At 49.3% G+C, this 65,467-nt stretch overlaps 14 protein-coding genes across 14 annotated transcripts; all 14 read right to left on the minus strand.

The window, feature by feature from the left end:
* Positions 1-1,415: 1,415 nt before the first annotated feature.
* Positions 1,416-2,540, minus strand: LOC120436854 (mucin-2-like; the record flags this gene model as incomplete). The annotated part of the gene is made up of 2 exons (XM_039607701.1): positions 1,416-2,220; positions 2,413-2,540. Coding segments are annotated over 2 exons (933 nt in total), but the record flags the coding sequence as incomplete, so codon positions are not given.
* Positions 2,541-5,333: 2,793 nt separating this feature from the next.
* Positions 5,334-6,155, minus strand: LOC120436858 (integumentary mucin C.1-like; the record flags this gene model as incomplete). Its single annotated transcript, XM_039607705.1, has 2 exons — positions 5,334-5,756; positions 5,907-6,155. Coding segments are annotated over 2 exons (672 nt in total), but the record flags the coding sequence as incomplete, so codon positions are not given.
* Positions 6,156-6,753: 598 nt separating this feature from the next.
* On the minus strand, positions 6,754-9,183 carry LOC120436860 (mucin-5AC-like; the record flags this gene model as incomplete). The annotated part of the gene is made up of 3 exons (XM_039607707.1): positions 6,754-7,276; positions 7,385-7,772; positions 8,430-9,183. Coding segments are annotated over 3 exons (1,665 nt in total), but the record flags the coding sequence as incomplete, so codon positions are not given.
* A 2,791-nt stretch (positions 9,184-11,974) lies between these two features.
* On the minus strand, positions 11,975-13,434 carry LOC120436852 (mucin-5AC-like; the record flags this gene model as incomplete). The annotated part of the gene is made up of 2 exons (XM_039607698.1): positions 11,975-12,265; positions 12,310-13,434. Coding segments are annotated over 2 exons (1,416 nt in total), but the record flags the coding sequence as incomplete, so codon positions are not given.
* Positions 13,435-15,417: 1,983 nt separating this feature from the next.
* LOC120436853 (mucin-2-like) lies at positions 15,418-16,611 on the minus strand (the record flags this gene model as incomplete). The annotated part of the gene is made up of 2 exons (XM_039607700.1): positions 15,418-15,964; positions 16,211-16,611. Coding segments are annotated over 2 exons (948 nt in total), but the record flags the coding sequence as incomplete, so codon positions are not given.
* Positions 16,612-20,843: 4,232 nt separating this feature from the next.
* Positions 20,844-22,004, minus strand: LOC120436859 (integumentary mucin C.1-like; the record flags this gene model as incomplete). The annotated part of the gene is made up of 2 exons (XM_039607706.1): positions 20,844-20,909; positions 21,555-22,004. Coding segments are annotated over 2 exons (516 nt in total), but the record flags the coding sequence as incomplete, so codon positions are not given.
* Positions 22,005-23,487: 1,483 nt separating this feature from the next.
* On the minus strand, positions 23,488-24,489 carry LOC120436861 (mucin-2-like; the record flags this gene model as incomplete). Its single annotated transcript, XM_039607708.1, has 1 exon — positions 23,488-24,489. A coding segment is annotated over one exon (1,002 nt), but the record flags the coding sequence as incomplete, so codon positions are not given.
* Positions 24,490-24,946: 457 nt separating this feature from the next.
* Positions 24,947-25,783, minus strand: LOC120436857 (mucin-5AC-like; the record flags this gene model as incomplete). The annotated part of the gene is made up of 1 exon (XM_039607704.1): positions 24,947-25,783. A coding segment is annotated over one exon (837 nt), but the record flags the coding sequence as incomplete, so codon positions are not given.
* Positions 25,784-29,328: 3,545 nt separating this feature from the next.
* On the minus strand, positions 29,329-30,462 carry LOC120436862 (mucin-5AC-like; the record flags this gene model as incomplete). The annotated part of the gene is made up of 1 exon (XM_039607709.1): positions 29,329-30,462. A coding segment is annotated over one exon (1,134 nt), but the record flags the coding sequence as incomplete, so codon positions are not given.
* A 480-nt stretch (positions 30,463-30,942) lies between these two features.
* LOC120436850 (mucin-5AC-like) lies at positions 30,943-32,508 on the minus strand (the record flags this gene model as incomplete). The annotated part of the gene is made up of 1 exon (XM_039607696.1): positions 30,943-32,508. A coding segment is annotated over one exon (1,566 nt), but the record flags the coding sequence as incomplete, so codon positions are not given.
* Positions 32,509-40,160: 7,652 nt separating this feature from the next.
* Positions 40,161-41,006, minus strand: LOC120436856 (mucin-2-like; the record flags this gene model as incomplete). The annotated part of the gene is made up of 1 exon (XM_039607703.1): positions 40,161-41,006. A coding segment is annotated over one exon (846 nt), but the record flags the coding sequence as incomplete, so codon positions are not given.
* A 1,014-nt stretch (positions 41,007-42,020) lies between these two features.
* Positions 42,021-43,430, minus strand: LOC120436851 (mucin-5AC-like; the record flags this gene model as incomplete). Its single annotated transcript, XM_039607697.1, has 1 exon — positions 42,021-43,430. A coding segment is annotated over one exon (1,410 nt), but the record flags the coding sequence as incomplete, so codon positions are not given.
* A 189-nt stretch (positions 43,431-43,619) lies between these two features.
* On the minus strand, positions 43,620-44,594 carry LOC120436855 (mucin-2-like; the record flags this gene model as incomplete). The annotated part of the gene is made up of 2 exons (XM_039607702.1): positions 43,620-44,142; positions 44,215-44,594. Coding segments are annotated over 2 exons (903 nt in total), but the record flags the coding sequence as incomplete, so codon positions are not given.
* Positions 44,595-45,098: 504 nt separating this feature from the next.
* Positions 45,099-45,935, minus strand: LOC120436868 (mucin-2-like; the record flags this gene model as incomplete). The annotated part of the gene is made up of 1 exon (XM_039607715.1): positions 45,099-45,935. A coding segment is annotated over one exon (837 nt), but the record flags the coding sequence as incomplete, so codon positions are not given.
* Positions 45,936-65,467: the final 19,532 nt, after the last annotated feature.

Here is a 65,467-nt window from a genome sequence, read left to right on the forward strand (position 1 = left end):
GCTGCAGTCGTGGTTGTTGGTGCGGCCGTTGTCGTTGTTGATGTTGTGGTTGTTGGAGTCGGTGTTGTTGTTGTTGGAGCTGCAGTCGTGGTTGTTGCTTCGGCTGTTGTGGATGTTGGTGCGGCTGTTGTGGTTGTGGGAGATGCAGTCGTGGTTGTTGGTGCGGCTGTTGTGGTTGTTGCTGTTGTGGTTGTTGGAGTCGGTGTTGTTGTTGTTGGAGCTGCAGTCGTGGTTGTTGCTGTGGCTGTTGTGGTTGTTGGAACTGCAGTCGTGGTTGTTGTTGTTGCTGTTGTGGTTGTTGGAGTCGGTGTTGTTGTTGTTGGAGCTGCAGTTGTAGTTGTTGCTGTGGGTGTTGTGGTTGTTGGAGCTGCAGTCGTGGTTGTTGGTGCCGCTGTTGTGGTTGTTGCTGTTGTGGTTGTTGGAGTCGGTGTTGTGGTTGTTGAAGATGCAGTCGTGGTGGTTGCTGACGCTGTTGTGGTTGTTGGTGATGATGTTGTGGTTGTTTGTGCTGCTGTTGTGGTTGTTGGTGCCGCTGTTGTGGTTGTGGGAGATGCAGTAGTGGTTGTTGCCTCGGCTGTTGTGGTTGTTGGTGCTGCTGTTGTGGTGGTTGCTGACGCTGATGTGGTTGTTGGTGATGCTGTTGTGGTTGTTTGTGCTGCTGTTGTGGTTGTTGGTGCCGCTGTTGTGGTTGTGGGAGATGCAGTAGTGGGTGTGGGTGCGGCTGTTGTGGTTGTTGGAGCTGCAGTAGTGGTGGTTGCTGACGCTGTTGTGGTTGTTGGTGATGCTGTTGTGGTTGTTTGTGCTGCTGTTGTGGTTGTTGGTGCCGCTGTTGTGGTTGTGGGAGATGCAGTAGTGGTTGTTGCCTCGGCTGTTTTGGTTGTTGGTGCTGCCGTTGTGGTGGTTGCTGACGCTGATGTGGTTGTTGGTGATGCTGTTGTGGTTGTTGGTGATGCTGTTGTGGTTGTTTGTGCTGCTGTTGTGGTTGTAGGTGCCGCTGTTGTGGTTGTTGGAGATGCAGTAGTGGATGTTGGTGCGGCTGTTGTGGTTGTTGGAGCTGCAGTCGTGGTTGTTGGTGCGGCTGTTGTGGTTGTTGCTGTTGTGGTTGTTGGAGCTGCAGTCGTGGTTGTTGGTGCGGCTGTTGTGGTTGTTGATGTTGTGGTTGTTGGAGTCGGTGTTGTTGTTGTTGGAGCTGCAGTGGTGGTTGTTGCCTCGGCTGTTGTGGATGTTGGTGCGGCTGTTGTGGTTGTTGGAGATGCAGTCGTGGTTGTTGGTGCGGCTGTTGTGGTTGTTGGTGCTGCTGTTGTGGTGGTTGCAGACGCTGATGTGGTTGTTGGTGATGCTGTTGTGGTTGTTGGTGATGCTGTTGTGGTTGTTTGTGCTGCTGTTGTGGTTGTTGGTGCCGCTGTTGTGGTTGTTGGAACTGCAGTCGTGGTTGTTGCTGTTGCTGTTGTGGTTGTTGGAGTCGGTGTTGTGGTTGTTGGAGCTGCAGTTGTAGTTGTTGCTGTGGGTGTTGTGGTTGTTGGAGCTGCAGTCGTGGTTGTTGGTGCGGCTGTTGTGGTTGTTGCTGTTGTGGTTGTTGGAGTCGGTGTTGTGGTTGTTGGAGATGCAGTTGTGGTGGTAGCTGACGCTGTTGTGGTTGTTGGTGCTGCTGTTGTGGTGGTTGCTGACGCTGATGTGGTTGTTGGTGATGCTGTTGTGGTGGTTGCTGACGCTGATGTGGTTGTTGGTGATGCTGTTGTGGTTGTTTGTGCTGCTGTTGTGGTTGTTGGTGCGGCTGTTGTGGTTGTTGGAGATGCAGTCGTGGTTGTTGGTGCGGCTGTTGTGGTTGTTGCTGTTGTGGTTGTTGGAGTCGGTGTTGTGGTTGTTGGAGATGCAGTCGTGGTTGTTGCCTCGGCTGTTGTGGTTGTTGGTGAGGCTGTTGTGGTTGTTGGTGCCGCTGTTGTGGATGTTGGACCCGGTGTTGTGGTTGTTGGAGATGCAGTCGTGGTTATTGCCTCGGCTGTTGTGGTTGTTGGTGCGGCTGTTGTTGTTGTTGGAGCTGCAGTTGTGGTGGTTGCTGACGCTGATGTGGTTGTTGGTGATGCTGTTGTGGTTGTTTGTGCTGCTGTTGTGGTTGTTGGTGCCGCTGTTGTGGTTGTGGGAGATGCAGTAGTGGATGTTGTTGCGGCTGTTGTGGTTGTTGGAGCTGCAGTCGTGGTTGATGGTGCGGCTGTTGTGGTTGTTGGAGCTGCAGTCGTGGTTGATGGTGCGGCTGTTGTGGTTGTTGCTGTTGTGGTTGTTGGAGTCGGTGTTGTGGTTGTTGGAGATGCAGTCGTGGTTGTTGCCTCGGCTGTTGTGGTTGTTGGTGATGCTGTTGTGGTTGTTTGTGCTGCTGTTGTGGTTGTTGGTGCCGCTGTTGTGGTTGTGGGAGATGCAGTAGTGGATGTTGTTGCGGCTGTTGTGGTTGTCCGAGCTGCAGTCGTGGTTGTTGGTGCGGCTGTTGTGGTTGTTGCTGTTGTGGTTGTTGGAGTCGGTGTTGTGGTCGTTGGAGATGCAGTCGTGGTTGTTGCCTCGGCTGTTGTGGTTGTTGGTGATGCTGTTGTGGTTGTTTGTGCTGCTGTTGTGGTTGTTGGTGCCGCTGTTGTGGTTGTTGGAGCCGGTGTTGTGGTTGTTGGAGATGCAGTCGTGGTTGTTGTTGCGGCTGTTGTGGTTGTTTGAGATGCAGTCGTGGGTGTTGGTGCGGCTGTTGTTGTTGTTGTTGTTGTGGTTGTTGGAGTCGGTGTTGTGGTTGTTGGAGATGCAGTCGTGGCTGTTGCCTCGGCTGTTGTGGTTGTTGGTGATGCTGTTGTGGTTGTTTGTGCTGCTGTTGTGGTTGTTGGTGCCGCTTTTGTGGTTGTGGGAGATGCAGTTGTGGTTGTTGCCTCGGCTGTTGTGGTTGTTGGTACTGCTGTTGTGGTGGTTGCTGACGCTGATGTGGTTGTTGGTGATGCTGTTGTGGTTCTTTGTGCTGCTGTTGTGGTTGTTGGAGCTGCAGTCGTGGTTGTTGGTGTGGCTGTTGTGGTTGTTGCTGTTGTGGTTGTTGGAGATGCAGTCTTGGTTGTTGCCTCGGCTGTTGTGGTTGGTGGTGATGCTGTCGTGGTTGTTTGTGCTGCTGTTGTGGTTGTTGGTGCCGCTGTTGTGGTTGTGGGAGATGCAGTAGTGGATGTTGTTGCGGCTGTTGTGGTTGTTGGAGCAGCAGTCGTGGTTGTTGGTGCGGCTGTTGTGGTTGTTGATGTTGTGGTTGTTTGAGTCGGTGTTGTTGTTGTTGAAGCTGCAGTCGTGGTTGTTGCCTCGGCTGTTGTGGATGTTGGTGCGGTTGTTGTGGTTGTTGGAGATGCAGTCGCGGTTGTTGGTGCGGCTGTTGTGGTTGTTGCTGCTGTGGTTGTTGGAGTCGGTGTTGTTGTTGTTGGAGCTGCAGTCGTGGTTGTTTGTGCTGCTGTTGTGGTTGTTGGTGCCGCTGTTGTGGTTGTGGGAGATGCAGTAGTGGTTGTTGCCTCGGCTGTTGTGGTTGTTGGTGCTGCTGTTGTGGTGGCTGCTGACGCTGATGTGGTTGTTGGTGATGCTGTTGTGGTTGTTGGTGATGCTGTTGTGGTTGTTTGTGCTGCTGTTGTGGTTGTTGGTGCTGCTGTTGTGGTTGTGGGATATGGAGTAGTGGTTGTTGCCTCGGCTGTTGTGGATGTTGGTGCGGCTTTTGTGGTTGTTGGAGCTGCAGTCGTGGTTGTTGGTGGGGCTGTTGTGGTTGTTGGAGATGCAGTCGTGGTTGTTGCCTTGGCTGTTGTGGTTGTTGGTGATGCTGTTGTGGTTGTTTGTGCTGCTGTTGTGGTTGTTGGTGCCGCTGTTGTGGTTGTTGGAGATGCAGTCGTGGTTGTTGCCTCGGCTGTTGTGGTTGTTGGTGCTGCTGTTGTGGTGGCTGCTGACGCTGATGTGGTTGTTGGTGATGCTGTTGTGGTTGTTGGTGATGCTGTCGTGGTTGTTTGTGCTGCTGTTGTGGTTGTTGGTGCCGCTGTTGTGGTTGTGGGAGATGCAGTAGTGGATGTTGTTGCGGTTGTTGTGGTTGTTGGAGCTGCAGTCGTGGTTGTTGGTGCGGCTGTTGTGGTTGTTGATGTTGTGGTTGTTGGAGTCGGTGTTGTTGTTGTTGAAGCTGCAGTCGTGGTTGTTGCCTCGGCTGTTGTGGATGTTGGTGCGGCTGTTGTGGTTGTTGGTGCGGCTGTTGTGGTTGTTGGAGATGCAGTCGTGGTTGTTGGTGCGGCTGTTGTGGTTGTTGCTGCTGTCGTTGTTGGAGTCGGTGTTGTTGTTGTTGGAGCTGCAGTCGTGGTTGTTGGTGCGGCTGTTGTGGTTGTTTGAACTGCAGTCGTGGTTGTTGCTGTTGCTGTTGTGGTTGTTGGAGTCGGTGTTGTTGTTGTTGGAGCTGCAGTTGTAGTTGTTGCGGTGGGTGTCGTGGTTGTTGGAGCTGCAGTCGTGGTTGTTGGTGCGGCTGTTGTGGTTGTTGTTGTTGTGGTTGTTGGAGTCGGTGTTGTGGTTGTTGGAGATGCAGTCGTGGTGGTTGCTGACGCTGTTGTGGTTGTTTGTGCTGCTGTTGTGGTTGTTGGTGCCGCTGTTGTGGTTGTGGGAGATGCAGTAGTGGTTGTTGCCTCGGCTGTTGTGGTTGTTGGTGCTGCTGTTGTGGTGGTTGCTGACGCTGATGTGGTTGTTGGTGATGCTGTTGTGGTTGTTTGTGCTGCTGTTGTGGTTGTTGGTGCCACTGTTGTGGTTGTAGGAGATGCAGTAGTGGGTGTTGGTGCGGCTTTTGTGGTTGTTGGAGCTGCAGTCGTGGTGGTTGCTGACGCTGTTGTGGTTTTTGGTGATGCTGTTGTGGTTGTTGGTGCTGCTGTTGTGGTTGTTGGTGCCGCTGTTGTGGTTGTGGGAGATGCAGTCGTGGTTGTTGCCTCGGCTGTTGTGGTTGTTGGTGCTGCTGTTGTGGTGGCTGCTGACGCTGATGTGGTTGTTGGTGATGCTGTTGTGGTTGTTTGTGCTGCTGTTGTGGTTGTTGGTGTCGCTGTTGTGGTTGTGGGAGATGCAGTAGTGGGTGTTGGTGCGGCTGTTGTGGTTGTTGGAGCTGCAGTCGTGGTGGTTGCTGACGCTGTTGTGGTTGTTGGTGATGCTGTTGTGGTTGTTTGTGCTGCTTTTGTGGTTGTTGGTGCCGCTGTTGTGGTTGTGGGAGATGCAGTAGTGGTTGTTGCCTCGGCTGTGGTGGTTGTTGGTGCTGCTGTTGTGGTGGCTGCTGACGCTGATGTGGTTGTTGGTGATGCTGTTGTGGTTGTTGGTGATGCTGTTGTGGTTGTTTGTGCTGCTGTTGTGGTTGTTGGTGCCGCTGTTGTGGTTGTGGGATATGCAGTCGTGGTTATTGCCTCGGCTGTTGTGGTTGTTGGTGCGGCTGTTGTTGTTGTTGGAGCTGCAGTCGTGGTTGTTGCTGACGCTGATGTGGTTGTTGGTGATGCTGTTGTGGTTGTTTGTGCTGCTGTTGTGGTTGTTGCTGACGCTGATGTGGTTGTTGGTGATGCTGTTGTTGTTATTTGTGCTGCTGTTGTGGTTGTTGGTGCCGCTGTTGTGGTTGTGGGAGATGCAGTAGTGGATGTTGGTGCGGCTGTTGTGGTTGTTGGAGCTGCAGTCGTGGTTGTTGGTGCGGCTGTTGTGGTTGTTGCTGTTGTGGTTGTTGGAGTCGGTGTTGTGGTTGTTGGAGATGCAGTCGTGGTTGTTGCCTCGGCTGTTGTGGTTGTTGGTGATGCTGTTGTGGTTGTTTGTGCTGCTGTTTTGGTTGTTGGTGCCGCTGTTGTGGTTGTCGGAGATGCAGTAGTGGATGTTGTTGTGGCTGTTGTGGTTGTTGGAGCTGCAGTTGTGGTTGTTGGTGCGGCTGTTGTGGTTGTTGCTGTTGTGGTTGTTGGAGTCGGTGTTGTTGTTGTTGGAGCTGCAGTCGTGGTTGTTGCCTCGGCTGTTGTGGATGTTGGTGCGGCTGTTGTGGTTGTTCGAGATGCAGTCGTGGTTGTTGGTGCGGCTGTTGTGGTTGTTGCTGTTGTGGTTGTTGGAGTCGGTGTTGCGGTTGTTGGAGATGCAGTCGTGGTTGTTGCCTCGGCTGTTGTGGTTGTTGGTGATGCTGTTGTGGTTGTTGGTGCCGCTGTTGTGGATGTTGGACCCGGTGTTGTGGTTGTTGGAGATGCAGTCGTGGTTATTGCCTCGGCTGTTGTGGTTGTTGGTGCGGCTGTTGTTGTGGTTGGAGCTGCAGTCGTGGTTGTTGCTGACGCTGATGTGGTTGTTGGTGATGCTGTTGTGGTTGTTTGTGCTGCTGTTGTGGTTGTTGCTGACGCCTGATGTGGTTGTTGGTGATGCTGTTGTGGTTGTTTTGTGCTGCTGTTGTGGTTGTTGGTGCCGCTGTTGTGGTTGTGGGAGATGCAGTAGTGGATGTTGGTGCGGCTGTTGTGGTTGTTGGAGCCGCAGTCGTGGTTGTTGGTGCTTGACTGTGGTGGTTGCTGTTGTGGTTGTTGGAGTCGGTGTTGTGGTTGTTGGAGATGCAGTCGTGGTTGTTGCCTCGGCTGTTGTGGTTGTTGGTGATGCTGTTGTGGTTGTTTGTGCTGCTGTTGTGGTTGTTGGTGCCGCTGTTGTGGTTGTGGGAGATGCAGTAGTGGATGTTGTTGCGGCTGTTGTGGTTGTTGGAGATGCAGTCGTGGTTGTTGGTGCTGCTGTTGTGGTTGTTGCTGTTGTGGTTGTTGGAGTCGGTGTTGTTGTTGTTGGAGCTGCAGTCGTGGTTGTTGCCTCGGCTGTTGTGGATGTTGGTGCGGCTGTTGTGGTTGTTGGAGATGCAGTCGTGGTTGTTGGTGCGGCTGTTGTGGTTGTTGCTGTTGTGGTTGTTGGAGTCGGTGTTGTGGTTGTTGGAGATGCAGTCGTGGTTGTTGCCTCGGCTGTTGTGGTTGTTGGTGATGCTGTTGTGGTTGTTGGTGCCGCTGTTGTGGTTGTTGGTGCCGCTGTTGTGGTTGTTGGAGCCGGTGTTGTGGTTGTTGGAGATGCAGTCGTGGTTATTGCCTCGGCTGTTGTGGTTGTTGGTGCGGCTGTTGTTGTTGTTGGAGCTGCAGTCGTGGTTGTTGCTGACGCTGATGTGGTTGTTGGTGATGCTGTTGTGGTTGTTTGTGCTGCTGTTGTGGTTGTTTGTGCTGCTGTTGTGGTTGTGGGAGATGCAGTAGTGGATGTTGTTGCGGCTGTTGTGGTTGTTGGAGCTGCAGTCGTGGTTGTTGGTACGGCTGTTGTGGTTGTTGCTGTTGTGGTTGTTGGAGTCGGTGTTGTGGTTGTTGGAGATGTAGTCGTGGTTGTTGCCTCGGCTGTTGTGGTTGTTGGTGATGCTGTTGTGGTTGTTGGTGCTGCTGTTGTGGTTGTTGGTGCCGCTGTTGTGGTTGTGGGAGATGCAGTAGTGGATGTTGTTGCGGCTGTTGTGGTTGTTGGAGCTGCAGTCATGGTTGTTGGTGCGGCTGTTGTGGTTGTTGCTGTTGTGGTTGTTGGAGTCGGTGTTGTTGTTGTTGGAGCTGCAGTCGTGGTTGTTGCCTCGGCTGTTGTGGATGTTGGTGCGGCTGTTGTGGTTGTTGGAGATGCAGTCGTGGTTGTTGGTGCGGCTGTTGTGGTTGTTGCTGTTGTGGTTGTTGGAGTCGGTGTTGTGGTTGTTGGAGATGCAGTCGTGGTTGTTGCCTCGGCTGTTGTGGTTGTTGGTGATGCTGTTGTGGTTGTTGGTGCCGCTGTTGTGGATGTTGGACCCGGTGTTGTGGTTGTTGGAGATGCAGTCGTGGTTATTGCCTCGGCTGTTGTGGTTGTTGGTGCGGCTGTTGTTGTTGTTTGTGCTGCTGTTGTGGTTGTTGCTGACGCTGATGTGGTTGTTGGTGATGCTGTTGTGGTTATTTGTTCTGCTGTTGTGGTTGTTGGTGCCGCTGTTGTGGTTGTGGGAGATGCAGTAGTGGATGTTGGTGCGGCTGTTGTGGTTGTTGGAGCTGCAGTCGTGGTTGTAGGTGCGGCTGTTGTGGTTGTTGCTGTTGTGGTTGTTGGAGTCGGTGTTGTGGCTGTTGGAGATGCAGTCGTGGTTGTTGTCTCGACTGTTGTGGTTGTTGGTGCTGCTGTTGTGGTGGTTGCTGACGCTGATGTGGTTGTTGGTGATGCTGTTGTGGTTGTTTGTGCTGCTGTTGTGGTTGTTGGTGCCGCTGTTGTGGTTGTGGGAGATGCAGTAGTGGATGTTGGAGTCGGTGTTGTGGTTGTTGGAGATGCAGTCGTGGTTGTTGCCTCGGTTGTTGTGGTTGTTTGTGCTGCTGTTGTGGTTGTTTGTGCTGCTGTTGTGGTTGTTGGTGCCGCTGTTGTGGTTGTGGGAGATGCAGTAGTGGTTGTGGGAGATGCAGTAGTGGTTGTTGTTTCGGCTGTTGTGGTTGTTGGAGCTGCAGTCGTGGTTGTTGGTGCGGCTGTTGTGGTTGTTGGAGTCGGTGTTGTTGTTGTTGGAGCTGCAGTCGTGGTTGTTACCTCGGCTGTTGTGGATGTTGGTGCGGCTGTTGTGGTTGTTGGAGATGCAGTCGTGGTTGTTGCCTCGGCTGTTGTGGTTATTGGAGATGCAGTCGTGGTTGTTGGTGCGGCTGTTGTGGTTGTTGCTGTTGTGGTTGTTGGAGTCGGTGTTGTGGTTGTTGGAGATGCAGTCGTGGTTGTTGTCTCGGCTGTTGTGGTTGTTGGTGCTGCTGTTGTGGTGGTTGCTGACGCTGATGTGGTTGTTGGTGATGCTGTTGTGGTTGTTTGTGCTGCTGTTGTGGTTGTTGGTGCCGCTGTTGTGGTTGAGGGAGATGCAGTAGTGGATGTTGGTGCGGCTGTTGTGGTTGTTGGAGCTGCAGTCGTGGTTGTTGGTGCGGCTGTTGTGGTTGTTGGAGCTGCAGTCGTGGTTGTTGGTGCGGCTGTTGTGGTTGTTGCTGTTGTGGTTGTTGGAGTCAGTGTTGTGGTTGTTGGAGATGCAGTCGTGGTTGTTGCCTCGGTTGTTGTGGTTGTTTGTGCTGCTGTTGTGGTTGTTGGTGCCGCTGTTGTGGTTGTCGGAGCTGCAGTCGTGGTTGTTGGTGCGGCTGTTGTGGTTGTTGCTGTTGTGGTTGTTGGAGTCGGTGTTGTTGTTGTTGGAGCTGCAGTCGTGGTTGTTACCTCGGCTGTTGTGGATGTTGGTGCGGCTGTCGTGGTTGTTGGAGATGCAGTCGTGGTTGTTGCCTCGGTTGTTGTGGTTGTTTGTGCTGCTGTTGTGGTTGTTTGTGCTGCTGTTGTGGTTGTTGGTGCCGCTGTTGTGGTTGTGGGAGATGCAGTAGTGGTTGTTGTTTCGGCTGTTGTGGTTGTCGGAGCTGCAGTCGTGGTTGTTGGTGCGGCTGTTGTGGTTGTTTCTGTTGTGGTTGTTGGCGTCGGTGTTGTTGTTGTTGGAGCTGCAGTCGTGGTTGTTGCTGCGGCTGTTGTGGTTGTTGCTGTTGTGGTTGTTGGAGTCGGTGTTGTGGTTGTTGGAGATGCAGTCGTGGTTGTTGCCTCGGCTGTTGTGGTTGTTGGTGATGCTGTTGTGGTTGTTGGTGCTGCTGTTGTGGTTGTTGGTGCCGCTGTTGTGGTTGTGGGAGATGCAGTAGTGGATGTTGTTGCGGCTGTTGTGGTTGTTGGAGCTGCAGTCATGGTTGTTGGTGCGGCTGTTGTGGTTGTTGCTGTTGTGGTTGTTGGAGTCGGTGTTGTTGTTGTTGGAGCTGCAGTCGTGGTTGTTGCCTCGGGTGTTGTGGATGTTGGTGCGGCTGTTGTGGTTGTTGGAGATGCAGTCGTGGTTGTTGCCTCGGGTGTTGTGGTTGTTGGTGCCGGTGTTGTGGATGTTGGACCCGGTGTTGTGGTTGTTGGAGATGCAGTCGTGGTTATTGCCTCGGCTGTTGTGGTTGTTGGTGCGGCTGTTGTGGTTGTTTGTGCTGCTGTTGTGGTTGTTGCTGACGCTGATGTGGTTGTTGGTGATGCTGTTGTGGTTATTTGTGCTGCTGTTGTGGTTGTTGGTGCCGCTGTTGTGGTTGTGGGAGATGCAGTAGTGGATGTTGTTGCGGCTGTTGTGGTTGTTGGAGCTGCAGTCGTGGTTGTTGGTGCGGCTGTTGTGGTTGTTGCTGTTGTGGTTGTTGGAGTCGGTGTTGTTGTTGTTGGAGCTGCAGTCGTGGTTGTTGCCTCGGGTGTTGTGGATGTTGGTGCGGCTGTTGTGGTTGTTGGAGATGCAGTCGTGGTTGATGGTGCGGCTGTTTTGGTTGTTGCTGTTGTGGTTGTTGGAGTCGGTGTTGTGGTTGTTGGAGATGCAGTCGTGGTTGTTGCCTCGGCTGTTGTGGTTGTTGGTGATGCTGTTGTGGTTGTTGGTGCCGCTGTTGTGGATGTTGGACCCGGTGTTGTGGTTGTTGGAGATGCAGTCGTGGTTATTGCCTCGGCTGCTGTGGTTGTTGGTGCGGCTGTTGTTGTTGTTGGAGCTGCAGTCGTGGTTGTTGCTGACGCTGATGTGGTTGTTGGTGATGCTGTTGTGGTTATTCGTGCTGCTGTTGTGGTTGTTGGTGCCGCTGTTGTGGTTGTGGGAGATGCAGTAGTGGATGTTGGTGCGGCTGTTGTGGTTGTTGGAGCTGCAGTCGTGGTTGTTGGTGCGGCTGTTGTGGTTGTTGCTGTTGTGGTTGTTGGAGTCGGTGTTGTTGTTGTTGGAGCTGCAGTTGTAGTTGTTGCTGTGGGTGTTGTGGTTGTTGGAGCTGCAGTCGTGGTTGTTGGTGCGGCTGTTGTGGTTGTTTCTGTTGTGGTTGTTGGAGTCGGTGTTGTGGTTGTTGGAGATGCAGTCGTGGTGGTTGCTGACGCTGTTGTGGTTGTTGGTGATGCTGTTGTGGTTGTTTGTGCTGCTGTTGTGGTTGTTGGTGCCGCTGTTGTGGTTGTGGGAGATGCAGTAGTGGTTGTGTCCTCGGCTGTTGTGGTTGTTGGTGCTGCTGTTGTGGTGGTTGCTGACGCTGATGTGGTTGTTGGTGATGCTGTTGTGGTTGTTTGTGCTGCTGTTGTGGTTGTGGGAGATGCAGTAGTGGATGTTGGTGCGGCTTTTGTGGTTGTTGCTGTTGTGGTTGTTGGAGTCGGTGTTGTGGTTGTGGGAGATGCAGTAGTGGATGTTGTTGGCGGCTGTTGTGGTTGTTGGAGCTGCAGTCGTGGTTGTTGGTGTGGCTGTTGTGGTTGTTGGTGCGGCTGTTGTGGTTGTTGGTGCGGCTGTTGTGGTTGTTGCTGTTGTGGTTGTTGGAGTCGGTGTTGTGGTTGTTAGAGATGCAGTCGTGGTTGTTGCCTCGGCTGTTGTGGTTGTTGGTGATGCTGTTGTGGTTGTTTGTGCTGCTGTTGTGGTTGTTGGTGCCGCTGTTGTGGTTGTGGGAGATGCAGTAGTGGATGTTGGTGCGGCTGTTGTGGTTGTTGGAGATGCAGTCGTGGTTGTTGGTGCGGCTGTTGTGGCTGTTGCTGTTGTGGTTGTTGGAGTCGGTGTTGTTGTTGTTGGAGCTGCAGTCGTGGTTGTTGCCTCGGCTGTTGTGGTTGTTGGTGCTGCTTTTGTGGTTGTTGGTGCTGCTGTTGTGGTTGTTGGTGCCGCTGTTGTGGTTGTGGGAGATGCAGTAGTGGTTGTGTCCTCGGCTGTTGTGGTTGTTGGTGCTGCTGTTGTGGTGGTTGCTGACGCTGATGTGGTTGTTGGTGATGCTGTTGTGGTTGTTTGTGCTGCTGTTGTGGTTGTGGGAGATGCAGTAGTGGATGTTGGTGCGGCTTTTGTGGTTGTTGCTGTTGTGGTTGTTGGAGTCGGTGTTGTGGTTGTGGGAGATGCAGTAGTGGATGTTGTTGCGGCTGTTGTGGTTGTTGGAGCTGCAGTCGTGGTTGTTGGTGTGGCTGTTGTGGTTGTTGGTGCGGCTGTTGTGGTTGTTGGTGCGGCTGTTGTGGTTGTTGCTGTTGTGGTTGTTGGAGTCGGTGTTGTGGTTGTTAGAGATGCAGTCGTGGTTGTTGCCTCGGCTGTTGTGGTTGTTGGTGATGCTGTTGTGGTTGTTTGTGCTGCTGTTGTGGTTGTTGGTGCCGCTGTTGTGGTTGTGGGAGATGCAGTAGTGGATGTTGGTGCGGCTGTTGTGGTTGTTGGAGATGCAGTCGTGGTTGTTGGTGCGGCTGTTGTGGCTGTTGCTGTTGTGGTTGTTGGAGTCGGTGTTGTTGTTGTTGGAGCTGCAGTCGTGGTTGTTGCCTCGGCTGTTGTGGTTGTTGGTGCTGCTTTGTGGTTGTTGGTGCTGCTGTTGTGGTTGTTGGTGCCGCTGTTGTGGTTGTGGGAGATGCAGTAGTGGTTGTGTCCCCGGCTGTTGTGGTTGTTGGTGCTGCTGTTGTGGTGGTTGCTGACGCTGATGTGGTTGTTGGTGATGCTGTTGTGGTTGTTTGTGCTGCTGTTGTGGTTGTGGGAGATGCAGTAGTGGATGTTGGTGCGGCTTTTGTGGTTGTTGCTGTTGTGGTTGTTGGAGTCGGTGTTGTGGTTGTGGGAGATGCAGTAGTGGATGTTGTTGCGGCTGTTGTGGTTGTTGGAGCTGCAGTCGTGGTTGTTGGTGTGGCTGTTGTGGTTGTTGGTGCGGCTGTTGTGGTTGTTGGTGCGGCTGTTGTGGTTGTTGCTGTTGTGGTTGTTGGAGTCGGTGTTGTGGTTGTTAGAGATGCAGTCGTGGTTGTTGCCTCCGCTGTTGTGGTTGTTGGTGATGCTGTTGTGGTTGTTTGTGCTGCTGTTGTGGTTGTTGGTGCCGCTGTTGTGGTTGTGGGAGATGCAGTAGTGGATGTTGGTGCGGCTGTTGTGGTTGTTGGAGATGCAGTCGTGGTTGTTGGTGCGGCTGTTGTGGCTGTTGCTGTTGTGGTTGTTGGAGTCGGTGTTGTTGTTGTTGGAGCTGCAGTCGTGGTTGTTGCCTCGGCTGTTGTGGTTGTTGGTGCTGCTTTTGTGGTTGTTGGTGCTGCTGTTGTGGTTGTTGGTGCCGCTGTTGTGGTTGTGGGAGATGCAGTAGAGGATGTCGGTGCGGCTGTTGTGGTTGTTGGAGATGCAGTCGTGGTTGTTGGTGCGGCTGTTGTGGTTGTGGGAGATGCAGTCGTGGTTGTTGGTGATGCTGTTGTGGTTGTTTGTGCTGCTGTTGTGGTTGTTGGAGTCGGTGTTGTGTTTGTGGGAGATGCAGTAGTGGATGTTGTTGCGGCTGTTGTGGTTGTTGGAGCTGCAGTCGTGGTTGTTGGTGCGGCTGTTGTGGTTGTTGGAGCTGCAGTCGTGGTTGTTGGTGATGCTGTTGTGGTTGTTTGTGCTGCTTTTGTGGTTGTCGGTGCCGCTGTTGTGGTTGTGGGAGATGCCGTAGTGGATGTTGGTGCGGCTGTTGTGGTTGTTGGAGATGCAGTCGTGGTTGTTGGTGCGGCTGTTGTGGCTGTTGCTGTTGTGGTTGTTGGAGTCGGTGTTGTTGTTGTTGGAGGAGCAGTCGTGGTTGTTGCCTCGGCTGTTGTGGTTGTTGGTGCTGCTTTTGTGGTTGTTGGTGCTGCTGTTGTGGTTGTTGGTGCCGCTGTTGTGGTTGTGGGAGATGCAGTAGTGGATGTTGGTGCGGCTGTTGTGGTTGTTGGAGATGCAGTCGTGGTTGTTGGTGCGGCTGTTGTGGTTGTGGGAGATGCAGTAGTGGATGTTGTTGCGGCTGTTGTGGTTGTTGGAGCTGCAGTCGTGGTTGTTGGTGCGGCTGTTGTGGTTGTTGCTGTTGTGGTTGTTGGAGTCGGTGTTGTTGTTGTTGAAGCTGCAGTCGTAGTCGTTGCCTCGGCTGTTGTGGATGTTGGTGCGGCTGTTGTGGTTGTTGGAGATGCAGTCGTGGTTGTTGGTGCGGCTGTTGTGGTTGTTGCTGTTGTGGTTGTTGGAGTCGGTGTTGTGGTTGTTGGAGATGCAGTAGTGGTTGTTGCCTCGGCTGTTGTGGTTGTTTGTGCTGCTGTTGTGGTTGTTGGTGCCGCTGTTGTGGTTGTGGGAGATGCAGTAGTGGATGTTGGTGCGGCTGTTGTGGTTGTTTGTGCTGCTGTTGTGGTTGTTGGTGCCGCTGTTTTGGTTGTTTGTGCTGCTGTTGTGGTTGTTGGTGCCGCTGTTTTGGTTGTGGGAGATGCAGTAGTGGATGTTGGTGCGGCTGTTGTGGTTGTTGGAGCTGCAGTCGTGGTTGTTGCCTTGGCTGTTGTGGTTGTTGGTGCTGCTGTTGTGGTGGTTGCTGACGCTGATGTGGTTGTTGGTGATGCTGTTGTGGTTGTTTGTGCTGCTGTTGTTGTTGTTGGTGCCGCTGTTGTGGTTGTGGGAGATGCAGTAGTGGTTGTTGGAGCTGCAGTCGTGGTTGTTGGTGCGGCTGTTGTGGTTGTTGGAGCTGCAGTCGTGGTTGTTGGTGTGGCTGTTGTGGTTGTTGCTGTTGTGGTTGTTGGAGTCGGTGTTGTAGTTGTTGGAGATGCAGTCGTGGTTGTTGCCTCGGCTGTTGTGGTTGTTGGTGATGCTGTTGTGGTTGTTTGTGCTGCTGTTGTGGTTGTTGGTGCCGCTGTTGTGGTTGTGGGAGATGCAGTAGTGGATGTTGGTGCGGCTGTTGTGGTTGTTGGAGATGCAGTCGTGGTTGTTGGTGCGGCTGTTGTGGCTGTTGCTGTTGTGGTTGTTGGAGTCGGTGTTGTGGTTGTTGGAGATGCAGTCGTGGTTGTTGCCTCGGCTGTTGTGGTTGTTGGTGATGCTGTTGTGGTTGTTTGTGCTGCTGTTGTGGTTGTTGGTGCCGCTGTTGTGGTTGTGGGAGATGCAGTAGTGGATGTTGGTGCGGCTGTTGTGGTTGTTGGAGCTGCAGTCGTGGTTGTTGCCTCGGCTGTTGTGGTTGTTGGTGCTGCTTTTGTGGTTGTTGGTGCTGCTGTTGTGGTTGTTGGTGCCGCTGTTGTGGTTGTGGGAGATGCAGTAGTGGATGTTGGTGCGGCTGTTTTGGTTGTTTGTGCTGCTGTTGTGGTTGTTGGTGCGGCTGTTTTGGTTGTTTGTGCTGCTGTTGTGGTTGTTGGTGCCGCTGTTTTGGTTGTGGGAGATGCAGTAGTGGATGTTGGTGCGGCTGTTGTGGTTGTTGGAGCTGCAGTCGTGGTTGTTGCCTCGGCTGTTGTGGTTGTTGGTGCTGCTGTTGTGGTGGTTGCTGACGCTGATGTGGTTGTTGGTGATGCTGTTGTGGTTGTTTGTGCTGCTGTTGTGGTTGTTGGTGCCGCTGTTGTGGTTGTGGGAGATGCAGTAGTGGTTGTTGGAGCTGCAGTCGTGGTTGTTGGTGCGGCTGTTGTGGTTGTTGGAGCTGCAGTCGTGGTCGTTGCCTCGGCTGTTGTGGTTGTTGGTGCTGCTTTTGTGGTTGTTGGTGCTGCTGTTGTGGTTGTTGGTGCCGCTGTTGTGGTTGTGGGAGATGCAGTAGAGGATGTCGGTGCGGCTGTTGTGGTTGTTGGAGATGCAGTCGTGGTTGTTGGTGCGGCTGTTGTGGTTGTGGGAGATGCAGTCGTGGTTGTTGGTGATGCTGTTGTGGTTGTTTGTGCTGCTGTTGTGGTTGTTGGTGCCGCTGTTGTGGTTGTGGGAGATGCAGTAGTGGTTGTTGGAGCTGCAGTCGTGGTTGTTGGTGTGGCTGTTGTGGTTGTTGCTGTTGTGGTTGTTGGAGTCGGTGTTGTAGTTGTTGGAGATGCAGTCGTGGTTGTTGCCTCGGCTGTTGTGGTTGTTGGTGATGCTGTTGTGGTTGTTTGTGCTGCTGTTGTGGTTGTTGGTGCCGCTGTTGTGGTTGTGGGAGATGAAGTAGTGGTTGTTGGAGCTGCAGTCGTGGTTGTTGGTGCGGCTGTTGTGGTTGTTGGAGCTGCAGTCGTGGTTGTTGGTGTGGCTGTTGTGGTTGTTGGAGCTGCAGTCGTGGTTGTTGGTGCTGCTGTTGTGGTTGTGGGAGATGCAGTAGTGGATGTTGGTGCGGCTGTTGTGGTTGTTTGTGCTGCTGTTGTGGTTGTTGGTGCCGCTGTTTTGGTTGTTTGTGCTGCTGTTGTGGTTGTTGGTGCCGCTGTTTTGGTTGTGGGAGATGCAGTAGTGGATGTTGGTGCGGCTGTTGTGGTTGTTGGAGCTGCAGTCGTGGTTGTTGCCTCGGCTGTTGTGGTTGTTGGTGCTGCTGTTGTGGTGGTTGCTGACGCTGATGTGGTTGTTGGTGATGCTGTTGTGGTTGTTTGTGCTGCTGTTGTGGTTGTTGGTGCCGCTGTTGTGGTTGTGGGAGATGCAGTAGTGGTTGTTGGAGCTGCAGTCGTGGTTGTTGGTGCGGCTGTTGTGGTTGTTGGAGCTGCAGTCGTGGTTGTTGGTGTGGCTGTTGTGGTTGTTGCTGTTGTGGTTTGTGGAGTCGGTGTTGTAGTTGTTGGAGATGAGGTCGTGGTTGTTGCCTCGGCTGTTGTGGTTGTTGGTGATGCTGTTGTGGTTGTTTGTGCTGCTGTTGTGGTTGTTGGTGCCGCTGTTGTGGTTGTGGGAGATGCAGTAGTGGATGTTGGTGCGGCTGTTGTGGTTGTTGGAGCTGCAGTCGTGGTTGTTGCCTCGGCTGTTGTGGTTGTTGGTGCTGCTTTTGTGGTTGTTGGTGCTGCTGTTGTGGTTGTTGGTGCCGCTGTTGTGGTTGTGGGAGATGCAGTAGTGGATGTTGGTGCGGCTGTTGTGGTTGTTTGTGCTGCTGTTGTGGTTGTTGGTGCCGCTGTTTTGGTTGTTTGTGCTGCTGTTGTGGTTGTTGGTGCCGCTGTTTTGGTTGTGGGAGATGCAGTAGTGGATGTTGGTGCGGCTGTTGTGGTTGTTGGAGCTGCAGTCGTGGTTGTTGCCCTCGGCTGTTGTGGTTGTTGGTGCTGCTGTTGTGGTGGTTGCTGACGCTGATGTGGTTGTTGGTGATGCTGTTGTGGTTGTTTGTGCTGCTGTTGTGGTTGTTGGTGCCGCTGTTGTGGTTGTGGGAGATGCAGTAGTGGTTGTTGGAGCTGCAGTCGTGGTTGTTGGTGCGGCTGTTGTGGTTGTTGGAGCTGCAGTCGTGGTTGTTGGTGTGGCTGTTGTGGTTGTTGCTGTTGTGGTTGTTGGAGTCGGTGTTGTAGTTGTTGGAGATGCAGTCGTGGTTGTTGCCTCGGCTGTTGTGGTTGTTGGTGATGCTGTTGTGGTTGTTTGTGCTGCTGTTGTGGTTGTTGGTGCCGCTGTTGTGGTTGTGGGAGATGCAGTAGTGGATGTTGGTGCGGCTGTTGTGGTTGTTGGAGATGCAGTCGTGGTTGTTGGTGCGGCTGTTGTGGCTGTTGCTGTTGTGGTTGTTGGAGTCGGTGTTGTGGTTGTTGGAGATGCAGTCGTGGTTGTTGCCTCGGCTGTTGTGGTTGTTGGTGATGCTGTTGTGGTTGTTTGTGCTGCTGTTGTGGCTGTTGGTGCCGCTGTTGTGGTTGTGGGAGATGCAGTAGTGGATGTTGGTGCGGCTGTTGTGGTTGTTGGAGCTGCAGTCGTGGTTGTTGCCTCGGCTGTTGTGGTTGTTGGTGCTGCTTTTGTGGTTGTTGGTGCTGCTGTTGTGGTTGTTGGTGCCGCTGTTGTGGTTGTGGGAGATGCAGTAGTGGATGTTGGTGTGGCTGTTGTGGTTGTTGGAGATGCAGTCGTGGTTGTTGGTGCGGCTGTTGTGGTTGTGGGAGATGCAGTAGTGGATGTTGTTGCGGCTGTTGTGGTTGTTGGAGCTTCAGTCGTGCTTGTTGGTGCGGCTGTTGTGGTTGTTGCTGTTGTGGTTGTTGGAGTCGGTGTTGTTGTTGTTGGAGCTGCAGTCGTGGTCGTTGCCTCGGCTGTTGTGGATGTTGGTGCGGCTGTTGTGGTTGTTGCTGTTGTGGTTGTTGGAGTCGGTGTTGTGGTTGTTGGAGATGCAGATGTGGTTGTTGCCTCAGCTGTTGTGGTTGTTGGTGCTGCTGTTGTGGTGGTTGCTGACGCTGATGTGGTTGTGGGTGATGCTGTTGTGGTTGTTTGTGCTGCTGTTGTGGTTGTTTGTGCTGCTGTTGTGGTTGTTGGTGCGGCTGTTGTGGTTGTTGCTGTTGTGGTTGTTGGAGTCGGTGTTGTGGTTGTTGGAGATGCAGTAGTGGTTGTTGCCTCAGCTGTTGTGGTTGTTGGTGCTGCTGTTGTGGTGGTTGCTGACGCTGATGTGGTTGTGGGTGATGCTGTTGTGGTTGTTTGTGCTGCTGTTGTGGTTGTTTGTGCTGCTGTTGTGGTTGTTGGTGCGGCTGTTGTGGTTGTTGCTGTTGTGGTTGTTGGAGTCGGTGTTGTGGTTGTTGGAGATGCAGTAGTGGTTGTTGCTTCGGCTGTTGTGGTTGTTGGTGCTGCTGTTGTGGTGGTTGCTGACGCTGATGTGGTTGTTGGTGATGCAGTAGTGGATGTTGGTGCGGCTGTTGTGGTTGTTGGAGATGCAGTCGTGGTTGTTGGTGCGGCTGTTGTGGCTGTTGCTGTTGTGGTTGTTGGAGTCGGTGTTGTTGTTGTTGGAGCTGCAGTCGTGGTTGTTGCCTCGGCTGTTGTGGTTGTTGGTGCTGCTTTTGTGGTTGTTGGTGCTGCTGTTGTGGTTGTTGGTGCCGCTGTTGTGGTTGTGGGAGATGCAGTAGTGGATGTTGGTGCGGCTGTTGTGGTTGTTGCTGTTGTGGTTGTTGGAGTCGGTGTTGTGGTTGTTGGAGATGCAGTAGTGGTTGTTGCCTCAGCTGTTGTGGTTGTTGGTGCTGCTGTTGTGGTGGTTGCTGACGCTGATGTGGTTGTGGGTGATGCTGTTGTGGTTGTTTGTGCTGCTGTTGTGGTTGTTTGTGCTGCTGTTGTGGTTGTTGGTGCCGCGGTTTTGGTTGTGGGAGATGCAGTAGTGGATGTTGCCTCAGCTGTTGTGGATGTTGGTGCGGCTGTTGTGGTTGTTGGAGATGCAGTCGTGGTTGTTGGAGCTGCAATCATCATCGTGGGTGCGGCTGTTGTGGTTGTTGCTGTTGCTGTTGTGGTTGTTGCTGTTGTGGTTGTTGGAGCCGGTGTTGTGGTTGTTGGAGCTGTAGCTGTGGTTGTTGGTGCTGCTGTTGTGGTGGTTGCTGACGCTGATGTGGTTGTTGGTGATGCTGTTGTGGTTGTTTGTGCTGCTGTTGTGGTTGTTGGTGCCGCTTTTGTGGTTGTGGGAGATGCAGTAGTGGATGTTGGTGCGGCTGTTGTGGTTGTTGGAGCTGCAGTCGTGGTTGTTGGTGCGGCTGTTGTGGTTGTTGCTGTTTTGGTTGTTGGAGTCGGTGTTGTGGTTGTTGGAGATGCAGTCGTGGTTGTTGCCTCGGCTGTTGTGGATGTTGGTGCGGCTGTTGTGGTTGTTGGAGATGCAGTCGTGGTTGTTGGTGCGGCTGTTGTGGTTGTTGCTGTTGTGGTTGTTGGAGTCGGTGTTGTGGTTGTTGGAGATGCAGTCGTGGTTGTTGCTGCGGCTGTTGTGGTTGTTGGAACTGCAGTCGTGGTTGTTTGTGCTGCTGTTGTGGTTGTTGGAGCCGGTGTTGTGGTTGTTGGAGCTGTAGCTGTGGTTGTTGGTGCTGCTGTTGTGGTTGTTGCTGTTGCTGATGTGGTTGTTGGTGATGCTGTTGTGGTTGTTTGTGCTGCTGTTGTGGTTGTTGGTGCCGCTGTTGTGGTTGTGGGAGATGCAGTAGTGGATGTTGGTGCGGCTGTTGTGGTTGTTGGAGCTTCAGTCGTGGTTGTTGGTGCGGCTGTTGTGGTTGTTGCTGTTGTGGTTGTTGGAGTCGGGGTTGTGGTTGTTGGAGATGCAGTCGTGGTTGTTGCCCTCGGCTGTTGTGGTTGTTGGTGATGCTGTTGTGGTTGTTTGTGATGCTGTTGTGGTTGTTGGTGCCGCTGTTGTGGTTGTGGGAGATGCAGTAGTGGATGTTGGTGCGGCTGTTGTGGTTGTTGGAGCTGCAGTCGTGGTTGTTGCTGTTGCTGTTGTGGTTGTTGGAGTCGGTGTTGTTGTTATTGGAGCTGCAGTCGTGGTTGTTGGTGCGGCTGTTGTGGTTGTTGCTGTTGTGGTTGTTGGAGTCGGTGTTGTTGTTGTTGGAGCTGCAGTCGTGGTCGTTGCCTCGGCTGTTGTGGATGTTGGTGCGGCTGTTGTGGTTGTTGCTGTTGTGGTTGTTGGAGTCGGTGTTGTGGTTGTTGGAGATGCAGTAGTGGTTGTTGCCTCAGCTGTTGTGGTTGTTGGTGCTGCTGTTGTGGTGGTTGCTGACGCTGATGTGGTTGTGGGTGATGCTGTTGTGGTTGTTTGTGCTGCTGTTGTGGTTGTTTGTGCTGCTGTTGTGGTTGTTGGTGCGGCTGTTGTGGTTGTTGCTGTTGTGGTTGTTGGAGTCGGTGTTGTGGTTGTTGGAGATGCAGTAGTGGTTGTTGCTCGGCTGTTGTGGTTGTTGGTGCTGCTGTTGTGGTGGTTGCTGACGCTGATGTGGTTGTTGGTGATGCTGTTGTGGTCGTTTGAGCGGCTGTTGTGGTTGTTTGTGCTGGTGTTGTGGTTGTTGGTGCCGCTGTTTTGGTTGTGGGAGATGCAGTAGTGGATGTTGGTGCGGCTGTTGTGGTTGTTGGAGCTGCAGTCGTGGTTGTTGCCCTCGGCTGTTGTGGTTGTTGGTTCTGCTGTTGTGGTGGTTGCTGACGCTGATGTGGTTGTTGGTGATGCTGTTGTGGTTGTTTGTGCTGCTGTTGTGGTTGTTGGTGATGCTGTTGTGGTTGTGGGAGATGCAGTAGTGGTTGTTGGAGCTGCAGTCGAGGTTGTTGGTGCGGCTGTTGTGGTTGTTGGAGCTGCAGTCGTGGTTGTTGGTGCGGCTGTTGTGGTTGTTGCTGTTGTGGTTGTTGGAGTCGGTGTTGTGGTTGTTGGAGATGCAGTCGTGGTTGTTGCCTCGGCTGTTGTGGTTGTTGGTGATGCTGTTGTGGTTGTTTGTGCTGCTGTTGTGGTTGTTGGTGCCGCTGTTGTGGTTGTGGGAGATGCAGTAGTGGATGTTGGTGCGGCTGTTGTGGTTGTTGGAGATGCAGTCGTGGTTGTTGGTGCGGCTGTTGTGGCTGTTGCTGTTGTGGTTGTTGGAGTCGGTGTTGTGGTTGTTGGAGATGCAGTCGTGGTTGTTGCCTCGGCTGTTGTGGATGTTGGTGCGGCTGTTGTGGTTGTTGGAGATGCAGTCGTGGTTGTTGGTGCGGCTGTTGTGGTTGTTGCTGTTGTGGTTGTTGGAGTCGGTGTTGTGGTTGTTGGAGATGCAGTCGTGGTTGTTGCCGCGGCTGTTGTGGTTGTTGGAACCGCAGTCGTGGTTGTTTGTGCTGCTGTTGTGGTTGTTGGAGCCGGTGTTGTGGTTGTTGGAGCTGTAGCTGTGGTTGTTGGTGCTGCTGTTGTGGTTGTTGCTGTTGCTGATGTGGTTGTTGGTGATGCTGTTGTGGTTGTTTGTGCTGCTGTTGTGGTTGTTGGTGCCGCTGTTGTGGTTGTGGGAGATGCAGTAGTGGATGTTGGTGCGGCTGTTGTGGTTGTTGGAGCTTCAGTCGTGGTTGTTGGTGCGGCTGTTGTGGTTGTTGCTGTTGTGGTTGTTGGAGTCGGTGTTGTGGTTGTTGGAGATGCAGTCGTGGTTGTTGCCTCGGCTGTTGTGGTTGTTGGTGATGCTGTTGTGGTTGTTTGTGATGCTGTTGTGGTTGTTGGTGCCGCTGTTGTGGTTGTGGGAGATGCAGTAGTGGATGTTGGTGCGGCTGTTGTGGTTGTTGGAGCTGCAGTCGTGGTTGTTGCTGTTGCTGTTGTGGTTGTTGGAGTCGGTGTTGTTGTTATTGGAGCTGCAGTCGTGGTTGTTGGTGCGGCTGTTGTGGTTGTTGCTGTTGTGGTTGTTGGAGTCGGTGTTGTTGTTGTTGGAGCTGCAGTCGTGGTCGTTGCCTCGGCTGTTGTGGATGTTGGTGCGGCTGTTGTGGTTGTTGCTGTTGTGGTTGTTGGAGTCGGTGTTGTGGTTGTTGGAGATGCAGTAGTGGTTGTTGCCTCAGCTGTTGTGGTTGTTGGTGCTGCTGTTGTGGTGGTTGCTGACGCTGATGTGGTTGTGGGTGATGCTGTTGTGGTTGTTTGTGCTGCTGTTGTGGTTGTTTGTGCTGCTGTTGTGGTTGTTGGTGCGGCTGTTGTGGTTGTTGCTGTTGTGGTTGTTGGAGTCGGTGTTGTGGTTGTTGGAGATGCAGTAGTGGTTGTTGCTTCGGCTGTTGTGGTTGTTGGTGCTGCTGTTGTGGTGGTTGCTGACGCTGATGTGGTTGTTGGTGATGCTGTTGTGGTCGTTTGAGCGGCTGTTGTGGTTGTTTGTGCTGGTGTTATGGTTGTTGGTGCCGCTGTTTTGGTTGTGGGAGATGCAGTAGTGGATGTTGGTGCGGCTGTTGTGGTTGTTGGAGCTGCAGTCGTGGTTGTTGCCTCGGCTGTTGTGGTTGTTGGTTCTGCTGTTGTGGTGGATGCTGACGCTGATGTGGTTGTTGGTGATGCTGTTGTGGTTGTTTGTGCTGCTGTTGTGGTTGTTGGTGATGCTGTTGTGGTTGTGGGAGATGCAGTAGTGGTTGTTGGAGCTGCAGTCGAGGTTGTTGGTGCGCGCTGTTGTGGTTGTTGGAGCTGCAGTCGTGGTTGTTGGTGCGGCTGTTGTGGTTGTTGCTGTTGTGGTTGTTGGAGTCGGTGTTGTGGTTGTTGGAGATGCAGTCGTGGTTGTTGCCTCGGCTGTTGTGGTTGTTGGTGATGCTGTTGTGGTTGTTTGTGCTGCTGTTGTGGTTGTTGGTGCCGCTGTTGTGGTTGTGGGAGATGCAGTAGTGGATGTTGGTGCGGCTGTTGTGGTTGTTGGAGATGCAGTCGTGGTTGTTGGTGCGGCTGTTGTGGCTGTTGCTGTTGTGGTTGTTGGAGTCGGTGTTGTTGTTGTTGGAGCTGCAGTCGTGGTTGTTGCCTCGGCTGTTGTGGTTGTTGGTGCTGCTTTTGTGGTTGTTGGTGCTGCTGTTGTGGTTGTTGGTGCCGCTGTTGTGGTTGTGGGAGATGCAGTAGTGGATGTTGGTGCGGCTGTTGTGGTTGTTGCTGTTGTGGTTGTTGGAGTCGGTGTTGTGGTTGTTGGAGATGCAGTAGTGGTTGTTGCCTCAGCTGTTGTGGTTGTTTGTGCTGGTGTTGTGGTTGTTGGTGCCGCTGTTTTGGTTGTGGGAGATGCAGTAGTGGATGTTGGTGCGGCTGTTGTGGTTGTTGGAGCTGCAGTCGTGGTTGTTGCCTCGGCTGTTGTGGTTGTTGGTTCTGCTGTTGTGGTGGTTGCTGACGCTGATGTGGTTGTTGGTGATGCTGTTGTGGTTGTTTGTGCTGCTGTTGTGGTTGTTGGTGATGCTGTTGTGGTTGTGGGAGATGCAGTAGTGGTTGTTGGAGCCGCAGTCGAGGTTGTTGGTGCGGCTGTTGTGGTTGTTGGAGCCGCAGTCGTGGTTGTTGGTGCGGCTGTTGTGGTTGTTGCTGTTGTGGTTGTTGGAGTCGGTGTTGTGGTTGTTGGAGATGCAGTCGTGGTTGTTGCCTCGGCTGTTGTGGTTGTTGGTGATGCTGTTGTGGTTGTTTGTGCTGCTGTTGTGGTTGTTGGTGCCGCTGTTGTGGTTGTGGGAGATGCAGTAGTGGATGTTGGTGCGGCTGTTGTGGTTGTTGGAGATGCAGTCGTGGTTGTTGGTGCGGCTGTTGTGGCTGTTGCTGTTGTGGTTGTTGGAGTCGGTGTTGTTGTTGTTGGAGCTGCAGTCGTGGTTGTTGCCTCGGCTGTTGTGGTTGTTGGTGCTGCTTTTGTGGTTGTTGGTGCTGCTGTTGTGGTTGTTGGTGCCGCTGTTGTGGTTGTGGGAGATGCTGTTGTGGTTGTTTGTGCTGCTGTTGTGGTTGTTGGTGATGCTGTTGTGGTTGTGGGAGATGCAGTAGTGGTTGTTGGAGCTGCAGTCGAGGTTGTTGGTGCGGCTGTTGTGGTTGTTGGAGCTGCAGTCGTGGTTGTTGGTGCGGCTGTTGTGGTTGTTGCTGTTGTGGTTGTTGGAGTCGGTGTTGTGGTTGTTGGAGATGCAGTCGTGGTTGTTGCCTCGGCTGTTGTGGTTGTTGGTGATGCTGTTGTGGTTGTTTGTGCTGCTGTTGTGGTTGTTGGTGCCGCTGTTGTGGTTGTGGGAGATGCAGTAGTGGATGTTGGTGCGGCTGTTGTGGTTGTTGGAGATGCAGTCGTGGTTGTTGGTGCGGCTGTTGTGGCTGTTGCTGTTGTGGTTGTTGGAGTCGGTGTTGTTGTTGTTGGAGCTGCAGTCGTGGTTGTTGCCTCGGCTGTTGTGGTTGTTGGTGCTGCTTTTGTGGTTGTTGGTGCTGCTGTTGTGGTTGTTGGTGCCGCTGTTGTGGTTGTGGGAGATGCAGTAGTGGATGTTGGTGCGGCTGTTGTGGTTGTTGCTGTTGTGGTTGTTGGAGTCGGTGTTGTGGTTGTTGGAGATGCAGTAGTGGTTGTTGCCTCAGCTGTTGTGGTTGTTGGTGCTGCTGTTGTGGTGGTTGCTGGACGCTGATGTGGTTGTGGGTGATGCTGTTGTGGTTGTTTGTGCTGCTGTTGTGGTTGTTTGTGCTGCTGTTGTGGTTGTTGGTGCCGCGGTTTTGGTTGTGGGAGATGCAGTAGTGGATGTTGCCTCAGCTGTTGTGGATGTTGGTGCGGCTGTTGTGGTTGTTGGAGATGCAGTCGTGGTTGTTGGAGCTGCAATCATCATCGGGTGCGGCTGTTGTGGTTGTTGCTGTTGCTGTTGTGGTTGTTGCTGTTGTGGTTGTTGGAGCGGTGTTGTGGTTGTTGGAGCTGTAGCTGTGGTTGTTGGTGCTGCTGTTGTGGTGGTTGCTGACGCTGATGTGGTTGTTGGTGATGCTGTTGTGGTTGTTTGTGCTGCTGTTGTGGTTGTTGGTGCCGCTTTTGTGGTTGTGGGAGATGCAGTAGTGGATGTTGGTGCGGCTGTTGTGGTTGTTGGAGCTGCAGTCGTGGTTGTTGGTGCGGCTGTTGTGGTTGTTGCTGTTTTGGTTGTTGGAGTCGGTGTTGTGGTTGTTGGAGATGCAGTCGTGGTTGTTGCCTCGGCTGTTGTGGATGTTGGTGCGGCTGTTGTGGTTGTTGGAGATGCAGTCGTGGTTGTTGGTGCGGCTGTTGTGGTTGTTGCTGTTGTGGTTGTTGGAGTCGGTGTTGTGGTTGTTGGAGATGCAGTCGTGGTTGTTGTCTCGGCTGTTGTGGTTGTTGGTGCTGCTGTTGTGGTTGTTGGTGCCGCTGTTGTGGTTGTGGGAGTTGCAGTAGTGGATGTTGTTGCGGCTGTTGTGGTTGTTGGAGCTGCAGTCGTGGTTGTTGGTGCGGCTGTTGTGGTTGTTGCTGTTGTGGTTGTTGGAGTCGGTGTTGTTGTTGTTGGAGCTGCAGTCGTGGTTGTTGCCTCGGCTGTTGTGGTTGTTGGTGCTGCTTTTGTGGTTGTTGGTGCTGCTGTTGTGGTTGTTGGTGCTGCTGTTGTGGTTGTGAGAGATGCAGTAGTGGAAGTTGGTGCGGCTGTTGTTGTTGTTGAAGCTGCAGTCGTGGTCGTTGCCTCGGCTGTTGTGGATGTTGGTGCGGCTGTTGTGGTTGTTGGAGATGCAGTCGTGGTTGTTGGTGCGGCCGTTGTGGTTGTTGCTGTTGTGGTTGTTGGAGTCGGTGTTGTGGTTGTTGGAGATGCAGTAGTGGTTGTTGCCTCGGCTGTTGTGGTTGTTGGTGCTGCTGTTGTGGTGGTTGCTGACGCTGATGTGGTTGTTGGTGATGCTGTTGTGGTTGTTTGTGCTGCTGTTGTGGTTGTTTGTGCTGCTGTTGTGGTTGTTGGTGCCGCTGTTTTGGTTGTGGGAGATGCAGTAGTGGATGTTGGTGCAGCTGTTGTGGTTGTTGGAGCTGCAGTCGTGGTTGTTGGTGCGGCTATTGTGGTTGTTGGTGCCGCTGTTTTGGTTGTGGGAGATGCAGTAGTGGATGTTGGTGCGGCTGTTGTGGTTGTTGGAGCTGCAGTCGTGGTTGTTGCCTCGGCTGTTGTGGTTGTTGGTGCTGCTGTTGTGGTGGTTGCTGACGCTGATGTGGTTGTTGGTGATGCTGTTGTGGTTGGTTGTGCTGCTGTTGTGGTTGTTGGAGCCGGTGTTGTTGTTGTTGGAGCTCCAGTCGTGGTTGTTGCCTCGGCTGTTGTGGATGTTGGTGCGGCTGTTGTGGTTGTTGGAGATGCAGTCGTGGTTGTTTGTGCTGCTGTTGTGGTTGTTGGAGCCGGTGTTGTGGTTGTTGGAGCTGTAGCTGTGGTTGTTGGTGCTGCTGTTGTGGTTGTTGCTGTTGCTGTTGTGGTTGTTGGTGATGCAGTTGTGGTTGTTTGTGCTGCTGTTGTGGTTGTTGGTGCCGCTGTTGTGGTTGTGGGAGATGCAGTAGTGGATTTTGTTGCGGCTGTTGTGGTTGTTGGAGTTGCAGTCGTGGTTGTTGGTGCGGCTGTTGTGGTTGTTGCTGTTGTGGTTGTTGGAGTCGGTGTTGTGGTTGTTGCCTCGGCTGTTGTGGTTGTTGGTGCTGCTTTTGTGGTTGTTGGTGCTGCTGTTGTGGTTGTTGGTGCCGCTGTTGTGGTTGTGGGAGATGCAGTAGTGGATGTTGGTGTGGCTGTTGTGGTTGTTGGAGATGCAGTCGTGGTTGTTGGTGCGGCTGTTGTAGTTGTTGCTGTTGTGGTTGTTGGAGTCGGTGTTGTTGTTGTTGGAGCTGCAGTCGTGGTTGTTGCTGCGGCTTTTGTGGTTGTTGGTGCTGCTGTTGTGGTTGTTGGTGCCGCTGTTGTGGTTGTGGGAGATGCAGTAGTGGATGTTGGTGCGGCTGTTGTGGTTGTTGGAGCTGCAGTCGTGGTTGTTGCTGTTGCTGTTGTGGTTGTTGGTGCTGCTGTTGTGGCGGTTGGTGCCGCTGTTGTGGTTGTGGGAGATGCAGTAGTGGATGTTGGTGCGGCTGTTGTGGTTGTTGGAGCTGCAGTCGTGGTTGTTGCTGTTGCTGTTGTGGTTGTTGGAGTCGGTGTTGTTGTTATTGGAGCTGCAGTCGTGGTTGTTGGTGCGGCTGTTGTGGTTGTTGCTGTTGTGGTTGTTGGAGTTGGTGTTGTGGTTGTTGGAGATGCAGTCGTGGCTGTTGCCTCGGCTGTTGTGGTTGTTGGTGATGCTGTTGTGGTTGTGGGAGACGCAGTTGTGGTTGTTGCCTCGGCTGTTGTGGTTGTTGGTGCTGCTGTTGTGGTTGTTGGTGCCGCTGTTGTGGTTGTGGGAGATGCAGTTGTGGCTGTTGCCTCGGCTGTTGTGGTTGTTGGTGCTGCTGTTGTGGTGGTTGCTGACGATGATGTGGTTGTTGGTGATGCTGTTGTGGTTGTTTGTGCTGCTGTGGTGGTTGTTGGTGCCGCTATTGTGGTTGTGGGAGATGCAGTAGTGGATGTTGTTGCGGCTGTTGTGGTTGTTGGAGCTGCAGTCGTGGTTGTTGGTGCGGCTGTTGTGGTTGTTGCTGTTGTGGTTTTTGGAGTCGGTGTTGTGGTTGTTGGAGATGCAGTCGTGGTTGTTGCCTCGGCTGTTGTGGTTGTTGGTGCTGCTTTTGTGGTTGTTGGTGCCGCTGTTGTGGTTGTGGGAGATGCAGTAGTGGATGTTGGTGCGGCTGTTGTGGTTGTTGGAGATGCAGTCGTGGTTGTTGGTGCGGCTGTCGTGGTTGTTGCTGTTGTGGTTGTTGGAGTCAGTGTTGTTGTTGTTGGAGCTGCAGTCGTGGTTGGAGCTCCGGCTGTTGTGGTTGTTGGTGCTGCTGTTGTGGCGGTTGGTGCCGCTGTTGTGGTTGTGGGAGATTCAGTAGTGGATGTTGGTGCGGCTGTTGTGGTTGTTGGAGCTGCAGTTGTGGTTGTTGGTGCGGCTGTTGTGGTTGTTGCTGTTGTGGTTGTTGGAGTCGGTGTTGTGGTTGTGGGAGATGCAGTCGTGGTTGTTGTCTCGGCTGTTGTGGTTGTTGGTGCTGCTGTTGTGGTTGTTGGTGCCGCTGTTGTGGTTGTGGGAGTTGCAGTAGTGGATGTTGTTGCGGCTGTTGTGGTTGTTGGAGCTGCAGTCGTGGTTGTTGGTGCGGCTGTTGTGGTTGTTGCTGTTGTGGTTGTTGGAGTCGGTGTTGTTGTTGTTGGAGCTGCAGTCGTGGTTGTTGCCGCGGCTGTTGTGGTTGTTGGTGCTGCTTTTGTGGTTGTTGGTGCTGCTGTTGTGGTTGTTGGTGCTGCTGTTGTGGTTGTGGGAGATGCAGTAGTGGAAGTTGGTGCGGCTGTTGTGGTTGTTGGAGATGCAGTCGTGGTTGTTGGTGCGGCTGTTGTGGTTCTTGCTGTTGTGGTTGTTGGAGTCGGTGTTGTTGTTGTTGGAGCTGGAGTCGTGAATGTTGCTGCGGCTGTTGTGGTTGATGGTGCTGCTGTTGTGGCGGTTGGTGCCGCTGTTGTGGTTGTGGGAGATGCAGTAGTGGATGTTGGTGCGGCTGTTGTGGTTGTTGGAGTTGCAGTCGTGGTTGTTGGTGCGGCTGTTGTGGTTGTTGCTGTTGTGGTTGTTGGAGTCGGTGTTGTGGTTGTGGGAGATGCAGTCGTGGTTGTTGCCTCGGCTGTTGTGGTTGTTGGTGCGGCTGTTGTGGTTGTTGCTGTTGTGGTTGTTGCTGTTGTGGTTGTTGGAGTCGGTGTTGTGGTTGTGGGAGATGCAGTAGTGGATGTTGGTGCGGCTGTTGTGGTTGTTGGAGATGCAGTCGTGGTTGTTGGTGAGGCTGTTGTGGTTGTTGCTGTTGTGGTTGTTGGAGTCAGTGTTGTTGTTGTTGGAGCTGCAGTCGTAGTTGGAGCTCCGGCTGTTGTGGTTGTTGGTGCTGCTGTTGTGGCGGTTGGTGCTGCTGTTGTGGTTGTTGGTGCCGCTGTTGTGGTTGTGGGAGATGCAGTAGTGGATGTTGGTGTGGCTGTTGTGGTTGTTGGAGATGCAGTCGTGGTTGTTGGTACGGCTGTTGTAGTTGTTGCTGTTGTGGTTGTTGGAGTCGGTGTTGTTGTTGTTGTTGGAGCTGCAGTCGTGGTTGTTGCTGCGGCTGTTGTGGTTGTTGGTGCTGCTGTTGTGGCGGTTGGTGCCGCTGTTGTGGTTGTGGGAGATGCAGTAGTGGATGTTGGTGCGGCTGTTGTGGTTGTTGGAGCTGCAGTCGTGGTTGTTGCTGTTGCTGTTGTGGTTGTTGGTGCTGCTGTTGTGGCGGTTGGTGCCACTGTTGTGGTTGTGGGAGATGCAGTAGTGGATGTTGGTGCGGCTGTTGTGGTTGTTGGAGCTGCAGTCGTGGTTGTTGCTGTTGCTGTTGTGGTTGTTGGTGCTGCTGTTGTGGCGGTTGGTGCCACTGTTGTGGTTTAATGGGAGATGCAGTAGTGGATGTTGGTGCGGCTGTTGTGGTTGTTGGAGCTGCAGTCGTGGTTGTTGCTGTTGCTGTTGTGGTTGTTGGAGTCGGTGTTGTTGTTATTGGAGCTGCAGTCATGGTTGTTGGTGCGGCTGTTGTGGTTGTTGCTGTTGTGGTTGTTGGAGTCGGTGTTGTGGTTGTTGGAGATGCAGTCGTGGCTGTTGCCTCGGCTGTTGTGGTTGTTGGTGATGCTTTTGTGGTTGTGGGAGATGGAGTTGTGGTTGTTGCCTCGGCTGTTGTGGTTGTTGGTGCTGCTGTTGTGGTTGTTGGTGCCGCTGTTGTGGTTGTGGGAGATGCAGTAGTGGATGTTGTTGCGGCTGTTGTGGTTGTTGGAGCTGCAGTCGTGGTTGTTGGTGCGGCTGTTGTGGTTGTTGCTGTTGTGGTTTTTGGAGTCGGTGTTGTGGTTGTTGGAGATGCAGTCGTGGTTGTTGCCTCGGCTGTTGTGGTTGTTGGTGCTGCTTTTGTGGTTGTTGGTGCCGCTGTTGTGGTTGTGGGAGATGCAGTAGTGGATGTTGGTGCGGCTGTTGTGGTTGTTGCTGTTGTGTTTGTTGGAGTCAGTGTTGTTGTTGTTGGAGCTGCAGTCGTGGTTGGAGCTCCGGCTGTTGTGGTTGTTGGTGCTGCTGTTGTGGCGGTTGGTGCCGCTGTTGTGGTTGTGGGAGATTCAGTAGTGGATGTTGGTGCGGCTGTTGTGGTTGTTGGAGCTGCAGTTGTGGTTGTTGGTGCGGCTGTTGTGGTTGTTGCTGTTGTGGTTGTTGGAGTCGGTGTTGTGGTTGTGGGAGATGCAGTCGTGGTTGTTGTCTCGGCTGTTGTGGTTGTTGGTGCTGCTGTTGTGGTTGTTGGTGCCGCTGTTGTGGTTGTGGGAGTTGCAGTAGTGGATGTTGTTGCGGCTGTTGTGGTTGTTGGAGCTGCAGTCGTGGTTGTTGGTGCGGCTGTTGTGGTTGTTGCTGTTGTGGTTGTTGGAGTCGGTGTTGTTGTTGTTGGAGCTGCAGTCGTGGTTGTTGCCTCGGCTGTTGTGGTTGTTGGTGCTGCTTTTGTGGTTGTTGGTGCTGCTGTTGTGGTTGTTGGTGCTGCTGTTGTGGTTGTGGGAGATGCAGTAGTGGAAGTTGGTGCGGCTGTTGTGGTTGTTGGAGATGCAGTCGTGGTTGTTGGTGCGGCTGTTGTGGTTCTTGCTGTTGTGGTTGTTGGAGTCGGTGTTGTTGTTGTTGGAGCTGGAGTCGTGATTGTTGCCGCGGCTGTTGTGGTTGTTGGTGCTGCTGTTGTGGCGGTTGGTGCCGCTGTTGTGGTTGTGGGAGATGCAGTAGTGGATGTTGGTGCGGCTGTTGTGGTTGTTGGAGTTGCAGTCGTGGTTGTTAGTGCGGCTGTTGTGGTTGTTGCTGTTGTGGTTGTGGGAGATGCAGTCGTGGTTGTTGTCTCGGCTGATGTGGTTGTTGGTGATGCTATTGTGGTTGTTTGTGCTGCTGTTGTGGTTGTTGGTGCCGCTGTTGTGGTTGTGGGAGATGCAGTAGTGGATGTTGTTGCGGCTGTTGTGGTTGTTGGAGCTGCAGTCGTGGTTGTTGGTGCGGCTTTTGTGGTTGTTGGAGCTGCAGTCGTGGTTGTTGGTGCGGCTGTTGTGGTTGTTGCTGTTGTGGTTGTTGGAGTCGGTGTTGTGGTTGTGGGAGATGCAGTAGTGGTTGTTGCCTCGGCTGTTGTGGTTGTTGGTGCGGCTGTTGTGGTTGTTGCTGTTGTGGATGTTGCTGTTGTGGATGTTGGAGTCGGTGTTGTTGTTGTTGGAGCTGCAGTCGTGGTTGTTGCCTCGGCTGTTGTGGTTGTTGGTGCTGCTTTTGTGGTTGTTGGTGCTGCTGTTGTGGTTGTTGGTGCCGCTGTTGTGGTTGTGGGAGATGCAGTAGTGGATGTTGGTGCGGCTGTTGTGGTTGTTGCTGTTGTGGTTGTTGGAGTCGGTGTTGTGGTTGTGGGAGATGCAGTCGTGGTTGTTGCCTCGGCTGTTGTGGTTGTTGGTGCTGCTGTTGTGGCGGTTGGTGCCGCTGTTGTGGTTGTGGGAGATGCAGTAGTGGATGTTGGTGCGGCTGTTGTGGTTGTTGGAGCTGCAGTCGTGGTTGTTGCTGTTGCTGTTGTGGTTGTTGGAGTCGGTGTTGTTGTTATTGGAGCTGCAGTTGTAGTTTTTGCTGTGGGTGTTGTGGTTGTTGGAGCTGCAGTCGTGGTTGTTGGTGCGGCTGTTGTGGTTGTTGCTGTTGTGGTTGTTGGAGTCGGTGTTGTGGTTGTTGGAGATGCAGTCGTGGCTGTTGCCTCGGCTGTTGTGGTTGTTGGTGATGCTGTTGTGGTTGTTTGTGCTGCTGTTGTGGTTGTTGGTGCCGCTGTTGTGGTTGTGGGAGATGCAGTTGTGGTTGTTGCCTCGGCTGTTGTGGTTGTTGGTGCTGCTGTTGTGGTGGTTGCTGACGCTGATGTGGTTGTTGGTGATGCTGTTGTGGTTGTTTGTGCTGCTGTTGTGGTTGTTGGTGCCGCTATTGTGGTTGTGGGAGATGCAGTAGTGGATGTTGTTGCAGCTGTTGTGGTTGTTGGAGCTGCAGTCGTGGTTGTTGGTGCGGCTGTTGTGGTTGTTGCTGTTGTGGTTGTTGGAGTCGGTGTTGTTGTTGTTGGAGCTGCAGTCGTGGTTGTTGCCTCGGCTGTTGTGGTTGTTGGTGCTGCTTTTGTGGTTGTTGGTGCTGCTGTTGTGGTTGTTGGTGCTGCTGTTGTGGTTGTGGGAGATGCAGTAGTGGAAGTTGGTGCGGCTGTTGTGGTTGTTGGAGATGCAGTCGTGGTTGTTGGTGCGGCTGTTGTGGTTCTTGCTGTTGTGGTTGTTGGAGTCGGTGTTGTTGTTGTTGGAGCTGGAGTCGTGATTGTTGCCGCGGCTGTTGTGGTTGTTGGTGCTGCTGTTGTGGCGGTTGGTGCCGCTGTTGTGGTTGTGGGAGATGCAGTAGTGGATGTTGGTGCGGCTGTTGTGGTTGTTGGAGTTGCAGTCGTGGTTGTTGGTGCGGCTGTTGTGGTTGTTGCTGTTGTGGTTGTTGGAGTCGGTGTTGTGGTTGTGGGAGATGCAGTAGTGGTTGTTGCCTCGGCTGTTGTGGTTGTTGGTGCGGCTGTTGTGGTTGTTGCTGTTGTGGTTGTTGGAGTCGGTGTTGTTGTTGTTGGAGCTGCAGTCGTGGTTGTTGCTTCGGCTGTTGTGGTTGTTGGTGCTGCTTTTGTGGTTGTTGGTGCTGCTGTTGTGGTTGTTGGTGCCGCTGTTGTGGTTGTGGGAGATGCAGTAGTGGATGTTGTTGCGGCTGTTGTGGTTGTTGGAGCTGCAGTCGTGGTTGTTGCTGCGGCTGTTGTGGTTGTTGGTGCTGCTGTTGTGGCGGTTGGTGCCGCTGTTGTGGTTGTGGGAGATGCAGTAGTGGATGTTGGTGCGGCTGTTGTGGTTGTTGGAGTTGCAGTCGTGGTTGTTAGTGCGGCTGTTGTGGTTGTTGCTGTTGTGGTTGTGGGAGATGCAGTCGTGGTTGTTGTCTCGGCTGATGTGGTTGTTGGTGATGCTATTGTGGTTGTTTGTGCTGCTGTTGTGGTTGTTGGTGCCGCTGTTGTGGTTGTGGGAGATGCAGTAGTGGATGTTGTTGCGGCTGTTGTGGTTGTTGGAGCTGCAGTCGTGGTTGTTGGTGCGGCTTTTGTGGTTGTTGGAGCTGCAGTCGTGGTTGTTGGTGCGGCTGTTGTGGTTGTTGCTGTTGTGGTTGTTGGAGTCGGTGTTGTGGTTGTGGGAGATGCAGTAGTGGTTGTTGCCCTCGGCTGTTATGGTTGTTGGTGCGGCTGTTGTGGTTGTTGCTGTTGTGGATGTTGCTGTTGTGGATGTTGGAGTCGGTGTTGTTGTTGTTGGAGCTGCAGTCGTGGTTGTTGCCTCGGCTGTTGTGGTTGTTGGTGCTGCTTTTGTGGTTGTTGGTGCTGCTGTTGTGGTTGTTGGTGCCGCTGTTGTGGTTGTGGGAGATGCAGTAGTGGATGTTGGTGCGGCTGTTGTGGTTGTTGCTGTTGTGGTTGTTGGAGTCGGTGTTGTGGTTGTGGGAGATGCAGTCGTGGTTGTTGCCTCGGCTGTTGTGGTTGTTGGTGCTGCTGTTGTGGTGGCTGATGACGCTGATGTGGTTGTTGGAGCTGCAGTCGTGGTTGTTGCCGCGGCTGTTGTGGTTGTTGGTGCTGCTGTTGTGGCGGTTGGTGCCGCTGTTGTGGTTGTGGGAGATGCAGTAGTGGATGTTGGTGCGGCTGTTGTGGTTGTTGGAGCTGCAGTCGTGGTTGTTGCTGTTGCTGTTGTGGTTGTTGGAGTCGGTGTTGTTGTTATTGGAGCTGCAGTTGTAGTTTTTGCTGTGGGTGTTGTGGTTGTTGGAGCTGCAGTCGTGGTTGTTGGTGCGGCTGTTGTGGTTGTTGCTGTTGTGGTTGTTGGAGTCGGTGTTGTGGTTGTTGGAGATGCAGTCGTGGCTGTTGCCTCGGCTGTTGTGGTTGTTGGTGATGCTGTTGTGGTTGTTTGTGCTGCTGTTGTGGTTGTTGGTGCCGCTGTTGTGGTTGTGGGAGATGCAGTTGTGGTTGTTGCCTCGGCTGTTGTGGTTGTTGGTGCTGCTGTTGTGGTGGTTGCTGACGCTGATGTGGTTGTTGGTGATGCTGTTGTGGTTGTTTGTGCTGCTGTTGTGGTTGTTGGTGCCGCTATTGTGGTTGTGGGAGATGCAGTAGTGGATGTTGTTGCAGCTGTTGTGGTTGTTGGAGCTGCAGTCGTGGTTGTTGGTGCGGCTGTTGTGGTTGTTGCTGTTGTGGTTGTTGCCGGTGTTGAGGTTGTTGGAGTCGGTGTTGTTGTTGTTGGAGCTGCAGTCGTGGTTGTTGCCTCGGCTGATGTGGTTGTTGGTGATGCTGTTGTGGTTGTTTTTGCTGCTGTTGTGGTTGTTGCTGTTGCTGTTGTGGTTGTTGCTGTTGTGGTTGTTGGAGCCGGTGTTGTGGTTGTTGGAGCTGCAGCTGTGGTCGTTGGTGCGGCTGTTGTGGTTGTTGCTGTTGCTTTTGTGGTTGTTGCTGTTGTGGTTGTTGGAGCAGGTGTTGTGGTTGTTGGAGATGCAGTCGTGGTTGTTGCCTCGGCTGTTGTGGTTGTTGGTGCTGCTGTTGTGGTGGTTGGTGCCGCTGTTGTGGTTGTTGCTGTTGCTGTTGTGGTTGTTGCTGTTGTGGTTGTTGGAGCCGGTGTTGTGGTTGTTGGAGCTGCAGTTGTGGTCGTTGGTGCGGCTGTTGTGGTTGTTGCTGTTGCTTTTGTGGTTGTTGCTGTTGTGGTTGTTGGTGCGGCTGTTGTGGTTGTTGGAGCTGCAGTCGTGGTTGTTGGTGCGGCTGTTGTGGTTGTTGCTGTTGTGGTTGTTGGAGTCGGTGTTGTTGTTGTTGGAGCTGCAGTCGTGGTTGTTGCCTCAGCTGTTGTGGTTGTTGGTGCCGCTGTTGTGATTGTGGGAGATGCAGTAGTGGATGTTGGTGCGGCTGTTGTTGTTGTTGGAGATGCAGTCGGTTGTTGGTGCGGCTGTTGTGGTTGTTGCTGTTGTGGTTGTTGGAGTCGGTGTTGTTGTTGTTGGAGCTGCAGTCGTGGTTGTTGCTGCGGCTGTTGTGGTTGTTGGAACTGCAGTCGTGGTTGTTTGTGCTGCTGTTGTCGTTGTTGGAGCTGAAATCGTCGTCGTTGGTGCAGCTGTTGTGGTTGTTGGTGCCGCTGTTGTGGTTGTGGGAGATGCAGTAGTGGATGTTGGTGCGGCTGTTGTGGTTGTTGGAGATGCAGTCGTGGTTGTTGGTGCGGCTGTTGTGGTTGTTGGTGCCGCTGTTGTGGTTGTGGGAGATGCAGTCGTGGTTGTTGGTGCAGCTGTTGTGGTTGTTGGTGCCGCTGTTGTGGTTGTGGGAGATGCAGTCGTGGTTGTTGCCTCGGCTGTTGTGGTTGTTGGTGCTGCTGTTGTGGTGGTTGGTGCCGCTGTTGTGGTTGTTGCTGTTGCTGTTGTGGTTGTTGCTGTTGTGGTTGTTGGAGCCGGTGTTGTGGTTGTTGGAGCTGCAGTTGTGGTCGTTGGTGCGGCTGTTGTGGTTGTTGCTGTTGCTTTTGTGGTTGTTGCTGTTGTGGTTGTTGGAGCCGGTGTTGTGGTTGTTGGAGATGCAGTCGTGGTTGTTGCCTCGGCTGTTGTGGTTGTTGGTGCTGCTGTTGTGGTGTTTGATGCCGCTGTTGTGGTTGTGGGAGATGCAGTAGTGGATGTTGGTGTGGCTGTTGTGGTTGTTGGAGCTGCAGTCGTGGTTGTTGGTGCGGCTGTTGTGGTTGTTGCTGTTGTGGTTGTTGGAGTCGGTGTTGTTGTTGTTGGAGCTGCAGTCGTGGTTGTTGCCTCAGCTGTTGTGGTTGTTGGTGCCGCTGTTGTGATTGTGGGAGATGCAGTAGTGGATGTTGGTGCGGCTGTTGTTGTTGTTGGAGATGCAGTCGTGGTTGTTGGTGCGGCTGTTCTGGTTGTTGCTGTTGTGGTTGTTGGAGTCGGTGTTGTTGTTGTTGGAGCTGCAGTTGTGGTTGTTGCCGCGGCTGTTGTGGTTGTTGGAACTGCAGTCGTGGTTGTTTGTGCTGCTGTTGTCGTTGTTGGAGCTGAAATCGCCGTCGTTGGTGCAGCTGTTGTGGTTGTTGGTGCCGCTGTTGTGGTTGTGGGAGATGCAGTAGTGGATGTTGGTGCGGCTGTTGTGGTTGTTGGAGATGCAGTCGTGGTTGTTGGTGCGGCTGTTGTGGTTGTTGGTGCCGCTGTTGTGGTTGTGGGAGATGCAGTCGTGGTTGTTGGTGCAGCTGTTGTGGTTGTTGGTGCCGCTGTTGTGGTTGTGGGAGATGCAGTAGTGGATGTTGTTGCGGCTGTTGTGGTTGTTGGAGCTGCAGTCGTGGTTGTTGCCGCGGCTGTTGTGGTTGTTGGTGCTGCTGTTGTGGCGGTTGGTGCCGCTGTTGTGGTTGTGGGAGATGCAGTAGTGGATGTTGAATGCGGCTGTTGTGGTTGTTGGAGTTGCAGTCGTGGTTGTTAGTGCGGCTGTTGTGGTTGTTGCTGTTGTGGTTGTGGGAGATGCAGTCGTGGTTGTTGTCTCGGCTGATGTGGTTGTTGGTGATGCTATTGTGGTTGTTTGTGCTGCTGTTGTGGTTGTTGGTGCCGCTGTTGTGGTTGTGGGAGATGCAGTAGTGGATGTTGTTGCGGCTGTTGTGGTTGTTGGAGCTGCAGTCGTGGTTGTTGGTGCGGCTTTTGTGGTTGTTGGAGCTGCAGTCGTGGTTGTTGGTGCGGCTGTTGTGGTTGTTGCTGTTGTGGTTGTTGGAGTCGGTGTTGTGGTTGTGGGAGATGCAGTAGTGGTTGTTGCCTCGGCTGTTGTGGTTGTTGGTGCGGCTGTTGTGGTTGTTGCTGTTGTGGATGTTGCTGTTGTGGATGTTGGAGTCGGTGTTGTTGTTGTTGGAGCTGCAGTCGTGGTTGTTGCCTCGGCTGTTGTGGTTGTTGGTGCTGCTTTTGTGGTTGTTGGTGCTGCTGTTGTGGTTGTTGGTGCCGCTGTTGTGGTTGTGGGAGATGCAGTAGTGGATGTTGGTGCGGCTGTTGTGGTTGTTGCTGTTGTGGTTGTTGGAGTCGGTGTTGTGGTTGTGGGAGATGCAGTCGTGGTTGTTGCCTCGGCTGTTGTGGTTGTTGGTGCTGCTGTTGTGGTGGTTGATGACGCTGATGTGGTTGTTGGAGCTGCAGTCGTGGTTGTTGCTGCGGCTGTTGTGGTTGTTGGTGCTGCTGTTGTGGCGGTTGGTGCCGCTGTTGTGGTTGTGGGAGATGCAGTAGTGGATGTTGGTGCGGCTGTTGTGGTTGTTGGAGCTGCAGTCGTGGTTGTTGCTGTTGCTGTTGTGGTTGTTGGAGTCGGTGTTGTTGTTATTGGAGCTGCAGTTGTAGTTTTGCTGTGGGTGTTGTGGTTGTTGGAGCTGCAGTCGTGGTTGTTGGTGCGGCTGTTGTGGTTGTTGCTGTTGTGGTTGTTGGAGTCGGTGTTGTGGTTGTTGGAGATGCAGTCGTGGCTGTTGCCTCGGCTGTTGTGGTTGTTGGTGATGCTGTTGTGGTTGTTTGTGCTGCTGTTGTGGTTGTTGGTGCCGCTGTTGTGGTTGTGGGAGATGCAGTTGTGGTTGTTGCCTCGGCTGTTGTGGTTGTTGGTGCTGCTGTTGTGGTGGTTGCTGGACGCTGATGTGGTTGTTGGTGATGCTGTTGTGGTTGTTTGTGCTGCTGTTGTGGTTGTTGGTGCCGCTATTGTGGTTGTGGGAGATGCAGTAGTGGATGTTGTTGCAGCTGTTGTGGTTGTTGGAGCTGCAGTCGTGGTTGTTGGTGCGGCTGTTGTGGTTGTTGCTGTTGTGGTTGTTGCGGTGTTGAGGTTGTTGGAGTCGGTGTTGTTGTTGTTGGAGCTGCAGTCGTGGTTGTTGCCTCGGCTGATGTGGTTGTTGGTGATGCTGTTGTGGTTGTTTTTGCTGCTGTTGTGGTTGTTGCTGTTGCTGTTGTGGTTGTTGCTGTTGTGGTTGTTGGAGCCGGTGTTGTGGTTGTTGGAGCTGCAGCTGTGGTCGTTGGTGCGGCTGTTGTGGTTGTTGCTGTTGCTTTTGTGGTTGTTGCTGTTGTGGTTGTTGGAGCAGGTGTTGTGGTTGTTGGAGATGCAGTCGTGGTTGTTGCCTCGGCTGTTGTGGTTGTTGGTGCTGCTGTTGTGGTGGTTGGTGCCGCTGTTGTGGTTGTTGCTGTTGCTGTTGTGGTTGTTGCTGTTGTGGTTGTTGGAGCGGTGTTGTGGTTGTTGGAGCTGCAGTTGTGGTCGTTGGTGCGGCTGTTGTGGTTGTTGCTGTTGCTTTTGTGGTTGTTGCTGTTGTGGTTGTTGGTGCGGCTGTTGTGGTTGTTGGAGCTGCAGTCGTGGTTGTTGGTGCGACTGTTGTGGTTGTTGCTGTTGTGGTTGTTGGAGTCGGTGTTGTTGTTGTTGGAGCTGCAGTCGTGGTTGTTGCCTCAGCTGTTGTGGTTGTTGGTGCCGCTGTTGTGATTGTGGGAGATGCAGTAGTGGATGTTGGTGCGGCTGTTGTTGTTGTTGGAGATGCAGTCGTGGTTGTTGGTGCGGCTGTTGTGGTTGTTGCTGTTGTGGTTGTTGGAGTCGGTGTTGTTGTTGTTGGAGCTGCAGTCGTGGTTGTTGCTGCGGCTGTTGTGGTTGTTGGAACTGCAGTCGTGGTTGTTTGTGCTGCTGTTGTCGTTGTTGGAGCTGAAATCGCCGTCGTTGGTGCAGCTGTTGTGGTTGTTGGTGCCGCTGTTGTGGTTGTGGGAGATGCAGTAGTGGATGTTGGTGCGGCTGTTGTGGTTGTTGGAGATGCAGTCGTGGTTGTTGGTGCGGCTGTTGTGGTTGTTGGTGCCGCTGTTGTGGTTGTGGGAGATGCAGTCGTGGTTGTTGGTGCAGCTGTTGTGGTTGTTGGTGCCGCTGTTGTGGTTGTGGGAGATGCAGTCGTGGTTGTTGCCTCGGCTGTTGTGGTTGTTGGTGCTGCTGTTGTGGTGGTTGGTGCCGCTGTTGTGGTTGTTGCTGTTGCTGTTGTGGTTGTTGCTGTTGTGGTTGTTGGAGCCGGTGTTGTGGTTGTTGGAGCTGCAGTTGTGGTCGTTGGTGCGGCTGTTGTGGTTGTTGCTGTTGCTTTTGTGGTTGTTGCTGTTGTGGTTGTTGGAGCCGGTGTTGTGGTTGTTGGAGATGCAGTCGTGGTTGTTGCCTCGGCTGTTGTGGTTGTTGGTGCTGCTGTTGTGGTGTTTGATGCCGCTGTTGTGGTTGTGGGAGATGCAGTAGTGGATGTTGGTGTGGCTGTTGTGGTTGTTGGAGCTGCAGTCGTGGTTGTTGGTGCGGCTGTTGTGGTTGTTGCTGTTGTGGTTGTTGGAGTCGGTGTTGTTGTTGTTGGAGCTGCAGTCGTGGTTGTTGCCTCAGCTGTTGTGGTTGTTGGTGCCGCTGTTGTGATTGTGGGAGATGCAGTAGTGGATGTTGGTGCGGCTGTTGTTGTTGTTGGAGATGCAGTCGTGGTTGTTGGTGCGGCTGTTCTGGTTGTTGCTGTTGTGGTTGTTGGAGTCGGTGTTGTTGTTGTTGGAGCTGCAGTTGTGGTTGTTGCTGCGGCTGTTGTGGTTGTTGGAACTGCAGTCGTGGTTGTTTGTGCTGCTGTTGTCGTTGTTGGAGCTGAAATCGTGAAATCGTTGGTGCAGCTGTTGTGGTTGTTGGTGCCGCTGTTGTGGTTGTGGGAGATGCAGTAGTGGATGTTGGTGCGGCTGTTGTGGTTGTTGGAGATGCAGTCGTGGTTGTTGGTGCGGCTGTTGTGGTTGTTGGTGCCGCTGTTGTGGTTGTGGGAGATGCAGTCGTGGTTGTTGGTGCAGCTGTTGTGGTTGTTGGTGCCGCTGTTGTGGTTGTGGGAGATGCAGTCGTGGTTGTTGCCTCGGCTGTTGTGGTTGTTGGTGCTGCTGTTGTGGTGGTTGGTGCCGCTGTTGTGGTTGTTGCTGTTGTGGTTGTTGCTGTTGTGGTTGTTGGAGCGGTGTTGTGGTTGTTGGAGCTGCAGTTGTGGTCGTTGGTGCGGCTGTTGTGGTTGTTGCTGTTGCTTTTGTGGTTGTTGCTGTTGTGGTTGTTGGAGCCGGTGTTGTGGTTGTTGGAGATGCAGTCGTGGTTGTTGCCTCGGCTGTTGTGGTTGTTGGTGCTGCTGTTGTGGTGTTTGATGCCGCTGTTGTGGTTGTGGGAGATGCAGTAGTGGATGTTGGTGTGGCTGTTGTGGTTGTTGGAGCTGCAGTCGTGGTTGTTGGTGCGGCTGTTGTGGTTGTTGCTGTTGTGGTTGTTGGAGTCGGTGTTGTGGTTGTTGGAGATGCAGTCGTGGTTGTTGCCTCGGCTGTTGTGGTTGTTGGTGATGCTGTTGTGGTTGTTTGTGCTGCTGTTGTGGTTGTTGGACCCGGTGTTGTGGTTGTTGGAGATGCAGTCATGGTTGTTGCCTCGGCTGTTGTGGTGGTTGGTGCCGCTGTTGTGGTTGTGGGAGATGCAGTAGTCGATGTTGGTGCGGCTGTTGTGGTAGTTTGAGATGCAGTCGTGGGTGTTGGTGCGGCTGTTGTTGTTGTTGGAGCTGCAGTCGTGCTTGTTGCTGTTGCTGTTGTGGTTGTTGGAGTCGGTGTTGTTGTTGTTGGAGCTGCAGTTGTAGTTGTTGCTGTGGCTGTTGTGGTTGTTGGAGCTGCAGTCGTGGTTGTTGGTGCGGCTGTTGTGGTTGTTGCTGTTGTGGTTGTTTGTGCTGCTGTTGTGGTTGTTGGTGCCGCTGTTGTGGTTGTGGGAGATGCAGTAGTGGATGTTGTTGCAGCTGTTGTGGTTGTTGGAGCTGCAGTCGTGGTTGTTGGTGCGGCTGTTGTGGTTGTTGGTGTTGTGGATGTTGGAGTCGGTGTTGTTGTTGTTGGAGCTGCAGTCGTGGTTGTTGCCTCGGCTGTTGTGGATGTTGGTGCGGCTGTTGTGGTTGTTGGAGCTGCAGTCGTGGTTGTTGGTGCGGCTGTTGTGGTTGTTGCTGTTGTGGTTGTTGGAGTCGGTGTTGTTGTTGTTGTAGCTGCAGTCGTGGTTGTTGCCTCGGCTGTTGTGGTTGTTGGTGCGGCTGTTCTGGTTGTTGCTGTTGTGGTTGTTGGAACTGCAGTCGTGGTTGTTGTTGCTGCTGTTGTCGTTGTTGGAGCTGCAATCATCATCGTTGGTGCGGCTGTTGTGGTTGTTGCTGTTGTGGTTGTTGGAGCCGGTGTTGTGGTTGTTGGAGCTGCAGCTGTGGTGGTTGGTGCTGCTGTTGTGGTGGTTGCTGACGCTGATGTGGTTGTTGGTGATGCTGTTGTGGTTGTTTGTGCTGCTGTTGTGGTTGTTGGTGCCGCTGTTGTGGTTGTGGGAGATGCAGTAGTGGATGTTGGTGCGGCTGTTGTGGTTGTTGCTGTTGTGGTTGTTGGAGTCGGTGTTGTTGTTGTTGGAGCTGCAGTCGTGGTTGTTGGTGCGGCTGTTGTGGTTGTTGCTGTTGTGGTTGTTGGAGTCAGTGCTGTGGTTGTTGCCTCGGCTGTTGTGGTTGTTGGTGCTGCTGTTGTGGTTGTTGGTGCCGCTGTTGTGGTTGTTGGAACTGCAGTCGTGGTTGCTGTTGCTGCTGTTGTCGTTGTTGGAGCTGCAATCATCATCGTTGGTGCCGCTGTTGTGGTTGTGGGAGATGCAGTAGTGGATGTTGGTGCGGCTGTTGTGGTTGTTGCTGTTGTGGTTGTTGGAGTCGGTGTTGTGGTCGTTGGTGCGGCTGTTGTGGTTGTTGCTGTTGCTGTTGTGGTTGTTGCTGTTGTGGTTGTTGGAGCCGGTGTTGTGGTTGTTGGAGATGCAGTCGTGGTTTTTGCCTCGGCTGTTGTGGTTGTTGGTGCTGCTGTTGTGGCGGTTGGTGCCGCTGTTGTGGTTGTGGGAGATGCAGTAGTGGATGTTGGTGCGGCTGTTGTGGTTGTTGGTGATGCTGTTGTGGTTGTTTGTGCTGCTGTTGTGGTTTTTGGTGCCGCTGTTGTGGTTGTGGGAGATGCAGTAGTGGATGTTATTGCGGCTGTTGTGGTTGTTGGAGCTGCAGTCATGGTTGTTGCCTCGGCTGTTGTGGTTGTTGTTGATGCTGTTGTGGTTGTTTGTGCTGCTGTTGTGGTTGTTGGTGCCGCTGTTGTGGTTGTTGGAGCCGGTGTTGTGGTTGTTGGAGATGCAGTCGTGGTTGTTGCCTCGGCTGTTGTGGTTGTTGGTGCCGCTGTTGTGGTTGTGGGAGATGCAGTTGTGGTTGTTGCCTCGGCTGTTGTGGTTGTTGGTGCTGCTGTTGTGGTGGTTGCTGTTGCTGTTGTGGTTGTTGGAGTCGGTGTTGTTGTTATTGGAGCTGCAGTTGTAGTTTTTGCTGTGGGTGTTGTGGTTGTTGGAGCTGCAGTCGTGGTTGTTGGTGCGGCTGTTGTGGTTGTTGCTGTTGTGGTTGTTGGAGTCGGTGTTGTGGTTGTTGGAGATGCAGTCGTGGCTGTTGCCTCGGCTGTTGTGGTTGTTGGTGATGCTGTTGTGGTTGTTTGTGCTGCTGTTGTGGTTGTTGGTGCCGCTGTTGTGGTTGTGGGAGATGCAGTTGTGGTTGTTGCCTCGGCTGTTGTGGTTGTTGGTGCTGCTGTTGTGGTGGTTGCTGACGCGGATGTGGTTGTTGGAGTCGGTGTTGTTGTTATTGGAGCTGCAGTTGTAGTTTTTGCTGTGGGTGTTGTGGTTGTTGGAGCTGCAGTCGTGGTTGTTGCTGTTGCTGTTGTGGTTGTTGGAGTCGGTGTTGTTGTTGTTGAAGCTGCAGTTGTAGTTGTTGGTGCGGCTGTTGTGGTTGTTGCTGTTGTGGTTGTTGGAGTCGGTGTTGTGGTTGTTGGAGATGCAGTCGTGGTTGTTGCCTCGGCTGTTGTGGTTGTTGCTGTTGTGGTTGTTTGTGCTGCTGTTGTGGTTGTTGGTGCCGCTGTTGTGGTTGTGGGAGATGCAGTAGTGGATGTTGTTGCGGCTGTTGTGGTTGTTGTTGTGGTTGTTGGAGTCGGTGTTGTTGTTGTTGGAGCTGCAGTCGTGGTTGTTGCCTCGGCTGTTGTGGATGTTGGTGCGGCTGTTGTGGTTGTTGGAGATGCAGTCGTGGTTGTTGCTGCGGCTGTTGTGGTTGTTGGAACTGCAGTCGTGGTTGTTGTTGCTGCTGTTGTCGTTGTTGGAGCTGCAATCATCATCGTTGGTGCGGCTGTTGTGGTTGTTGCTGTTGTGGTTGTTTGAGCCGGTGTTGTGGTTGTTGGAGCTGCAGCTGTGGTTGTTGGTGCTGCTGTTGTGGTGGTTGCTGACGCTGATGTGGTTGTTGGTGATGCTGTTGTGGTTGTTTGTGCTGCTGTTGTGGTTGTTGGTGCCGCTGTTGTGGTTGTGGGAGATGCAGTAGTGGATGTTGTTGCGGCTGTTGTGGTTGTTGGAGCTGCAGTCATGGTTGTTGGTGCGGCTGTTGTGGTTGTTGCTGTTGTGGTTGTTGGATTCGGTGTTGTGGTTGTTGGAGATGCAGTCGTGGTTGTTGCCTCGGCTGTTGTCGTTGTTGGTGATGCTGTTGTGGTTGTTTGTGCTGCTGTTGTGGTTGTTGGAGCCGGTGTTGTGGTTGTTGGAGATGCAGTCGTGGTTGTTGCCTCGGCTGTTGTGGTTGTTGGTGCTGCTTTTGTGGTGGTTGGTGCCGCTGTTGTGGTGGTTGGTGCCGCTGTTGTGGTTGTGTGAGATGCAGTCGTTTTTGTTGCCTCGGCTGTTGTGGTTGTTGGTGCTGCTGTTGTGGTGGTTGGTGCCGCTGTTGTTGTTGTTGGAGCTGCAGTCGTGGTTGTTGCTGTTGCTGTTGTGGTTGTTGGAGTTGGTGTTGTTGTTGTTGGAGCTGCAGTCGTGGTTGTTGCTGTTGGTGTTGTGGTTGTTGGAGCTGCAGTCGTGGTTGTTGGTGCGGCTGTTGTGGTTGTTGCTGTTGTGGTTGTTGGAGTCGGTGTTGTGGTTGTTGGAGATGCAGTCGTGGCTGTTGCTTCGGCTGTTGTGGTTGTTGGTGATGCTGTTGTGGTTGTTTGTGCTGCTGTTGTGGTTGTTGGTGCCGCTGTTGTGGTTGTGGGAGATGCAGTTGTGGTTGTTGCCTCGGCTGTTGTGGTTGTTGGTGCTGCTGTTGTGGTGCTTGCTGACGCTGATGTGGTTGTTGGTGATGCTGTTGTGGTTGTTGGTGCCGCTATTGTTGTTGTGGGAGATGCAGTAGTGGATGTTGTTCCGGATGTTGTGGTTGTTGGAGCTGCAGTCGTGGTTGTTGGTGATGCTGTTGTGGTTGTTTGTGCTGCTGTTGTGGTTGTTGGTGCCGCTGTTGTGGTTGTGGGAGATGCAGTAGTGGATGTTGGTGCGGCTGTTGTGGTTGTTGGAGCTGCAGTCGTGGTTGTTGGTGCGGCTGTTGTGGTTGTTGCTGTTGTGGTTGTTGGAGTCGGTGTTGTTGTTGTTGGAGCTGCAGTCGTGGTTGTTGCCTCAGCTGTTGTGGTTGTTGGTGCCGCTGTTGTGATTGTGGGAGATGCAGTAGTGGATGTTGGTGCGGCTGTTGTTGTTGTTGGAGATGCAGTCGTGGTTGTTGGTGCGGCTGTTGTGGTTGTTGCTGTTGTGGTTGTTGGAGTCGGTGTTGTTGTTGTTGGAGCTGCAGTCGTGGTTGTTGCTGCGGCTGTTGTGGTTGTTGGAACTGCAGTCGTGGTTGTTTGTGCTGCTGTTGTCGTTGTTGGAGCTGAAATCGTCGTCGTTGGTGCAGCTGTTGTGGTTGTTGGTGCCGCTGTTGTGGTTGTGGGAGATGCAGTAGTGGATGTTGGTGCGGCTGTTGTGGTTGTTGGAGATGCAGTCGTGGTTGTTGGTGCGGCTGTTGTGGTTGTTGCTGTTGTGGTTGTTGGAGCCGGTGTTGTGGTTGTTGGAGCTGCAGCTGTGGTCGTTGGTGCGGCTGTTGTGGTTGTTGCTGTTGCTGTTGTGGTTGTTGCTGTTGTGGTTGTTGGAGCCGGTGTTGTGGTTGTTGGAGATGCAGTCGTGGTTTTTGCCTCGGCTGTTGTGGTTGTTGGTGCTGCTGTTGTGGCGGTTGGTGCCGCTGTTGTGGTTGTGGGAGATGCAGTAGTGGATGTTGGTGCGGCTGTTGTGGTTGTTGGTGATGCTGTTGTGGTTTTTTGTGCTGCTGTTGTGGTTGTTGGTGCCGCTGTTGTGGTTGTGGGAGATGCAGTAGTGGATGTTGGTGCGGCTGTTGTGGTTGTTGGTGATGCTGTTGTGGTTGTTTGTGCTGCTGTTGTGGTTGTTGGTGCCGCTGTTGTGGTTGTTGGAGTCGGTGTTGTGGTTGTTGGAGATGCTGTTGTGGTTGTTTGTGCTGCTGTTGTGGTTGTTGGTGCCGCTGTTGTGGTTGTTGGAGCCGCTGTTGTGGTTGTTGGAGATGCAGTCGTGGTTGTTGCCTCGGCTGTTGTGGTTTTTTGTGCTGCTGTTGTGGTTGTTGGTGCCGCTGTTGTGGTTGTGGGAGATGCAGTAGTGGATGTTGGTGCGGCTGTTGTGGTTGTTGGTGATGCTGTTGTGGTTGTTTGTGCTGCTGTTGTGGTTGTTGGTGCCGCTGTTGTGGTTGTTGGAGTCGGTGTTGTGGTTGTTGGAGATGCTGTTGTGGTTGTTTGTGCTGCTGTTGTGGTTGTTGGTGCCGCTGTTGTGGTTGTTGGAGCCGGTGTTGTGGTTGTTGGAGATGCAGTCGTGGTTGTTGCCTCGGCTGTTGTGGTTGGTGGTGCTGCTGTTGTGGTGGTTGGTGCCGCTGTTGTGGTTGTGGGAGATGCAGTAGTGGATGTTGGTGCGGCTGTTGTGGTTGTTGGAGATGCAGTCGTGGTTGTTGGTGCCGCTGTTGTGGTTGTTGCTGTTGTGGTTGTTGGAGTCGGTGTTGTGGTTGTGGGAGATGCAGTCGTGGTTGTTGCCTCGGCTGTTGTGGTTGTTGGTGCTGCTGTTGTGGTGGTTGCTGACGCTGATGTGGTTGTTGGTGATGCTGTTGTGGTTGTTTGTGCTGCAGTCGTGGGTGTTGGTGGGGCTGTTATGGTTGTTGGAGCTGCACTCGTGGTTGTTGGAGCGGGTGTTATGGTTGTTGGAGCTGCAGTCGTGGTTTTTGTTGCGATGGTTGCTGTTGTTGGAGCTGCAGTCATGGTTTTTGGTTTAGGTTTCATGGTTCTTGGCGCTGCAGCCGGGGTTGCTGTAGTAGCTGTTGTGGTTTTGCAATATGTTATATTTATTCTAGTAGTTTTGCACACATTTTTTGCATCCCTCAATCCCCAATTGTCAAAACATTATATTTCTTTTCCAGACGTTTGATATATTTATTTAGCATTTGTCCAAGTAAATTCTTCCTCTGTGTTGCACACACATATATTTCCCTGTCTATGTTCAGTTTAATCCATTTTCTCGACTATTTTCTATTAATCAGGTCATCTGTATTAGGAGGCGTTTGATTTCTTTTGTGATCATATGAACCAAAGTCGTGTGTTGGAATGCAACGGGACTTCCAAGTTGCACTGATTGGGACATATGGATTGTTTCTGCATAATGCTGTAGTTGACTGGAGTTATTCTTATAAAACATTTTTTTTTTTTCCTTTTTTGTTTCCCTAGGTAGGTAGTTAATTGCTTTGGATTTATCACTTTTTAAGTTAAAATAAGTAGATAATGGATTGTATTTGTTTGTTATTTGTTTTTGCTATTTAATTGTTTGCATTCTTTGTGTGTCTGAAATCATCTTATCCACCAGTATTTATACTCCTCTTTTTGTCTTGCTTTTTTGGTCAGTTTTGGGATATTTTTTATTTTCCTGTTAAGTTTTGTTTTTGTTGAATTGTTGTCTTGTGTCTTATGTTGTGATTAAATGCACAAGCGTTTCAGTGGTTGAAAAATGGATTATGTGTATATTTGACGCTGAATCCTTTATGTGCCTAGATTGTGTCTGTCTTTCATTCTTGACAAGCTGATAGAATAGCAATGTTAAAGAATAAGAATTTAGTTCTGTATATTAAATGAACTGTACAACAATATACTTTCATTCTATAACTATTACCTCAATATACACAGGACACAGCAGTTTGTCTCAGTTTCATAGGTAAAGAAGAACATTTAGAATAGTGGAACATGAAAGGCATGCAAAACTTTTACATTTATTACTCACCACAAATGTCAATGTCTGAAGTTAATTTGAGTTTAAATTATCTAAATTTTAGGAGCAGGACCACGCCTCCAGACATATCCCTTCTCGTTCTTATCTACATATGATCCCCCTGTCGTACAAGCTGTTCGTTCTTGTTTTTGTGCCCCACCCTCCTTCCCCTTTTTCAGTTCTTTCACTTTTTTCACTTCTTCACTTCTCATTAGTACATGGGGATTTCTCAGGCCCGGGAGCTGCCACCAGTCCTCTCCAAGCCCTTCCCCAAACCACACCTCAATTCATGTTTAAGCCATTCATCTTTATCTACTAAAAACGCTGTCAAGCCTAAAATGAGAACGTGGGTCCAGCTAGTGAAATATAGCTTTTGTTTAGCACATTTTTTCTATAACCAACTACAAGCATCAGTGTCATGAGATATGTCATAGTTCAAATAGTGAAACTTTAACTGTGCAGCCTAGGTAAACTTATAACCATGCTGTGTAAATGTTTGGCCAAAATTAATTATGGCAAATAAAGGTCTCACTGTTAGCCACATTTTGACACAACCTTTACCTGTTATTCCTTCTGTGTGAATATTTTTTTAATACAGTCATTTTTTTAAATGATATTGCTAAAAGTGTCACAAATTTAGTTGTAGTTATTAACACAGCCTCAATCATGTGCCTTAATGTTTTGAGGACCTTTTTCAGAACTGAATGATTTTAAATGGAATGATGCATGTGTGCTATTCCATTGACTGTGAGGATAACCAAATGCTGAGTCAAGAGGAGAAGAATCAGAGAGAAATTGTTTTTTGGTTTTTTTTAAGAAACACTTTTACCAGACATGCACTCAGAGTGTTCACTGAACCCACAACTTGTAGGTATTAAAAAACTGGGGAAATTTGGCTCCACCTTGCATTACTAGGTACAAATCAACTAGATTTAGTTACTGCACTCAAAATAAAAAAATGCTTAACCATTAAACTACTATAACACACAACTTTAATACAGTCTACATATTGTCTATAGCAATTATTCTTGAGGTTATACTTTCCAGTGCTACTGCAGTTTATTGATTTTGCGTCAACAGTAAGTTTAGCATCACTTAGCTTACCTGCTAGAAGCAAGGAAACTGATATCATCAGTAGAACACCCATTGTTCAACCAGTTAAATCTGTAAAAGAAACATATGTCAAGGTTTGTTTTATGGTCTGGTTGTTTTTACTCTGCAATTGAGTTTCTGGACTTGTGTTGTTTATTTAATTCTTATATGAGGGCCCAGGGTTTTGCAACTTTATATTATTTCATGTATTCATTCTCTTAGAATATGTAACCTTGTTAAGTTCTTCCCTGAGTGTTCCCCTGCTTCCTGTGTCATGTCTGTTGTATTAATTTGTGTGTCTGTCTTCCCCCTTTAGTTATCACTTTATCTGGATTTTAGCATTTTTGCCATTTTGGCTGTATCACAATAAACCTAATAAACAGCTCATTTGTTGCTCAATGCTGCCTGGCTGTGAGTGTGCACTTGGTTCCTCATCTCCACAACTAGGGATGAAGGACTGGTTCTTGCAGCAAACTGGTTTCCATTAATTCAATTCCTTGGAATTGCTTGCCTATTTATTCTGCTTATAGGTTCCTTTTAGACTTGCATTACAATAAGCTCAAGAAGTGATATCAATATTGGAATTCCTAAATTCTTATCAATTCCCATCCCTATCTACAACACATACACAAACACGCACACACACACAAAAATCTGCCATTATGTTACTAAGTTAAAAAATTTAGTAAGTGGAATTTTAAGTGTAATTAATATTATTATGCTTTAAAATGAAATGATAAATTATGACTATTTAAAAAAAAATCGTATTGGTACAAACATCATTAGTTTTATAAGTCATAATACAAAAAAAAAAAAAAAAAATCAGATTTACACTACAGAAAATATGTTCCATTGTACTTACCAAAACTGGAATCAAATGGAAATGTATTAATTCCTGTTTTTTATCTGTAGATGTCTTCAGTTTCTTTTTATTTTAAAATGGTGCAGTTCACCTCTTTGCTTTGGTAAATCTTTCACCTTATGTTCCTGTCAAAACACCTTTCGTCCTTATATATTTCAGCAGAATTAGGGCTAATGACGTAAGTAAGAAATGAGGTTGTTGCACCTTTAGAATGAACAATGTCATATCACAGGATTCACAAGTTCGTCAAGCCACGTTTCTTGGCTTAATATAACATTGCCTCTCCCTTCTTTTTGTTTCTCAAGAGTGACTCAAAGATATACTGACAGACCAAATACAGAATTCTAGTATGGTGAAAAGAAGTTGTAAGAAATGAAAGAGATATATGATCAAAGTAAATGGACATCTTTATAGAGTGTGAGTCTCTCAAGTTATTTACCACACAACAGAGAACTTTATAGTGATATATTGTAACTCAGAATCAAAGCTAAATTTCCTGATACTTTTCCAAGTGATTGCAAACTCATTAAATCAAAATGATTTAATATGAAATTATAATATCTCATAATTGAAACATGACATGTATCAGTAGGAAGTACTTTATATTGACATTCTAAAAGTGCTTTTACCACTTTGTTAGAACAATTTGTTTTAAAAGTGGCTCAATAATACATTTTCGATTACACTGATTTTATTCATTTAATATCCCCTCTCTGTTTACTGCATAGAAAGGACAAAACGCTCTGAATTATTGTTTAAACACTTTGATGTTATTTGTTTCATTTTGTTTATACATTTTTTCTAAGCCAAGACAAGGAGACTTTGCAAGGAGATTTCTGAGAGTTCAAAGAAATGCAAAGGAATCTGGCATTGAGAACCAACAGAATTACTGAAATGAAAGTGAAAATAGCTGCTTATGTGTTTTACATCAAGGCTCCAATTTGATAATTTTAGCAAGATCTTTCCTGTTGTTTTCAACTATGCACTTTCTGCAGATGTCCAACAATGGGGAATGGTGATGTATTCATATGTAAATGCTTTCTCATACTTTCAAATTACAGTTCTGCCGAAGAGTTCAAAATAAGAATAAACAAACAAAGATACAAGAAAAAGATTTCAAGAATATTGGTCCAGCTTAACATGCTATTTATGTATTTTCTCCATCATTACAACAACTTAGCTCGCAGCTTGCTTATTGAGTCATTAAGCTGGCTGCAGCTTTAGCATTACCTTCATAAAACATAGCAACAATTCCTCATCTAAAAAAAACTGTGAATCTTTTGTTGAACTTTCATCATCTCCAGTTCCTCTTTTAAATTCTGCTTTTAAGAGAAAACATTTTAGAAGAGAAGTATAATTAGATTTGATATTTGCAGGTGAGTTTGTCAAACCAGAATTTTCAGCAAATACCTCTCCATCACGCCTTCAGGTTAAGAGAAAATGTGGTTTGGAACATGTTGAACAAGCTTTGTAGTGCAAATGTGATCTAGGGATAGGGGCATCATACAAATAGCATAGTTCTTTCACCATAGTTCTTTAAGAACAAATGCAGTCTATAAAACAGTGATGAACTGTTGCAACACCAAAGAGTAACAGCTTAGGAATGTATAGGTCACACCTCTTCTTTGGAAATTGTGTCAGTCAGACAATAATTTTGAGATAGTGGCTTATTTAATATTTTTTTAAAGGAAGAAATTCATTTGTTTTACCTGTGTCTTTTATTGAGGACCTAGCCTGAATATGGCTAAGCATTAGCGTTAAATTGACCCATCATATATTCAGAGTATAGCAAACTTTAAACTGCAACAAAATTAACTAGCAGGAGTGACACTCAGATATTTTGGGTAGCTTATGCACAGTTCACAGTTTATGCAGTGCACAGTTTATTCACAGTTTATGCACAGCTTGTTGAGAAAGCAAGGAAGTGCATGAAAATCTGGACATTAGATTTGCAGGGTTATCTGGATTAAATATTATTATATGGATAAAATCTTCTATCATGGCATGTTACAAACATTTTTACTGTGTATTTTCTATGTACTCTTCATAGAGAGGTACCCTGTATACCTTGCATGCCTTTCAAAGCTGCAGTTTCCTTAGAAAACTTATACAGGTTTGCTTCCCATTTGTGAGTTCTAGGAAAGAAGAAATTTCACAAACTGACTTGGTATCCTATTACTGTACCATGCTCAAATTGAGTGACCTCTTTGGAATCTCCTATTGTTTCACAAATGTTTCAAGTGTGTTTGTATCAATAGGACTGAAAACATCTGAATGGATGCTGGCCAACGCCAAGATCAGGTGATCTGGTAGGACTTCAGCTGAGTCTGTCTTCCAGACCTGCCAGAAATAATTATGTTCTTGATTAATGGCCTTAGTATTTAATGAAGTTTGTTCTTTCTGCTTGTTTTTTTTTCTCTCAGCAGGTGATCAAGGAGATTTTCAGTGTCTTTTCTCTCTTTGTCCCTCTTCTCCTCTATTTCTTTCCCTCTCCTTTTGTTAACTGTCTTCCAAACCTCTCTTTCTATCTCTGTCCTGTCACCTGGTCCTTTCTGTTCTTATTGTAATAACTCAAAATGAAAAAAAAATATAAACAAATTACTACTACTACTACTACTACTACTACTACTACTACTAATAATAATAATGATAATAATAATAAAGGTAGAATACTGGCCTGCTTGGACCTTTGGGTGGCGCTGTCACTTGGTGTTCGCTATCTCTGCGGTAGAGTATCACTTCCTGTTCCTGCTCAAACACACTGTGGTGTTTGTCACTACCCGATCCGTACCGGAAACCCGATCGGTACCACGCATATGCGAAAGGTGTCTACTTCCGGTCAAAGCATTTTACAATAGTTATGGGTCAGAGTATCTCTTAAGATGTTAAGAATAATAAGTATCTTTTAAATTGTTTGCAGTAATGAAGCATTTCAATATAATGTAGACAAAAACAAAAAATAAAAAGATTGTTACTGATCAGGACTCCCCGATCCTTCCTGCGCATGTGCAAAGTCGGATCATACAAATCGGGTCTACCCGATCTGTACCGCGCATTAGCAGATGTTTTCTTCTTCTTCTGATTCATTTAATGACAGTTTACTCCCCAATGTATGAGGATACCGCCACCTGCTGACTGAGCGAATGAACCCTATTGTAAAATGAACTAACGTCATTACAAATGCATGTTAAATTTGATTTATTGATAGTCGAGTGTGTTTATGCTTGTCTGTGTGGAGAGGATTGTTGGAATAGTGATGATGATGTCCGCTACCACTGTCAATTGTCAGTAAACACTTAATCTGGCTGATGAATCTTCACATGACATATTAATAAGTCAGTATTATTAAGTCTGTAATTAGGCGCCATTCTTCTTATTTTACAGCGCTGTTGTTCAATCGGGAGATGCTCTCTGTTGAGGAGAAAAGCTTGAATTTCTTTGTATACAGATTATCCATTGTTTAAATGTCCCGGGCAGTCGAAAAGGAGGCATAGCTGTTGAGAAATGCTAGGAGCTAACTGGGTGCTAACTGTGTCATTCAAATACATCACTGTTGCAATGTTGGCAAAGAGAGGAAGTGACGTAGGATTTGCGCATGCGTGGTACCGATCAGGTTTCCGGTACGGATCGGTTAGTGACAGTGTTTTTGAGTAGCTTATCTGCATAGCAGTTTAATTAAAAACTTTTAGATAACTTCTTTTTAAATAATATAACCTTCGCGTGCTTCATCGAAGCACACTCTCTGTGTACTCACTCGCTAATTTATAGCCAAAGTATTCACTCACTGTATCTTTACTGTTTCACTAACTTAGCTTAGCTTGTAGCTGGCTCGCCAGCATGGCCTCTTTACCTGTCCCTCCTGCACTTTCCTGCTCATTGTGTTAGATATTTAGTTACTCCTCGGCCTCTAGCAGTAATGATACTTGTAATAAATGAAGCCTATTTGCAGCTCTGGAGGCCAGGATGACCGAATTGGAGACTCGGCTTCGCACCCCTGATACACCCGTAGCTAGTCAGGCTCTTGTAGCCGGTGTTCTGACAAACCATCCTACTTTGGCCAAACCTCCTACCTTAAGTAGTTTATGCACATTTCTCCTGTGATAGAGTAATTCCAGCAAAAATTTAAGTAGGTATCATGATTTGCCACTTAACTTTGCCCAGCAGAGTATGCTTGTAGCTCATATTCATATAGCCAGGAAGGTTTGCCACTTCATTTTACCCGTTAAAGTATGCTTGTAGGTAACATTCACAAAGATAGCATGGTTTGGCACTTAATTTTAGCTGTTAAAGTATGTTTCTAGCTCATATTCACAAAGGTAGGATGATTCGCTACTGAAGTTTAGCTGTTAAAGTATGCTTCTAGCTCAGATTAACAAAGGTAGGACGATATGGCACTTAATTTTACCTGTATTTTTCTAGCTAATATTCACAAAGGTAGGATGGTTTGCCACTTAATTTCGTGTTGTGTGCATGCGCAGAAACAATGGGTAGGATAGTTTGTCAGGTAGGATGGATTCCAGAACACCGGTGCAGCCGAAGGTAGCGTAGGCCCTGCTAGCTGTCACCCGGCAGGCCTCGAGCAGCATTGGAAAGAGGATGGCTGGGTGACGGTGAGAAGGAAAGATAGTCTTATACAGAAGCCCCAGGTACACCACCAAACTGTTCATGTGTCTAACCGTTTTTCCCCTCTTGGTAACATACCTGCCGAGGATCAAACTCTGGTAATTGGCGATTTAGTTTTGAGACGTGAAGCTAGAGACACCAGCAACCAAAGTCAATTGTCTTCCAGGGGCCAGAGCAGGCGACACTGAGGAAAATTTAAAAGTGATGGCTAAGAGTAAACGTAAATTCAGTAAAATTATAATTCACGTCGGCAGTAATGACACCCGGTTACATCAATTGCAGGTCACTAAACTCAATATTGAATCGGTGTGTAACTTTGCCAAAACAATGTCGGACTCTGTAGTTTTCTCTGGTCCCCTCCCCAATTGGACCAGGAGTGACATGTTTAGCCGCATGTTCTCCTTAAATTGCTGGCTGTCTGAGTGGTGTCCAAAAAACAATGTGGGCTTTATAGATAATTTGGAAAGTTTCTGGAGGAAACATCATGCAACCAGGTTGCAGCAGGATGATTATGTTAGTTTAAATGAATCAAATCATTCTGAGTCATTCTAACTATCAGAAACCTCAAAGCAGAGGCTGAGGGGGGGCAGCAATTTTCCAAACCAGCCTATTAGTCAACCAAAGACCAAGACAGACTTTTAATTCATTTGAAAGCCTGATGGTTAGCCTTATCTACCCTAGCTGCAAAACACAAAAACCAGTCTTATTCGTGATTATCTATCGTCCACTACCTGGGCCTTACACAGAGTTTCTCTCTGATTTCTCAGACTTATTATCTGATTTAGTGCTCAGCTCAGATAAAATAATTATTGTGGGTGATTTTAACATCCATGTAGATGCTAAAAATGACAGCCTCAACATCGCATTTAATCTGTTATTAGACTCAATTGGCTTCTCTCAAAATGTAAAAGAACCCACCCACCACTTTAATCACACTCTAGATCTTGTTTTAACATATGGCATAGAAACTGAACATTTAACAGTGTTTCCTGAAAGCCCTCTCTTGTCTGATCATTTCCTGATAACATTTAAATTTACAATAATTGATTATACAGCAGTGGGGAGTAGACCTCATCACAGTAGATGTCTTTCTGAAAGTGCTGTAACTAAGTTTAAGAATATAATCCACCCACTGTTATCATCCTCAGTGCCCTGTACCAACACAGAGCAGAGCAGCTGCCTGAACACTCCTCCAACAGAGATTATCCTGTTAATAATTTTGCCTCCCCACTACGTATGACACTGGATACTGTAGCTCCTGTTAAAAATAAGGCCTCAAATCAGAAGTACTTGACTCTATAATTCTCAAACACATAGCCTAAAGCAGATAACTCGTAAACTAGAGAGGAAATGGCGTGTCACAAATTTAGAAGATCATCATTTAGCCTGGAGAAATAGTTTGTTGCTTTATATGAAGGCCCTCCGCAAAGCCAGAACATCTTACTATTCATCATTGATTGAAGAAAATAAGAACAACCCTAGGTTTCTCTTCAGCACTGTAGCCAGGCTGACAAAAAGCCAGAGCTCTGTTGAGCCAACCATCCCTTTAACGTTAACTAGTAATGACTTCATGAACTTCTTCACAAATAGATATTTAATCATTAGAGAAAAAATGACCAATAATCATCTCACAGATGTAATATTATCTACAGCTACTTTGAGTACCATTGATATTAATTTAAAGTCTTTTTCTCAAATCGATCTTTCTGAGTTAACTTCAGTAATTACTTCCTCCAAACCATCAACATGTTTGCAACCAGACAGCATTTTAATACTGCTTGCTGAACCTATTTAACTTATAACACTTCTGGTGTTTGAACTATACCTGTGAACTTAAAATACCCATCTTGTCATGGTGCCTAAATCGTCCTTTATAATGAATACTTACTTATGAATGAATACTAGTTAAGGTTACTGTAGTAACTTAACAACCTTAAGTCACGAAAAACTTCACAAAATAAATCATAGTAAATCAATCATCTATTATACTTGGACCTCAGAACTAGCAGTATGGAACTTAACATTACCATCCAACAGCTCAAGCGTGATATTTTCCCACTTTTTTTTTTTTTTTTTTAAATTATTTCGTTACATAATCCTTGATCCAAGCTGGTAACTGTCTCGGTCTGTTAGGAACAGAAGGTCTTTTAGGAGTTTCTCTTGTGTTGTTTTCAACCTCTTTACCAGCCTGCAACGGCTCAGCATTCTCTGCTCGGCAGAGTGAGAGACGGGCTGCATTCCATCTCTTTCCATCACTCATGTTGAAGGTGCTCAGTCCAGTCTGTTGCTGCACTGACAGTGGATCAGTGAACTGTCTCTCTCCCTTCCCCACTCGGAAAGGTTTACGTATCTGCACCCTGTCACCGACCACAAGCTGGGGGATTTTGCCCCCTTCTTAGCATCAGTGTAGTGTTTACTCCTGTGCTGCTGGTGAAAGACTCTGGCCCTGATTTGGTCATACTGTCCTGTGTCTTTGGGAAATGGCAGGACATTTAGCTTTGTTCTCATTGGTCTCCCTCTGAGAAGCTGAAATGGAGCTGCTCCAGTTGTTGCATGAGCTGTAGCACGGTAATTCTGTAGAATCTCCGTTACGGCGGGCTTCCACGGCTTCTGGGACACCTGTGCAGCTTGAACACAGTCCTTCAGTACTCTGTTAAATCTTTCAACACACCCGTTTGCTTGAGGGTGGTACACACTTGTTCTAATGTGCTTGATGCCCCTTTCCTTCAGGAAATCAGCAAAGGCAGATGAAGTGAATTGTGGTCCATTATCTGTCGTAAGCTCACAAGGGTTTCCCTCCCTTGCAAAGACTGAAGACAAGAACCTAATAACAGTGTCTGTAGTAGCTGATAAAGTAAGGGCTACTTCTGGCCATTTGCTGAAGTAATTGACCAGTGTGATAGCAAACCTGCAGTCCTGTGGCCCATGGTCAAAAGGTCCAATAATGTCAACGGCCACATGCTGAAAGGGACCATCTGGAAACTGAACCGGCTGTAGGGGAGCAGGAGCAGTTTTGGCCTTTTTTTCACACGCTTGACAGACTGAGCACGATGACAGAATTGCATGGACTTGAGTATCCATGGATGGCCACCAGTAAAGCTCTCTGAGTCGTTGCTTTGTGCGAACTATGCCCTGGTGACCTTCATGTGCGAGGCATATCACCTTTTTCGCAGGGACCTTGGGACCACCAGACGTGTCCCCCGGAAGACTAACGGTGATTCCACAGCAAGTTCATGTCGCACCAGGATATATGGCTGCATCTCAGCTGGGAGAGACCTTTTCACCTTAGGCCAGCCTGAGCGGATAACCTGTCGCAGCAGAGAAAGGTCAGGGCAGTCCTCACATTCAGCTTTAAAATCCGTCAACGGTGTCACTGTCAAAAGAGGAGAAACTTCAGCTATCTCCAGGAGAAGGTCTTTTTCAGCATCAATGTCAGTGCTGGAGTACGTCAGGGGAACCCGTGAGAGGCAGTCTGCCATGACATTCTGAACACCAGGACAGTACTGCACATCGTACTGAAAACACATCAACCTTGCAGACCATCGTGCGATTCTCATGCCCGCTCTATTCATACCTTTGGTGCTGAGAAGGGTAGTAAGAGCTTGGTGGTCAGTACGAAGCGTGAATCTGCGGCCCCATACATATGTACGCCATCTTTCCACCGCCCAGACACAGGCTAACACCTACTTTTCTGTGGTGGAGTACTTTCTTTCTGCAGGAGACAGAGTTCGAGAGGCGAACGCCACAACCCGCTCCACTTGATCCGGGTGCAGCTGTGTCAACACAGCTCCTAGCCCGTAGTCTGATGCATCTGTGGTGATAAAAGTGTAGCATAATCTGGAATAAATTTACTGAACCAGGATGACAAACCCAGGAACGAGCGCAATGCAGCCATATCCTTTGGAGCAGGAGCCTCAGCAATAGCAGTAAGGTGATGTTGGCTTGGACGTAGGCCTTCCTTTGAGATTACATGGCCCAGGAATGTAATGTGTGACTGGCAGAAGGAACTTTTCCCAGTGTTAATCTGCAGGCCGACGTCTCTGAGACGTTGGAGAACAGCTTGCAGGCGTGTATCATGCACCTCATTAGATGTTCCATAGACAATGAGGTCATCCAAGTAGTTGCGAACACCAGGCAGATCTTTCAGGACTGTTTGCATCATTTTCTGGAAAGCCGACGGTGCTGATGCTAGGCCAAATGGAACACATGTGAACTGGAACAGTCCCTCATGAGTGATGAAAGCAGTCAGCTTGCGGCTCTCCGGATGCAAAGGTAATTGGTGGTATGCTGAGCTCAGGTCAATCTGGCTGTAGTGAGTGGCAGCCGCCAACTCAGAAAACAGATCCTCCATATGAGGAAGAGGATGGCAGTCAGCAATGATACTCTTATTGGGTTCACGGAGGTCAACACACAGTCTCAACTCCCTTTTGCGCTTCCGTGCCACGACCAGAGGACTCACCCACTCAGCTGCATCGATCCTTTCAATTATGCCAGCTTTGAGCAAGCGAGAGAGTTCCGCTGATACCTCTGTACGTACACTTAATGGCAGGCGTCTCAGCTTTTGACGTACAGGCTGCACATTGTTGTTTACCTGTACTTTATGGATGAACCCTTTAACACATCCAAGTTGAGCTGGTGGGATAGGATCAACATTGTATACAGCAGACTTCCGGTTAGTAGAATCAGGCTCATCTGCAGTTTCATCCTAAATGCGGTCCACTTTGCCTCTGACGATGCAGACGTTCAGTGCTCTAATGAGGTCGAGGCCTAATAGCGGGGAACCAGCTTTGACAATGTAGAAGGAAGCAGGAACTTTTTCATTCTGTGCATGCAGCGCAACTGATGCGGGCAGACAACCCATCACAGCTAACTCATCTTTAGCATAAGTAACTAGCTTGACTTTAGGTCGCACCAGTGCACAGTCTGCAAAATACTGTCTGTAGATAGTTTCTGGCAGAATAGACACAGAAGCTCCAGTGTCTACTATCAGCTCTACCGTCTGAGAACCTCCTCGTACAATTTCAATGTCGACAGTGCAGGTAAGCTTATCTTGAATAGCTGCCATCATTTTAGTATCTTGCACGCACAGTACTGCCAATTCTGGAACCACTACTTCTCTCACTGCACTGACTGACGACTTACATACCTTGGCAAAATGTCTCTTTTTCCTGCAGTTTTTGCATTTTGAAGAAGCAGCCGGACAGTTTTTATCATTAGCTAAGTGCTTGTGAGAACCACACCTGAAGCACTTCCGCTGCTGCTGCTTGGAAACTCCCCGTTTGCGCTAGTCTGGAGTGCAGCCTTTAGCAGGGCAAGGTCCTGTCTTCTGGTGAGAGCGAGAATTTGCCGTGTCGACTGTCTGAATTGGCGCGGTCGGAAACGAGCCAGGTGTGGAGAGTAGAGTAGCGTTTTTGACTGCTGCTTCCACCTGGCCTGCAATAGTTAGAGCCTTATCCAGTGTGAGATCGTCCTCCAGTAACAGTTTGTCTTTCACAGCGCTGAGATGAGCGTTGGAGATTAACTGATCTCTTATCATTTCACTTTCCATTTGTCCAAAGTTGCAAGATGAAGCTCTCAGAGCCACCACATACTGAGAAACAGTCTCATCCGCTCGTTGAATACGCTGTCTGAATGTATGACGGCACGCCACAACATTCACTTTCGGCACAAAGTGCTTCTCCAGTGCGCTCATGGCGTCAGCATATGTATCACCTTGCACCGGTAACGTGTAGAATAACCGCTGTCCAAGCAGTGTAGCAAAACAGCGCGTTTCCTAGCATCCGGCCATGCGTCTCCCGTGGGGTTGATTACCAGCATGTAATTGTTGAATATTTTCCACCATGTAGTAAATGGAATCGGCGGCTCACCCACATGTGGAAGAAAAGATGGTGGACTCGGAACTGATCCGCTCATCCTCGTCGCCAATTTGTGGTGTATTCGACAGAACAACGGAGATGGAGCTTGGTTTATAGTGGAACGTGTATTCAGCAGTAGTTAGCCATCCATTACATACCACAATACTTTCTCTCTTCCTCTATCATTCTATCTCTATCAGTCACAGAGCCCCCTACTGCTAACTGAGTATATGTTCATATTCAGTCCCCCTGTAAAGCAACCCTTCACCATCTTAGCAGTGTATGTAAACATAACAGTGGTGTTGCTGTCTCTTTGAGTTGAGTTCTTTTTAATAAAATTTTGTTTTTCACAGTCTGCTCTGTTTGTCTTTTTTCTTTTCCCATCCATAGTACTCCCCTCGTCCCCTGGCCCTTATTTTTTGGGGACGTAGCAGATTCCCACTGACAACTATGAAATGCTAATGTAGTTTCACTGTCACGGTCCTGGGTCATTTGACCCAGCGTTTTGTGTTTATTTTTATTATCATTATTCTGTTGTTGTCATTATGATCCTTTGTTCTAGTTTATGCTCATTACGTACTTGGGGTTACACCCTTTTGTTCTTAGAGGTTTGGTTTTGCACTCCCTCTGTTTTGTGTCTGCCCATGTGAGTCCAGCCTGTGCATTTCCTGTTTTATTTTGAAGGTCTGTGTCTTTTGTCAGTGTGTTCTGTTTGTGCTCTCCCTGGCTGTATCCCAATTCAGGGTCTGCAGCCTTAAAGTACGCAGCCTTAACGGTCCACAAGGCTGCGTACTCAAAGTGCGAGGCTTGTAAAATGGGACAGTCTAGCCTCCGTCGCGCTACCCAGGTTGCCTAGCAACCATGATACTAACCGCTGGAAACATTTCATACAGCATTGTTTGTGTGACTCCTGTGATTAAAGCATCTTTCTTTCAGCTTAACGAGTGAACCGTCAGCTCGTTCAAACACATGTTAAAGTCCGTTTGGCTCGACACCACCGAACAGAGGCAGCAATATAACATAGCTAACATTAACAGTGCAGTGAATCCTGCTTGTGCTGTGATATTCAGGACTGCAAACTGAGCAGCATATAATGACTTTCAGCTTGTTGTGTTTGTGGATATATGACTGACTTTAATTATCCATAAAATCATCACATTCTCTGTAAGATTAAGGTCGACTATTAAATGGCGTATATTTTAAAGTAAAGGCTTAAAAACCAAGTTGGTACTAACATCACTAATGTCACATAACTTTGTTGACATGTGGCCAACATGTTTCAATGTTCTTCGTCATTAAACATTTGCACATAAATAAGTGACATAATATTCAGTACTTACTTTCACAAGTTTACTCTTCGGCCGCCCCGCTTCAGCCGTCCGCCGTTTTTTTGGCAAAATTATCCACACCCACCGCCGCACTATGAAGTCTGGGATATGTTGGGTCATGAAGGATACACAGACCCAGCCTTAAAATTCAGGGACATAAAGGACGCTTTTGAGGGCCACATTTCGAGCAGCCTTCGAATTGGGACAGCCTTCATCGCGTCGCTATGACGTAATCGGGCTTAAAATGCGGCCTTTAAGGCTGCAAACCCTGAATTGGGATACAGCCCCTGTCTCTTCAGTGTAATCAGCGTCAGCCGTCATAGCTGGACTGGCCATCGGGCATACCGGGCATTTGCCCGGTGGGCCGCTGGCGATTTTTTGTTTTTATGGGCCGCTGATTTTTTTTTTTTTTTATATACCAACAAGGCAGTGTACATCAAAGCAGTTGTTTTCATGCAATGGCTTTATGGTTTTTCCTATAGCGATTGACAGATCACGTGACTTTCGCACATTGCATGCCCGGAACTCATGGCAAAACAACCCAAGTACCGCATCAAATGCAAGCATTTGCAGCACCGCAAAACGTTCATTCTCCGGTTCCAATACTTTCTTGGTTTTTCTTTGCTGCACAAAAAAGGAACGTACAAAACTAAGGAGAATAATGCCGGTCCGTACAAAGACAGACTCGACGAAAAGGCAAAGAAAACATACGAGGAAAAAATCAAAGGAGTGAGAGGGTCAGACCCTTACGAGCACACAGAGTGGACAAAAGACATTAGCGTGCTGCCCAACTTTCACCACGCTCAGATTTATAATTATACGGTTCTTGGAGTGAGTGCATACACTCATGAAGTTTTTAGTAACTTCAGGTCACTGCAACAAGCCCGGGTACAGTTTACCGACGGATGGGTACAGGACCTTGAAATGCACAGTGTAGAAAGAAAGACCATCGTACAAACAAAGGTAAGTTTACCAGTCTCACAAATCGTTGTCATAAATACACATTCGTTAACCGTTTATTAATATAACCTTTGAGCTCAACGGTAATTAATTAGTAGTGGAAATAATCTCTGGTACGCATTACAGAAATGTAGCAGTGACAATAATATTGTATGTTGTAATCGCACTGGACAATTAGTGATACAAAACAACTGTTTTATCCTGTGAATAAAAGTATATGTTTTTGTCAATGTACCGTGGTAATAACCAGGGGCGATTCTAGGATCAGAGCTTTAGGGGTGCTGAGCACCCAGAGAGCTGCCCATCCAGGCAAGGTAAACTTTAGTCGTCACGATGAGACGTCTTCCCTGTCTCTGTCAGTCCCTGCATCCTTAAATGTCTCCAGTTGTCCCGAGTTCCCTCTGACTGTCTCCTTGGTGCATTTAAACCCCTGTTCCTCCCTGTCCTCGTCATCTGTTGTCTTAGTCTCCATTATCAGTCATCATAATTGTAGCCTCTCTGTGCAAGTCTGCAAATTTCTTTATTAAATCATAAGATTCTTAAATTCACCAAGTCTCTCTGTCCCTGGGTCCTCGTCACAAAACATGACATCACTGTTTTGTACATTTTAACACAATTTAATCCCCACATTTGTGAAAGAAAAGCAAAACACTTTTTTGAAAAGTTTGTAACAAAACCATCTGATAAAGGTTATTTAAATGCTGCTAAAGAAGAATGAATTAGAATTTTAAAATTACATATTCTACCGTTAATTACTGCGGGAGAATAATGAATGATGCTCACAGTGAGTAAAAAATAAACTGAGCACATTTTTGGGACAGAGATTCACTTTTAATGTGAATGTATAATATAATACAGATACATAAAAATACACTTGAAATGTACAAAATATTATTAAAAATTAGAAAATGGAGACACCTTGGCCTATGGTGCAATATATACAATGTATGAAAAGATCTTTACTGCAGATTCTACTATGGCTCTGGAGATTTTTTCTTTTCTTTTATCCTGTCTCCTCACCTTGAGGTTGGCAAATCTGTCTATCACATTTTGGTGGTCAAGTCTCTCAAGCATCTCTTTCTCAACTGACATCACAGCCAGGTGCTGGAGTCTGCTTTGACCCATGGTCCTTCTCAGCCAGTTATGGAGCTGACTCAAGACACTAAAAGACCTTTCACAGCTACAGCTGCTAACTGGGTTTGTTAGGGCAACCTGAATAACAGTTTTCAGTGTGGGGAAGATCTGATTATCCAGAAGATTCTACAGTGTTAACATATCTGGAATGGCACCAGCCTCACTCTTGAGCTTCAAAAAGTTTTTGGCAACCGTGACTTCCTCTGACTGAAGCTCAATATAGTAGTGCCAGGGCTGACCACCCAGTTTGTTTTGCAGATTCTGTACAGCAGCTTTAATATAGGGAGAACACAACTTCCAGATTGTATGAGTAAAATTAGTTGGGGGGGGTTTCTTTGCCAGTTTAACAGTTTCTGTTTTGCCTGTTAGTACTCCCTGTCTGTTTTCTTACCTGGTGCTTCCTGATCTTGTACTTTCTCCTCATGTTCCCCTCTTTCCTCTCTCCCTCTTTGGACTGACAATCACACACAAATAGATTGTATTCAATTAGATTTTAAAAAAATATTATTAAGATCACTAATAAAAAAAAAAAGTCCTCTCTCAGTGTACTTTCAAAGGGCAAATAACCAAACCACATGTACATCTAATAAAGGATATAAATATTGAAACACTGATCCAACATTATCCTTTATTGATGGATCATTTGATCTTACACTTTTACCTGAATGTGGCTCCTGTTTTTGAAAAAACTTCCTCATATCCAATATGAACCTGGCTGTCTCTCTGTACACACAGACGCACACACACAACAGGAGTTATAAGGTTAATGCGCATCCAGTCAGTTAGCTAGTTAGTACCTTGGGTTCAATATGCAGATATGATAAAATAACCAGTTTCTCTCATTACATTTCAAACAGGACAGTGGTAACAGCAGCAGGCTACGGATAATGTTAAGTTTTACATTTTAAATAGGTTATATAAATTTCAATGGGAGCAACAGGACGGTCAAATATCGCTGAATTTACTACAGAGTAGGACGGATTGTAGGGTAGCAAACATAGTCGGGAAACACGTTTCCAACACAGCAGGTTACCTGGTGTAATGTTTTTCAGCTAAAAACAAACATGGTCTGACTCCTACCTAACTATATAAAGAGTAACTGAAGGTTAAATGCAGCTAATATGTTTTAAGGCAGGTACTTGTGCCTCCTCTCCGCTGCGTCTCAGCCACTCTGGCAGCAACGGCGCAAGAGCCAGAGCAGGGGGGGGGAGGCGAGCTGGAACAAACCATTTTGGGAGGGGGGAGGGGTTATCTATACTTTTGTTGTTAAAATGTTCCATCTCAATTAAGTAGTGTATGCTTTTTAAATTTTTAGTATTGTGTCACGCAAACAGCAAATATTGTCAAAAAAAGGTAAGAAATCTTTGGGGGTGCTTTGATTCATTTTTGGGGTGCTGAAGCACCCCCAAAAATGGGCTAAAATCGCCCCTGGTAATAACAGAAGCGAAACGCAATATTGTGTCAGGACAATTCACTATTTATGCACAATAAATAAAGGAGCACAGCGCGACAATTTCTGTTCAGCGCCAGACTTGCTTGTAACCTATATCACCAATTATGTTAAGAAAAATGACGTATTAACTACTACAAAACACCGACCTTTGTGGGAATGCTTGGAGCAGACTAACATGTGAGCTGGAGTGTTCTGAGACGTTATATTTGGTATATCCAGACCATCCGTCGGCTCTTACTTCAGAAACATGGCTTAAAAAATTTCTCTTCAACGACATAATTCGATAAAAAAACCCCATCTCTTTACCCGTCGGCTTCCCGTGGCTGTCATGCGACCGGCTATTGCAGTTAATAATACAACAGCTTCTTGCCATTTTTTGGGTTTCTTTTTATCGCTGTGTGACTGAGTTCAATTGAAAGCCTGCGTGCGCTAGTATCTCTTGCCACAAGTTCCCAGAATCCTTTGCGGTTTTACCCCTGAATGACGTCACATTTTCAATCTCTATCCTGGTGGGCCGGTCTCTAGTCAAAATGCCCGGGCCCGATTTTTTCTCCCAGTCCAGCCCTGTCAGCCGTGTTTCCTCTTAGTCCTGTTCACCTCTTGTATTTAGTGTCTGCGTCTTCCCCTGCTCGTTGTTGCGTCGTACCATCAAACTTCGCTGTGTGTTCCGTTAACCTGTTTGCCTGTCCGTTAGTTTATGTTTTTCCAGTTTAGTTAGTCTCCTGTACAGTCTGAAACTGGCAATAAAGCTGTTTATTTTGAGTTCACTTCCGTGAGTCCTGCATTTTGGGTCCATTTCCCTGCCTGCCTTCACACAGCCATGACATTCACAGCATTATCACCTTAGATATAAATTCAGCTGCCACCCTTGACGTAATCTCACATTGAATACCACAGCCTGCTCTGTACCAGTTTAACATACTGCATTACTGCAAACTTCACCACAATCCCTATTAAACTGCCTAGAACAGAATTTTCATGCAACCTCTGAATAACACAAATTATACAGTTTGTTTTTCAAGTTTTGGATTCATATAGATTCAATATATAATTTTAAATTAAAATTTTAGACACGTAGGAT

This window comes from Oreochromis aureus, unplaced genomic scaffold, assembly GCF_013358895.1.
Source record: "Oreochromis aureus strain Israel breed Guangdong unplaced genomic scaffold, ZZ_aureus HiC_scaffold_25, whole genome shotgun sequence".
NCBI classification, from domain to species: Eukaryota; Metazoa; Chordata; class Actinopteri; order Cichliformes; family Cichlidae; genus Oreochromis; species Oreochromis aureus.